The following is a 72,089-nucleotide window of genomic DNA, read 5'->3' on the forward strand; positions in this document are numbered from 1 at the left end:
CCCTAGGTGCCTGTTAAAAACTGTGTTTAGCTTCTAGACCTCTTGGCCTCTACTTTTAGAAATGGCAGGGGAGGTCTCAAATGCCAAACTCGTAGCTCCTTTCCTAGGTTTTAACTCCATAGATCCTCAGGCATTGCTTGCTTTATGATACTTTCAAACAAATATACGGGGTGGGCGAAAGGTTAATAATAATAAATAGAATAATTAATTAGTAACAAGAATAAACTCTGTTTTGAATACTCACAACAGTAAACCTACTTTTGCCATAGCCTGTATAATTTCTCCAGCTTTTCTGGTTGTTTTCAGTGAGACAACAGGCTCAAGACATCTATTCTGCCATTGCTGGTAACAGAACTCTCTTTGTACTAACCATTGTGGGTCAATATTTCCTAGTCCAGAGTGTGCCTTTTTGATGTATGGATTGGAGTCTTCAGTTCAAGAAATTGTTTTCTACTTAGAACTTCCATTATGAATGTTAGCCTTTTTTGCCTATCTTTCTCTTATTTCTGTAATTATTAAATTCTTTTTTAAAAGCAGTAATTCTTAGGCCTTTTAAAAAAACACTCTGATCTCCCTGTGCTTCTTTCAGTTTTATTTTCATTTCTACAATGTTTTTTCCCCTTTATTTCTCTCCTAAGTCTGTCATTTCATATTTCATCTTCTTCTGTTATCTGGCCATCAATGTTCTTGTATTTCTGCATTGTTTTCTTCTACCATAGCAGCACCGTAGTATCCCCTTATCTGTAGTTCTGCTTTTCCAGATTTCAGTTACCTGCTGTCAACTGTGGTCTAAAAATAATAAATTTTCTCCCAGACAAGAAAAAGCTAAAGGAGTTCACCACCACCAAATCAATATAATAAGAAATGTTAAGGGGACTTCTTTAAGAAAAAAGAAAAAAAAAGCATAAATATGAATAAAGGGGCAATAACTACGTACCTATAAATAATCACTTTATATGTAAATGTATTAAGTGCTCCAATCATAGACATTGGGTAGCTGAATGGATAAGAAAACAAGACCCATGTATATGCTGTCTACAAGAGACCCACCTCAAAACAAAAGATACACAAAGACTGAAAGTAAAGGCATGGAAAAGAATATATCATGCAAATGGAAACAAACCCAAAAAGCTGAGGTAGCAATACTTGCATCAAACAAAATACACTTCAAAAAAGAGATTATCTTCGGTGAATCTGACCTAATCAGGTCTGTCCTTTACAAGAGCATTTAGAGGCTGACTGGAAGTCAGAGATTCTCCTGCTGGCTCCACAGAAACAAACAACAGGAACTACCTATACAGCGTTGTGTGTCAGGCAACTGCAGGTGTTCTCTAGGGGCTGAGAATCTGAGTCCTACAACTGCAAAGAATTAAATGATCAACATAAGGACTCGCTTAATTCTAGGAAATTGCCATTGTATTATTTTGCATATCAAAAATAGCCAACATCAGAAACTTCCTATGGCACAACCTATATACACAATGTATTCTAAATAATATGGTTGGAGCCCAGGGGCATGGCTCAGCGGCTGAGCATCGACCTGTGATCCATGAGATTGCAGTTCAACCCCTGGTCAGGACACATGCGGGCTTGATCCCCAGTGGGGGGCGTGCAGGAAGCAGCAGATCAATGACTCTATCATTGATGTTTCTCTCTCTCTGAAATCAATAATTATATACATATATATAATATACATATATATTATAATATGGTTGGTGATCTGTATTAGCTTTTTGTTGCTGCATAAAAATTACAACACACTTAGTGGCTTAATGTAGCACCCATGTATTATCTCACTGTTTCTGTAGGTCAGAAGTCAAGGCACAGCCTAGATATGGTCGCTGCTCAGTGCCTCACAGGCTAAAATCAAGGCACTGAGGGCCCAAGTTGTTCCAATTTGTATATGATTACTGTCCCAATGATTTTTAACATTTTTTTCATTCAGCATTAAAGAAGTACTTTAGATAGAAACACGAATAGAAAGGTCTTTATGGGATTATTAATATCTTGTTTAGTCTATATAGGCCAGATAAATAGCATTCATTAATGAGATGCCTTAAGATGTATTCCAGCAGAAATAAATTGTTACTTAGTAACACTGGATATTTAATAAATATTGAAAAAACAATAAACTAAAAGTATTAAATTTCCACAACCATTGGCATTGTTATAGTTCAGTGATCAAAGATCATCGCAGATGACCCTCCTGATGTACTGTCAGGTTAATAGTAGCCTAACACTAAGTCACAAATGCCTGTCATTCATGTGACTTCATCATGTAGACATTTTATCATCTCACATCTTCACAGAGTATGGTGTAAGATTTTGAGACTACACGTAACTTTTATTATAGGGTATTGCTATAATTGTTCTATTTTATTATTGTTCATAATCTTTTACTGTGCCTAATCTATATATCAAACTTTATCATAGATATGTGGGTATAGGAAAAAACATAGTATATATAGGGTTTGGTACTGAGGTTTCAGGCATCCACTGGGAGTCTTGGAATGTATCCCCCATGGATAAGGAGGGATGACTGCAATTGCTTACTGTCTGTTGATTTTATTTATTTAAAATATATCTTTATTGATTTCAGAGAGAGGAAAGGAGAGGGAGAGAGACAGAAACACCAATGATGAGTCATTGATCGAGCCTGCAACTTGGGCATGTGCCCTGACCGGGAATCGAACCCCGATCGCCTGGATCCCAGGTCGACGCTCAACCGCTGAGCCACGCCCGGCCGGGCTGTCTGTTGATTTTAATTCATGTCAAATGTTTGGCACGTCGATTCCTTCCATATGGGGGCCACTACCTGCACCTAGATTTCAAACTTCCCAGAACTGTGAGTCAATACATTTGTTGTTTTTGTGGTATTTTGATATAGCAGCTCCAGGAAACATACACAAGGCATGCCCCCCATCCCTTCCCGTTGCTCTGGTTGGTTTCTGGGAAAAGGGGAACTCCGCAGGAGGCAGCCAATCCATGTCTCATCTCTCCCTCTCCCTTTCTCTCTGTAAAATCAATGAAAACATATATTTTTCTTAAAAAAAAAAAAAAGCAACCTCCAAAAGAGGGATGCTGTCACATTCAGTGCTGCATTTCTAGCAACTACATCAGTGGCCAGCAAGTCTGTTAAATGAATGAATTCTGCCTGGTGCTAGAGAGGCTATTTGACCTCATGTAAACCGTTTCCAAGCCTCCCTGAATACTGCAGCACCACCTCTCTGGGGGCGAATCCTGGAAGGTACCCGTGTAAAAGCACTCAAATAGTGAAATTTCTGAGCCACATCTTCAACAAAGTTACCTTCATAATATCCAACAAGAACTCATTCATAGATTAGGAACCTTCCAAATTTATTAAGATATATCCACTGCTTCATGGAAAATTTTCTCATTTCTTCACTAATCACAAGATAAAGGAATTTTGTTTAGCCCTAGAACAGTGCCTGGCATCTAGTGGGCAACTCAGCAATTCCTGAAAGGACGCAGAACCCATTGGTAATCAGGGCCTTTGGAGTACCGAAGACACTGCTCACTGCCACCTGGATACGAACTTCCCTAACCAGCTTGGGCTGCCATCTAATGGCAGTTGCTTCCAACACTGTGCTAGGGCCCATTCTTTCCCAATAAGACACTGGTTCTGGTGACCTCCATCTTGGCCCATTTCTTCAGGAAGCAGGCTTCAACTGAGGGCATCATTCTAAGATTTGGGAGCTGTTGGCACAAATAGCTGTTTTTCAAAACCGTATTTGATAAAAGAGGCATCAGGCCACCATAAAAAGGGCATAAGCACACATAAATTATTACCCAAGTACAAACGTGCAGGGCATAAAATTCCTGAAAGGTCTACCCAATGAGGATGGCTGTTCAGTCTATATTCAAGTATGTTACTTGTAATGACCACTGCATCCCATCCAATGAATAGTGGCACTCTTGAGTAGCCTCACGTGCAACTCAAAGTTTCAGGGTGTTCTTACCCTGTTACTGGCCATCGTTGGTAACTGCGCTCCTCCCAACACCACTCCAGTACCCTGGACACTGTGACCAGGCACTTGGCTCCGTCTGCCCAGTACTGTGTCCAAGTATTTTCCCAGAGAAATGTGTCACGAGTTCACCTCTGATAAATATAAATCTTTGATGTTAAAATTTTGAAGTAAAATGTAACAATGGTAGTTTTAAAATATGCTTTTTCAAACTACACATGCCTTTCTTCCATGTTGAGAATCTGCTAAAGCAGTAGACTGTAACATTACCCATTTGCTATCTCCATGCCCTCCCGTTATCTCCCACTCCAAGTAAACTGTACTCAAAGAATTATTAAAGTATAAATAGGAAACTGATTTTTTTTTAATGATCTCAGAAAGAGGAAGGGAGAGGGGGAGAGTTAAGAAACATCAATGATGAGAGTCATTGATCGGTTGCCTTCCTGCACACCCCCTACTGGGGATCGAGCCCGAAACCGGGGCATGTGCCCCAACTAGGAATTGAATGGGGATCTCCTGGATCTATCTTATAGGTCAATGCTCAACCGCTGAGCCACGCTGGATGGGCAGAAATGGATTGTTTTAAAGTAGCATTTATAATGTTTTGAAAAGAATACCTGAAGTATTCATAAATACTTGTATCACTTTCTAGGTATGATGGAGCGTAAATGGTCTAGAACTTAGTCATACATACAATAAAAAGCCTTTCTAGCCTAATTTTATTATTAAATGTATATGAAAATGTATACCTAAAGTTCAAAGAGTAAAAGCACATGGGTACCAACCATTCTGGCTAACAAATACACTAACATGTTAGGAGCCCCCTGTGGAACACTGCCTTGATTGTATTCCTCTCCCTCCCTGCCTCCAGAACTACTACGCTGGATTTTGTCGATGTTCTTGTATTACTTTTCTATTGTTTCCTCAATATATGAATCTCTAACACATTCACAATTTTGCCTGTTTGGGAACTTTGTAAAAATGGAAAAAAACTGTATGAATTTTTCCATGGCTTGTTTTTTCCAGTCAACATAAGAAAATTAGTTACTGTCTGCAGCTAGAATTCTTGTATTTTCAGGCTACATGATACTTCATTGTACAGATGTTGTATTCATCTACTTTAAGGTTGGTGGACATCAGAGCTGTTTCCAGGTTTTTGCTATTAGAAATGTCGGTGTGTGTGATGTATATATACATGTATATTAGACTATGCCTTTTAAAAAATGTTTTTATTGATTTCAGAGAGAGGGAGAGGGATAGCAACATCAAAGATGAGTCGTTGATAGGCTGCCTCCTGCACGCCCCCTACTGGAAAGCAAGCCCGCAACCGGGGCATGTGCCTCCGCCAAGAACCAAACCATGATCTCCAGGTTCACAGGCCAACACTCAACCACTGAGCCACACCAGCTGGACAATATATTCTTATAAATGCCTCCTAGTGCAGAGATAGGAGTTTCCCTAGTTTATGTATGTAACTTACAATACTGACTCTTCCTTATTTCATGAGTCCATTTTTTGGGGCTGTACTGTCTTCCAATAAAGGTTTAACACTTTCTCCAGAGAGGGTTTGCACATCTTTTTATCTAATACTAGCTACATTATATCTGGTTTCTATATTGATTTTGTACTTAGAGCTTGCCTTTAATTCAATTAAGTCTTTCATACCTTCTCATGTCTTCTGTAAATAATGACCACTGAGAAGTCCCACTGACACATTCTCTAGGTTGGCTCCTTTGACTCCAAGGTAGACTACTGCTTTGCTACTGAATCTAAATGAACCGAACATATAAAATAAGGAACCCCAGTAGGACTATTTTGACACTTACATGAAATAACATGTGGGGAAATGGCCAACACAGTCTCTTCAATTCCTTTCTCCAGACAGCACTGTTTTGTGTGCTCAAGGGATTTTGCACATTGCAGTCATTTAGAGTATTCATTCAGTAGAAATTAATTTATTTCCTGACTCCTAAAGGACAGAAAGCATATTCCTTGGCTTGTATACCCTTTTGGGAGCCCGTGCTTAGTACAAAGTAGGTGCTCAAATGCTTAACCTTTATCGGACGAAAGGGAACTTTTGTTCCCGGCAAAATGTAATTTAAACTGTAAATGTAATTTTTATATTTTTTAACATCAGTAACATATATGAAAAGATAACTTTAATAATAAACAATACATTTTCTTTATAAATGTTTTTACTTTTCATAAATAACTCAAAAAATAGATAAGATAGAGGCAAAAAAGTAAATGCCTGCAGAGCTGAATTTAAATGCCGTCTTTTAAAGGTTAAAAAGATAGTTTCACCTAGGGTTAAAAACAAAAAACAGTATTATATAGCTAAGTAAAACTAAGCCCACTCTTACACCTACCATGAGAATTCTATTCAGAATGACATCAGAATAGTATATACTTCTTCAAAGAAATGCTAGTCTCCAATGAATGATTTGTATACATAAGCACAAAATGACTTCAAATGACTTACTGTGTGCACTGAGAAAATTTAGAAATATTTTCAGTATAAGAATGGAAATAAAAAAGCTTTTACTGATTTCATCAGAATATTACTTCATTCATTCCATTTGACTGAACTGTTGTGACTTAACAGGAACACTGACTTAGAAAAGAATCTTGCAGATACTTCTTGGTAATTGAAGCTTGGCTTGGAGTTTCTAGTTCTTATGCTTGCATTTTACTGGTTGTCTTACTTTGGGCCTGAATGCATACACTGAACTGTTTCCTCAATTATAAAATGGAATTAAGTCATGACCTACCCTTTTTTCACATAAAGCTACCACTAGATGGCATCACACTAACACTTTAAAATAAACATTTAGAATATTAAGCCACTGCAAACATCACAAAATATTTAAGTATACGTTTTCAACTCCAAATTGATATTTTTAAAAAGTACCCATTATTGAAAAGGATGTGGAGAAATATGCATTTTCGCATACAGTTGGGTAAATCAGAGGGCAACTTCCTGTGTCAAAAACCTCAAATGTTCACACTCATTGAATCAAGCACTCCAATAAATTTTTTGGAATACAGAAATGTACATTTAGATTAACTTATAAGGATACTCATGGCAGTATCATTTATACTAGTGGAAAAACCTAGTGAAATAACTTGAAAACCCAAGGACAAGAACTGATTAAAATCATGGTGCAGCCCAGCCAGTATGACTCAGTGGCTGAGCATCAACCCATGGACCAAGAGGTCACTGATTCGATTCCTGGTCAGGGCACATGCCCAGGTTGTAGGTTCCATCATGGACCAAGAGGTCACTGGTTTGATTCCCGGTCAGGGCACATGCCCAGGTGGTAGGGAGTGTGCAGGAGGCAGCCAATCAATGTTTCTTCTTTCTATCCCTCTTCCTTCTTCTATTTAAAAAAAAAAAAAAGTGTAAAAAAGGATCTTTAAAAGAAAATCATGGTGTAAGTTAAAATACCTACTAGTCATTAAAAGCAGTTTAAAAACACAATTTGTCAGTTTTCAATGTGCATATAAATCACCTGGGGATCTGGTCCAAATGCAGATTCTGATTCCTGAGGTCTGGAGTGGGGCCCCTGATTTGGTATTTCCCAGCCCAGGTGATGCTGACATTGACAGTCTATAGACCAGTTTTAGTAGAAAGCTTTTAGACCATTTGACATGTTAGTACTATAAAAGCACTCAAGGTGCTCCTCATATAACCACCTAATATTATACATTCTTTCTATACAACTGACTTATTCACGCAACTTCTGCTATAATTATGTTTAATGAGTCAGTTTGTTCCTAAACTATGTTGATAGTACTCTTTCCTGTGGTTTCATAATTTAGAATTATGAAAGCTAATGAAATGTGAGTGTAAGCAATTGATTCAATAAAAACTAAGTAAAAACTAAGTTAATATTCTGACATGCCACTTCACACCCATTAGGAAAATAAGTGTTGGTCAGGATGTGGAGAAACTGAAAGTCTCATGAATTGCTGGGTGGGAGTGCAAAACAGTGCAACTGCTGTGGAAAAGTATCAGGGCTCCTCAAAGTTTAAACAGAATTACCATATGACCCAGCAAATCCACTCCTAGGTATACACCCAAAGAATCACAAGCAGGGACTCAGATGCTTGTGCATCAATGGTCATAGCAGCATTATTCACCATAGCCAAAAGGTGAAAAGCCCAAATGTCCACTGGTAGATGGATAAACAAAACTTGGTAGTATACAGTAAAATATTATTCAGCCATAAAAATGAAATTGACACATGCTACATAGATGACCCTTGAAAACATTTATGCTAAGTGAAATAAGCTAGTGACATAGGACCACATATTGTATGGTTCTACCCATTACAAGGGACCTAGAATAGGCAAATTCAGACAAAGTACAGTAGAGATTGCCAGGAATGGGGGGAGAGGCAGGAATGGGAAGTTACTGTTTAATGAGAACTTGAAAAGATTCCAGAAATGGATACTGGTGATGCTGGCAGCACTGTGAATGTACTTTATATACTAAAATATACTTTTTAAATGGTTAAAAAAGCAACTTTTGTTATACTCTACAATTTGAAATATGCTGAATTAGTTCTTGCAACTACAGTATAAGCTTAAGCTAACAAGATATGGTAAACCTACACTTACTCAAATATTTATTGAACACCTTCGTGCTACATGCTGATGCAGGCACTTGGGGCTTAACAGAACACAAGTTTGTTTATATTCTACTGGACAACAAATATACTGTGCATGGTAATAACATATATTGTTAGGTACTAAATGCTTGGAAAAATAAAGAGTAAAGGATATAGTGGGTCCCATTCTTCAGTATAAAGGTAGAAATAGCCCTGGCTGGGTGGCTCAGTTGGAGCGCCATCCCGTACACCAAAAGGTTGCAAGTTCAATTCCCGATCAGGGAACATACCTAGATTGTGGGATCCAATCCTGGCTGGGGAGGGAGGGGGGGTGCTAGAGGCAACTGATCAATGTTTCTCTTCCACATCGATGTTTTTCTCTCTCTTCCTCTCTCTCTCTAAAACCAATAAAAATATATCCTTGGGTGAGGATTAAAAGAAATTTTTAAAAAGGCGAAAATAACCTCACTAGCAGTTGTACAGACATCCAAAGCATTCTAGACCTGGGAATAGCTATGCAAAGGCTGAGGCAGGAACATGCCTGGCCTGTTTGAAAAGCAAGGCGGCGAGAGTGGTTGAAATGTAGTGAGCGTGGGGAAGGTATTGGGACACCTGGTCAGAGAACGGGGGCTAAATCATGAAGAACCTTTTAAAAACGAGCTTTACTCTGACAGAAATGGGGAACCACTGCAGGTTTTTTAACACAATGAAAACTCTTGAAAGATGTGCTGAGGAAACTACAGGAATGTAAAAGCAGAAAGACCTATTAGGAAGTACTGCAGTGATACAGGCGAAGGATGAAAGCAGTGGTAATGTATTAAGTGGTCAGGTTCTAGGTATTTTCTGAAGGTAGACGAAAAGATTTCTTGATATATTGACCATGGAGTGTAAAAGAATCAAGAATGACTTCAATGTTTTGAGTCTAAGCAACTGAAACGATGATGTTGATGTTAGCTGCTGGGGAAGGCTGGGGGCTGAGTATGTGGGTGGTGGTGAATGGTTGAGGGTGAAGAGTTGAGATGACTATTCGAGTACAGATGTCTCCAGTAGGTAGTTACAACTCCAGTTTGGGAAAAAGGTCTGAATTGGAAATACTATCAATTTAGAAACTGACAGATTATTAATACATAAAGCCATGGACAGGAAAAGAGTGCCAAGAAATGCAGGAGACTAAACTTAAAGGTTAGGGAAGAGACACCGCAGACTGAGGATGCTTGATATAATGAAAATTTTAATTAAAACCTTCACAATGACTCCTAGCTTTATCTGCCTATTTATGCTAACTGATCAATTAACTTCTGCCAAGAGGGCATGTTCTGTCCTGTGTTTGTGTAAGCAGGGCTGGGGTTAACTTTAGGTAATTACTGCCCGGTACTCTCAACAGGGGTGAGCTGTGCCCTTCATGCCCAGCCTCCCATTAATGCCCAGTCGTATGTTCAGATCAGTTAGAAAGCTAAGGACATGAACAGGCTGCCACACAGGTTTATGGCAGGCAGTCTCCCAGTGTGCATTTATGCACAATAGCATGTTTATAAATAATGGGAAATATTACAAAATTCTGTCTATAAATCCTTTATTTAAAAAGCCCCTTCCACTTAATCAGGCCTTGACTGACTCTTAGTAAGTTTTGTGTGGCGTTGGGTTTAAAAGATGGTTCCTAATAATCTTTCCTTTCAAATACTCTTTGCAAGAGTCTCAATTAATTCAAATGCAAGTGAGGATCAATGACTGGAATCTTCTTTAAAATGTAAACATGTAACAAAGAGTATTATTAGGGAAACAAAACCTGAACCACAATTTTAACTGGGATATGGAAAGGGATCCCTATAAAGGTAACTTATTTCTCATATGGTCATTTCAACTGTTTAGAAGTGTTGCTTTAAACACACTTTGAAACGCATGGGATGGAGAAATCTGGGACCTGATATAATACCTGGCACAAAAAACCTCATTGAAATCACAATTTGTTACTGTTTAAAAAGCACTCTATATCGCTTCCAAACTAGCTGGTAAAATATTTTTGGTGTGCTCTACAGACATTTTTATTTTACTAAAGTCTAGTAAGGTGAGTAATCTCTTAAAACTAGACAAATGTTTTCTGAATCTTAAATTTAAGAATAAAAGAGCCTAGAAATAGTTTAAGTTTCTAAATCTTAATTTCAGTCAGATACCATCTTCTTTAAGGACCACCAAATACCAATACAGAAGAAAATAACCACTATCTAGGAGTCTGGCTTAAATACAAAATACAGACAAACACAGTCCAATTTTTGTTATACTGCATGTGGCCAATAGATATAAATTATTCAGACCATATACAATGGTTCACAAACTATAAATCAAACAAAAAGGACAAACTGCAAAGTATTATCAAAACTGGTTTTATTTTCAATACAAGATAAATACCATGCTTGTTACTAGTGCAGTTTAAGACCAACAATGGCCATACAGCAAACTGCTGAACAATTACCTAAATGCTAAAGAAAGAAAAGACAGAAAGTAAACATTAAACACAAAATTGCAATTACAAACATTTTAATAAAATGGAATGAGCTTTCTAATAGAAGCAAATGTGGAAATCTAGTTATCATGGACACCAAAAATATGTCATTTGATCACCTTACCTTTTGCACAGAATCTTACTGTGTGAAGTCACCATAGCTAAAATTTCAAGACTTTCTTTGGCCTTCTGGTATTAGACAAATCGTTTACAAACCGTGATTCAGTAATTCATGGATACTGGAATATGATACAATTTTTTTGTTAAGGGCTTTCCATCAAAAATTGTAAAACAACTTTGTAAGGCTGTACAAGACTGTAAACTACTTTGCTAATATACCATGGGATGAAGAGGAAGAAGGAATAATAAGACCTTTTTTAAGGCTAAAGTCATCAATGTTATAGATGCATTCCTTAGAATACACTATGATTTACCGCAAAGGATCCTTTCCCATTAAATACCACCTGAGTACTTCAATTTTCAACATAAAAAAAAAATAAACATGAATTCACCACTGTATTTTAAAATAAGTTACAAAATGCTGAGAAATGTTACGCAGTAACAATGCAACGAGAGAGAGAAACAACTTCAAAATGAAATGTGTTTTTTTTTGTGTTTTTCTTTCCTGAATGCAGGGTCTAAGTATGAAATTAATGTAAAACATTTATACCCATGGCAGAGTTTTAGGATACTCTCATATGGAATGGAAAACACTCTGTAGTATTTACTATCTGCAGACACCCAATTTAAAATTTGTGTGACTTCAAATAAATTCTACCTAACATTTTAAAAGACTCCCATTACAATGTTAATATAGCAGGAAGTCTTTAAAACATTAAAACCTGTCTGTACTAACCAAATGTTTATACATCCCATACAAAAACCATAGTAGCTGCACACTCAGCAAATGCCAACCACCTGAAATTTTAAAGAAACATTGGTTAAGACAAATCTAAATTAATCTGAACAGCATACAATTGCCTGAATATTTTGAATATTCAAATTCATATTGCTTCTTTCTAATGCCAAGAAAGAAGAGTATAAGAACTTCCTCCCAGAAGCCTAGACATTTTAGCACATTTTCTATTTCGACTTAATGAAACTTTAATCATGAATCCTCTGATTTTTCTAAATCAAAAATCTCACATAACTAACACAAGGAATGCTATATGTAAGGCCACATCTTAATAAATTTATAATTTTTGGTTGAATATTTATTAAAAAATTAGTCTAAGGCTTCTAAGAGTCAAGTTGCTAAAAAAAAATACACCAGTGTTTAAACTGAAGATTAATGTAAAAAAACAACAAACACACACACACACTTTAAGAACAGAAAAATAGAATGCTTTGCTACAAAAATCCCACTTAATGTATTTTAGCACAAAAATGTCATATATGTACAATGGATAAACGTGCATTTAAGTACATACAACTGTGGGAAACATTTACAAACGGCTATGGGATGCAAATGAACTTAATGGATTAAAATTTAAAAGGCAGGTATCTGTAAAACGCCAAGAATCTCAATACTGTATTCTCGGTAAAGAATCAAACATAAACTTTCTCTTAAAATAACAAGCTGAATCTTAAAACACAAAGTTGGACCCATCTTATAAGACACAGAAAATGCAATGATCATTCAGATAATAAAAATCAAAATGTCGAGAGCACTCCAACAGAAAGTCTTATAGTAGCATCTCATTGTATAAAACAGTATGTATTTAGTTATTGGCACATTTAAATATGTAAGGGAAAGTCTTTACCCTTCCAACAATTTTCCCTTCATTATAAAATGTTATGCAACATTCATTAAAACCTCTGTGTTTAAGAACTGACCTTAAAAAACTAGTAAAAAAAAACAATGTTCTCCACAGGAGAATTAAATGAAAATAATACCCTAAACTACAATCCATAAGTTACTTGAACTCCAAATTGTAGTTAACTGCTTAAGAATATGCTAGGTAAACGGGACACTAAATGAACTAAACTATGATCACCAGCCACTGCAACTTAGTCCAAATCTTGCTTATGAAAACTGACAAAATAAACACTTCCAAATTTACACTGGAATATTCTTTCCACAATATATGTCCTCTAACTAAACTAAAGGCAGCGCGTTTCAATTCAAAGTGTTGCTTCAAGAAGCAATACCATTCAGGTGCTGTTATCACTCACACATAACTTTATTGACTGAAAGGAATGTGACTGCATAGCACCAATAAATGCTATGGCTTAAAATTAAACTCACATTTGTTTTCATATCCACTATAATTACTACTACGAAAAAAACGAAAGGTCTCCAGGACTTGCTCACTCTCTCTCTCTCTTTTTTTTTTGGTGTCTATGTAAATAAAGACTTATCTCTTTGGGTTGTTTTTAATACATTAAAAAAAGAAGTATTTTTCAAATCATATCAGCCCATAGACAACAGAAGGGATATAAATAAAACAAGGATTGCAATTTTCACCTTTATAGCTATACATTCATGTGTTATCAGGTAGAACACGACTGTAAAATTTAACTGGTCAAACCAAGAAGTTATTTCCTTCTGACACTTAAAAATATTGGACTAGCAGCAAGCAATTCTAGCACACTCACACTGTCTGTAACAAGTCACGTAATGAGATCAGCCATGTAGGGAGAAGAGAGTGACATAGAATGAGCAATTAAAGGGTTCCACTGATAAAAATTGAGAAAGTAAATGAAGGATTTAATTAGCATAAAATTTCCAGTTTCACTTCAAGTTCAAACACAGTTGGATTTTTATGATTCCATTTTAACATCATTCAGAGAAATTTTTATTCTCTGAATATTTACTTACCTTTTAAGCTTACTATTAACTAATTTCCTTTGCAATATATTTATGTCCATACTTTGCATTGGGCATTGTAATTAAAATATCAAAAACTAGAAAATGATAAAAACTAGAACACCTATACACAAAACAAGAAAATCAATTTTGATACAACCCTCAAATAATGTTAAAAGGGCAAATGCATTTCAACAAGATAAAACATTTAAAAATTTTGAAAGCAAACAGTTCTGATAAACACCAATGATCCCATGCATAAATACTCTCACGAACTGTTGTAAAATAAAACTGATAATATGAATAATTTGAAACAGCTAATTTTGTAAGAACTACTGTGACAGCACACAAGATGAAAGTGAGGAACTGCAGTGCAAATTTCTGGAAGGCTTTTACAGTTGCACATGACATAATATCTAGGATACCTAAAAATACTTCAAGCATTGTCCTAAAATTTGGCGATACTTTTTAAAACCAATGTGTATTATCAGAAGACCTCTCAAAGATAATCAGATCTTAAAAACATTAAAAGCAAATTATAACCTGCTTAAGGATGTTAGTTCAAATTTCTGTAGTGATTCAAAATAACCTTCCTATAAAATGTCTAATCAAGGTGACACTGCCTATGCTAATTTTGCAATTAAGAACATATGCTAGGCAAGTGCTTATACTGGGGGCCTATATGCAAGGCAGGTTTGGGGGAAAGATCTTTGATTAACTCTACCATGAATCAATAGTTTGCATAAAAATACACAGAATTCCTTAAACGATGGAGATAGAGTATACCTATAACCTCCCAATACACACACGGGAGAATACAACCTGACGTTAATAAACATCACACCCATCAGAAATCTATATAGTAACCGGAAAATAAAACTAAGGCTCTCTTTACTCAAATCTGCTGAATGACTGTATTTACACTGCCCATGGCTTCAAAAATTAACCATAAGCACTATCAATATAAAACCACAAATAACTGCCGCATCAAGTCGGAAGTGTCAAAATATTTCTTCAATGCCAGCAGTTTACAATTAAGCATTTCAGTACATCTGTGTTGTGATTAAGCTGCATTACTGTAGCAAATAACGTATGGGTTTTTACTAAAATGTTAAAACCACAGAATTGTTTTGACCCCTAACACATTGCCTGAATTGTTGTGAAATGTCACTTTTTACAGGTTTACATACCATTCAGCAAAATCACAAGCTAACTAGGTAAAAACAGCTAGAAAAGCAGAATATAGAAATATTAAATATCCATGTAATCACCTATCCTAATATCAAAACCAAGGGCAACAGACACTTAATTAGTATGTTTAATTCACTGACCGCAAGATTAGATTAATGCATATCCAAAAATGCTATTGCAACGCTTTTTTAAAGGACAGTATAAATGTCATAGTAACATTATCTTTAGATATTGCTAAACACAAGACTTTCCCTGAGGTGTAAACATCAAATAACTTGAACAGCTTTACACATCAGCCCCATTAAACAGTTTATTACAACACTACATCTATTGTAATCAAAGTGGTGCTGTTTACAGACATTATCATATGAACATTTTTAACAAGAACAAACTACTATAAAAACAAGCATTTACTTGACATTTTTTCAGTTGCTTGCACATTATAATGGCCAAAAAGTATATAACCAGTAATAAAGTTGCAAAAGCTATAACTTTTTAAATCACACAGGTTTTCCTCAAATAAAAACAGTTAAGCAACATAAAAAATAAAAGGAGAGCTACTGGTTACCATTTATGCAGATTTGCTTTATTCAGATCTATTCCTGTTCATTTTATCCATGAATCCTTACAGGCTCAGTTCAATCACAAGAAGCAAACTGCTGGACAAGCGTCATGTTTCCCTCATGAAGACTGTTTTGTCTTGGAAGGTGTTCCTCTTCCTTCAGCTGTAATGTGTCAAAATTTGTGATGTAGATTTTGCTATTCCCCATAATACACAGAAAAACGCTGGCTTAACTATACATACACAAGTCGTGCATCTATTTCACTGTTACGTATTCTAACACAAAGAATTAACTGAAACAGTAGCTGCCTTTGTGGTGGAGAAATGCTCCCAATTTATGTGATGATTAAAACTTCAGACATTCTGATTTCATTCTTCTTGGACCTTATTGCCTTATAAATTTAATGACTGAAACAGAAGTGAAAATACAGCAGCTACTGTTTCTGTGATGGTGGAAACATAAGTCATTTTCTAATGTATGCACACTACAAAAATAAATTTTAAAAATGCTTGAATGATTTTAATGTAAATATTTTTCATTCAAACACATAAATTCTATAGAATGCATTAACAATTAAATTCGAATTGAATATAAAATGCAATAAGTTATTTTACAAATTAGTTGTATTTGACAGCATACAGGAACTTCTGCAAATGTTATCAATCAAAAGGTCCTCCATGTTACAAAATTTGTAAATATATAGCTCAGTATGCACATTTAAATAAATATAACATCCACGTACAAATCTTCAGACGTAATACAAATTTAAAACATTTACTTTACTTTCACTCTAATCCTCCTATATTTAAATATCTAATGTAATATATAAAATAACCAAAAACAAGCTAAATAGGAATCTACAGTGATAAATTTCATTGAAAACTCACATGAAGAAAAAAACCCCCAATAAATTTGATAAACTAAAATTTTTGGAATACATAATTGTGCAAGCTTCAAGTAGAGATTCACAAAAGAGACAATCAATTAACTTGGATAAGTGATCACTAAAACATCACGTATTTAAAATATAAATCCCAAGAGAGTATTTCAATAATAAGATGATGTAGTAAGAGGTAAAAGAGCACAATATTTAGTGACATTTTGCCATAAAATTAAGAAATATTTTTGCTCTACAATTGAGTAATTAATATTCTATCAAACTATAAATTTTATCCTTTATGTCCTTTCCTCTCCACTAGGCTCTAAGAATCCTAAGAGCATCAGTACAAATATACATTCACATTGCCTAGCAGTAAAAAACCTAAATTTTTATAACTGCAGAAGGAAAAAACAATGTTATAATCCTGGACTTTCTCTTAAATAGTTTCCATTTGCCCATGTTTTTCAAAGAGATACTTAAACCATTTCTAATGTTACCTGTTATTGTACCCTTATTTTATTGTTGTTGAACCTTTTGGTGGAATTATTTCATTAAAAAAATCTAGAAAGGCAGCTTTAATGTTTTATTTTATTATTTGCAATGCACTTTTAAAAACTAGTATCACAGTATTAAAGAGATAAGGAATATGAAAAAACGGATTACTAAAAAATAAATCTATATTTTTTGTTATGCTGGGAGAGATAAGTCATAAAGAGGGAAAAATTATTTAAAGTCACAGTGAGCAAAACAAAAATACCCAACCCTTCCAAAAATCATGTGACATACACTGCAACTTTTTATCATTTATCACTCCAGTGGAGAATTTTACTGCTTTTAATGTAGAAAATCCTGTTCGTGAAATTACAACACACACCTTTATCCAGGACGAATGCACCCATCTTTTGCATGATTATACTTTATAGTTAGAACTTTACTATTAATAAACCTCTCATTTTCACCATACAGACATAAAAATCTGGGGGATATTCTGACAGTTTTTATTTCTATTTCTAAACACTTTACAGTTATCCATTTGAAAATACAAAATTTACAATCTCAAACGAAAGCAATTTTGAAGGCAATACAACCCATTTCCAATAATCCAATTCCATATTATAGTTTCAAATTTCTAAGTAGACATCTACATAAACAAAGATATCAAAAAGAAGCTTAAAAGTGACAAATACATTCAATGCTGTTGTTTTCAGAATACCATTTGGTCAAATCTTTTCATGTCAAAGCCACACAATTACTTGCTTTAGCTATCAGTTATAAAAGGAAGATCTATGTTAACAGTTATTAAACAATGAAGATGACAAATGGAACCTACAGCTCCTTAAATAAAATCTGTAAAATGAAGACTAAATATAATTTCAGAACAGAAACACCTGCATGCTGAGATTAATGTAAGATTAAATCAATAGTAACTAATCATGAGTGTTTCTGTTAGAAACTAAGCAAATTTGTTAGCATCAGTATCTCAAACTCATGGCAAACTCATCCTTCAAGTAAAAGATCCAAATGTATATTTGATATGGCTCTTTATAGATTTTTACATTAATATATCGAATTTTAATAATTCTAATATAATTTTAGAGATGTACTTTTATTTACTCAGTGAAATTAAATTCTCTTTTACCTCAAAATTTCTCCTTAACAAGAGGAATAGAGATAGGGTGGGCAAAAGAAACAGAAGTATCTAAATATAAGTTAAATCTTTTTAAAAATCAAAATTCCTTCCTGCATTGACTAGTATATATTGCACAAAATTCTGTCTACTGTAGATGTTTACAAAAAAATCCTCTTACTACCAAAACATTTTGTATTTTTGTCTTACTATCTTTAGAGTTAGTACTTACCTCATTTAAACTAAAGCCTTTTATTACACTATAAAACCTTTACATGATTGTTGTTCTAGGCATTTCACTAAATAAAAATGAACTTCACCACAGTCAAACAAAACTCAGCTTTGTCCTCAAAATTTCACGAAGTGGACATTTCAAAATAAGCTGCTTGTGTAATTCAGTATTCACTTTGAGAGTTAAAACATGCTACCACAGAAAACAAATTAGTAAATTTGGATAGCATATAAGGCAAACCTAGGCCTTGTTGGTTATTAGGCTTTTGTTAAACAATGCTAACTAAATATTCATTCAAAACATTATTCATTCAGAACAATTTAATTTACAAACTAGAACAATAATAATAAACTTCACACTAAGATGATGGTGAAAGAGCAAAGTGACTCACATTGGCATGGAATTTTTTAAAAGAGGGAACATTGTTTGTAAACAACCATATTCTTAAACCACAGTGAGCAAAAACACACTATATACATTCATTCAAGGGATCACTTCCTACCCTTCTGCACTTCAATTAAGATAGCTATGTAATCTAGTCAGACAAGTTTTGCAAATAATACTAAAAGCAAGGAAAATTAAGAGTGAAAGAAGTGAGAGCCAGAAGAAGCAGGCAGTTAGGATATAAGGGAAAACACAAAGCTGGACAATACAAAGCAGATCTCAGATTACCTAAGAGTTGCAGAATAATTTTTAAATCTAATTACCACTAGTATCATTCATCAGATAATTAAAGAGAATTTAATTTTCACATAAGCCTCAAAGTAACACTAACTCTTAAGATGAAACAACATAAAAAAACCTTTTGTTTTGGCTTTTGTTTTCCCCAAATTAATGAAAAACTATAAACTGAGTAAGAAATGCAAAGTACCCTAAATCTTGTACAGTAACATCTAAGATCATAATATTTATGGCAAAAGTAATCATTCAATAAAAAGTTAGTTATTTAATCCATATTCCATACATGATGCTTAAATTTATCAAAGAAATGCATAATGATTTGAGAATATAAAAAACCTCATTTATCAGGGAAAGGGAGAGATGAATAAAGAGTATTTAAAAAATAATAATTTGGTTTCAACTCTTCAGTACACAAAGAGAAAGTGACTTAACAGAATTTACTGAGTAGGGTTGTTCCAAACAAGTAATAAGTGGAATGCAACCTATATGAAAATAACTCAACTATGAAAGCAAAATTATTTCTGTTAAGTGTACAATCTTAAAACACTGAAATACTTTTGTTTTGCTCAGAGTGGTCTGAGAATAGAGGCAGAAATTACAGAATATAAAGCACAATGTATTTACATACCAAAAATTTACAATACTGATATCCCATTGAAATACTATCTATTTGAACCTAGATATTATATGTTTTAATAAAAACTAATACATTTTTAAAATGAGAGAATGCAATTAACATTACCAACAGTTCAAACACAAAAAAAATTAAGATGGGACAGACATTTACAGCTTGCCAACATCATTATGTTTCCAGTTAAATTAAGAACTTGCTCTTTTAGCCATTCATCATTCACTTTAATAGATTACATTGTTTTATTTGTATACAGACTTAGTGACATTCACTTTAGCTTCCAAGTTACTCTTACTCCATTTGGTCAATTTAAGATTTACCTGAAAGCTCAAAAGGACTCATATTTTAAAACTTCTAAAAAGGTCAACAGACCTTATTATTCAGGTGATTAAATGTGCAGATAGCTGTTTATTTTTAAAAGTTTTTCACTTGATTATATTTAATCCCATTCCCCATCCCTTTATTCATCCTCAATAAATAAGTTTGCTATAGCAAAGATATAATATTCCAGAATAACATAAATGTTTGCACTGGAAATGCTTATGTAAAATTTTTGCTTGGATGAAGGCACATAACAATATTACAACTCAATTCTGATTAATGTACAAACAAAACATGAAAATTTTGGTATGGTACACATCAGTGATTAAGAAAAATGTCAACAATAGTTTGCAAGTTAGGAATTCATAGTTAATGTCTGAATCTAAAGAAACTCAAGCCATGATATAGTTAGGTGTACCCATTACTGAAATGTAATGTTAGTTAATTCAAAGTACTTAAAATCAACAATGAACTTTAAGGAGTTACTTGGCTGACTATGTTAATTTAAATAGAACCAGTAAGAAACCTCATTAATTAATTTTGGGTACAAACTGGCTCAGAAGCCCCTGATGGAGACATCCAATCTTAAGAGATGACTGAAAATATACGCAAGTTTTATTACCATGCCTTCAATAAATAGAATCTTGTTGATAACAGAGTCTAAATAAAAATATGACTTGTAGGTCCTGTACCCCATTATATAAATGAAATGGCTGATAAGCATTCAAGTAATAAGTTGGCCACAATTCATCTAAAGCAACTGATGGACACTGATAAGTTTTGCATAAGATGAAATCACATCTATTCAACCCAGGGGGACAAAAACCTGTCTCTTTAAAATTTAATGTTTAAGTTTACATGATATAACATTCAATTCTTTACTCATATCCAGAAAAACAGTATTGATTTCAATAAGATTAATTTTAAAAGTGAAAAATATTTTGCATCATATTAAAGAAATGTTTTGAGAAGTATTTAAGTTCTATAATACAATACATAGAGGACTATTTTAAAATTAAAACTTTGATAAATATTCAAAATGCATATTTGAAATGCAAGGAAGAGTATTAAAACTGGCCTTTTCACTTCAATGTGCCCTTAAAACTGCAAATAATGTAATAGCGTATTGGGTACCATAAAAATAAGGCCTACATGCTTATTTGCTAAATTACCCCAAAAATTATCAATTGTTAAAATGTGTCTATTATAGTTAAAGAAACTGCTATTCTATCATAAATTATACACTTGGTAAAATCTTCGATTTTGTCCATAACAATTTAAATACTAACAATTACCGTCACTTAATTTTCAATGTTTCCCATAACTATGGGAAATAACTGTGTAAAGAGTAGTTACCTCAAGGGGTTTGTTTTAGTCTAATCTGAATATGCCACCAACATATAACGGAAAAATATTTGTTTACAGAATAGCCTTTGTGTCACATGCACCAGCCTTTATAGTGCCCTCCTCCCTCCCACTTTTCACATGAATAAATGCTGTTCACAGTTATAAAAATAAAATTACACGTGAAAATGAAGTAGAAACAGACAACTCTTCCCACTTTATGAAAAATGTACACAAGAAAGTTTTAAAATACAGAAAAAAAGACAATGATTATGGTTATGAATGAAACATCAAAGAAAATTATTTCAAGGTTATTCTAACCTGGGATGTATAATTTGATACAATTAAAAATTCTTAGATATGGACTACCCTGAACCCATTTTATGGAGTAAGTTTCATTTCTTCTTTGCGAATTAAAGGATGCTGTCGTTTTTTTTCTCTTTTAAAAACAAAAACCAGATGCTAGTAAAAGTGTCTTTACTACAAGTTGTTTTTTTAAAAGTAGAAAAGCTCTTTCAATGTTGAGAAACCATCCTGTACTTTTAAAAGTTTTAGGGACAGAGTTAGTTCCAGGAGAGAAACTTTAAATTTATTTTTTAAAGTCCAAGCACATTTTATATGTATGTATATATATGGAATAACTCCTTGTATTATATATTTTAAATCACATGTAAATTATGTGAATAAGAGAATTCCAATTTATAGATTTTAGAAGTAGACAATGAGTCCTCTTGATTATTTTCTTGCTTTCTTAAGACCCTTAACAATCTGAAAGCTAAAAGTTGTAACAGCAACACAATACTTAGAGGTCAAATTTTTTTTTACCTGTCATTACTTACCCGTCATTTGTCTCAGATGGTTCCAGAAGATTAAATTCAGAACAAGTAGTTGGACCATTTAAAATGTAGGTATATACTGTATAAACAATAGCCTTGGAGTTATAATTACCATTAATAATGCATACACTAAATACAACAAGAACAAGGAATACCCACCTTCTAACGATGACGATACTCGCGCTCTCGGTCACGCTCTCGGTCTCGGTCCCGATCTCGGTCCCGGTGTCTCTCTCGTTCTCTGCTTCTCTCTCTATAATAATCATCATGACGATCTCTACTTCGGGATTTATGGCGCCGACTCTTTTCTCGCGATCTACTATGGTCCCTCTCTCTTGATCGTTCACGTCTTCTAAAAGAAATTGCTGGATTAATGCTCTCCATAATTGGATAGTTTAAAAAGATTTTCAATATTTTTGTGTGTAAAAATATCTAAGGCAAAAAATTTTTTATAAGCCTATTTCAAACTCATGATACCCTGAACTATCAATGATTTACCAATTCACCTACAAGCATGAACTAGAAATTCCATTTTAAAATATTCACCCAAATATTGATAACCTGTCACACCAGGGCAATACGTAATATCATGTTTTATCTATTTTAACTGGTAGTCTAAAACAGACATGTATTGTTCACCAAATAATAAAGAGAAAGGTAAGAGAGAAAATTTCAAAGGACTTCTGTTTCAAGGTAAAGAATATATAAAAGGTAGTTCTGTAGATATAAAATTCATGAAATCACTCAGTATACAATGAGACTTAAATAGAAATTACCACCTATTAACACAGGTTACCTAAACCTATATGTAAGTATCAATTTTACATTTATACCTAACCAAAATGTTACTCCTCCAAGAAATTTTCTAATAATATATACATGTTTGGTGGCAGGGCTGGGAAGAGTGGTGGGAAGCAAAGAAGAAAATCTAGTAATTATGACTACTAGTAAAGACTGGGATACTATTTACATTGTTACTTAATAAAGAGAAATGTCTCATAAATCGCTTTTAAAAAAACACACCCACAGGTAATTTAACAAAGTATGTTGCCTAAAATACTTTTAGAAATTCTATTCTAAATTTGAAATTCATTACTAGGTGCTTATTTTGGACTTAAAAAGTTTAAAAGAAGGCTTTATCAGCTATGCCTAATTTGTTGAGATACAAAAGTCCTTACACTGGGTCACAATGTAATAATTATAAAGTTGGGGACCATGACAATGAAAACCTCCTTTTCCTCAATTTTTGAAGATTTTACCACCAGATAAAGTACACAAAAAGACAGATCTAAGAGTATCATGTGAAGATTAAAGATCTACCGTTCAAAAACATTTAAAATTTCAAGGTCAGCAGTAATGCTAAAAAATGGAATTTACCTAGTTAAAAAAACTAAGAATAGATAATTCATTCATTAACTCCTTTGTTCAAGAAATATTCATTTAGCATCCATTCTGTATATTCATTAGAAATATTGTAATGACAGCCACTATGGAAAACAAGTACAATGGTTCCTCAAAAAATTAAGACTAGAGCTACCATACAACCAAGGAATACCTCTTCTGGGTATCTACCAAAAAAATTAGGAAACATTTATTCGTAAAGATATATGTACCCCTATGTTCATCGAAGCATCATACATGGTAGCCAAGACACAGAAACAACCAAAGTGGTCTTTGGTAAATGATTGGATAAAGAAAATGTAGTTCATATACACAAGGGAATACTACTCAGCCATAATAAGAAAGGATGAAATACTGCCATTGCAACAACATGGACGGATCGTGGGAGTATCATACTAAGTGAATTAAGTCAGACAGAAAAGGACAAGAACCGTATTATTTCCCTCATATGTGGGATATAAAACAGAAAGCAACAAACGAATAAACAGAATACTCAGGCAGCCCGCCCAGCATGGCTCAGTAGTTGAACATTGACCTATGATCCAGGAGGTCACCGTTCAATTACAGGTCAGGGCACATGCCACAATTTCCGGCTCGATCCCCAGTAGGGGGCATGCAGGAGGCAGCCCATCAACGACTCTCATCACTGATGTTTCTCCCTCTCTCCCTCTTTCTGTGAAATCAATAAAAATTTATTGAAAAAACAAAACTCAGACAGACAACAGTATGGTGGCTACCAGAGGGTAAGGGAGGTAAGAGGATTTCAAAGAAGGTAAAGGGGGTCAAATATATGGTGATTAAAGGAGACTACACTTTTGGTGGTGAACACACAGTATGTGGATGATGTACACTTGACTCTATGTCACTCCAATAAAGTTATTTAAAAAAGAGAAATATTATAGTTAATAGTATGGGTAAGGCCCCTTCCACCTTTCAACATGTATAGTGAAAAGAAGTGTGAGTTAATAATAAATGGAATAGATTATAGTAGGCACTACGAAAGAAATAACAAAACATGACAAAATGTCCTGGGAGAAGACCCTTGCTAGAAGTTAAGATTGTGTTGAGGCATGAAAAATATAAGAAGCCATGCCCTGGCTGGTGTGGCTCACTTGAATGAGCATCATCCCATGGTCTAGGCATATGCCTGGGTTGCAGGCACGGTCCCCAGGTGGGGGCGTGCAGGAGGCAGCCAATGGATTTCTCTCTCGCCCCCTCCCTTCCTCTCTCTCTAAAATCAATAAAAACATTTATTTTTTAAAAAAAGCCAGGTGACAAGCTGAAGAAAAGGGCTCCTAACAGAAAGACTATCAAATACAAAAACAGTGAGATGATCAAGTGCTTGAGAAAGAGAAGGGAGACCAGTATGGCTAGAGAATAGTAAGTAAGAGGAGAGGTACACGATGAGGCTGAACAGATAGACAGGGACTGTATCACACAGTACCTCAGTGTTTACAGTCTTATTCTAAGAGTAACTGGAAGCCTTTGAAGGGTTTTAAGCAAACGAACACTGGACAGTTGATTTAGAGTTAAAAAGCAAACAAAAAACAACAAAAACAACCTCTTAATTGCTGAGTAAACAGTAATAAGTACAATCAAAGTCCTATTTTAAAGTCCCAAACATTATTTTTTCTATTTGTAAAAGTAGCAGTTTTAAATAGAAATGAGACAGGAAAGTTTTACCTTGATCCAGAACCATAAGACTTGGATTCAATTCCATGAAGGCAATCTTGCAAAGAGCTGATAAGAACTTTGCAACGATCATCAGCAGATACTTTGGATTGTTTAATTAAAGAAATTGCAGTTACCAATGTCTCAATAGCACTCCCATAATCACCTGTTAGGAGAAGAGGGATTGAAGTCAAGTGAGTTTTATTTTCAAAATACCACCAAACCACCTGCAGTAAGAGTATAAAGCATTCTATACAAGAAGTGAACTTTAAAATGACCACAGAAGGTATCTTAATTTTTTTTAGTGTTTTGTCATTTGGAAAAGGCTTTTAAAAATGTGCACAAAATTAGCACAATCTGGTATTATTACAGCTGTGTGAAGCAAGTTTATCATTTTGTAAATATGATAATAAATGAGTGACTCTAAGGCTCCTGACTCATTAAATGTCAGGGCTAAGATTTAAACCTACATCTAGAATTTTTAAATTAGGAGTTTTTCCATTACACTGTGACACATAGGTTTCTTCAATACCTTTTAAATAAAGTATAGGTAATGATTTCGGAATATAAAAATTACTATAGGTAAATGGTTATCTTAATAACATAAATAAGAAATATTAATACAGGAAGAAATATACAAACCAGCACTAGCATCAGACACAGCTCTTGAAATAGCACTGCTTGAGATTGCCCTATTTCTATTCATGATTTCTTCAAACTCAGCTTCACTCAATGGCGTTCTTGCTGTATCCATTTCCCTATAAAATCAGAATAAACCTTACCTCATATTCAACAGATTTTCTAAGTTAGTCTTAACAATATATAAAGCAATTCATATTGAATGCTTTTGAGAAATACCTTAGATCTAAGTATTTACTTTTCCAGATTGAAGCATGCTATTTTTCTCCTACAAAGAAAGCAAATCTAACCAAAATTCTCTTATACCACTATCTTATAGCTGAAATGAAGTAGCAGCTTAGAAATCTTGTTTTTCTGGAGGGCAGGAATGACATATTTACACAGCTACAATATATTATTTTTCAGTCACACAGAAACAGATATAAATTTTTTGATGAATACACACACACACACAAAATGTTGACTGCAAAATATAGCCTACACTATCAAGGACAGGAATCTGGTTTCATTCCGTTTGGATACTCTAAGCAGAGAGCCCAACTCACAACTGAAGGATAATAAGATATAAGATCTCAGGCTATCCAGTTTGCCACCAAATCCCTAGAAAAGTATCTGGAAAATAAAAGGTACTCCATAAGTGTAAATATTTGTTGGGGGGAAAATGAGTAAAATGCCAAGATTTTCTAAAGCTACTTGACAACTTTAAAAACTGTACATGTAGCCTGGCCAACATGGCTCAGTGGTTGAGTATCGACCTATGATCCAGGAGATCAAGGTTCGATTCTGTGTTTCTGTTTTTATCTTGCTCTCCCTCTCCCTTCCTCTCTCTGAAATCAATAAAAATGTATTAAAAAAAAAAAAAAAGTTGTACATGTAACCCTGTCCGGTGTGGGCTCAGCTGTCTGAATGTTGTCCCATGCACTAAGAGGTCACAGACTCAATTCCTGGTCAGGACACACACCCAGGTTGCAGGCTCAAACCCCAGTATGGGGTATACAGGAGGCAGCCAACTGATACGATTGATGTTTCTCTCTTATCAATGTTTCCCCATAGCTCTCTCCCTCTCCCTCTCTCTCCAAAACACTCAAGAAAAAACATACTTTTAAAAAACATATGGAGGAAATGAATCCCCAGTGAGTTAGTGACTTGCCCTAAATCACATGGCTATGTAAGTGGCAGAGGTGGAGTATTCTCAACCCTGTTCTGTATCTTTTTACCATACCATACTGCCTCTTCTAATAAGAGAATATAGCACAGAAAATTAAGTATCTGGAGAAAAGGCCGTAATTTTTTAAAAACCTCAGTGATGGAGTATACAGTATCTTTTACCAAACTTACAAAGTTTACATTCAAAGATACATACTAACTTACCTTCCAGGAGGCCCATAGTCACCCCTATCATATGGCGGAGGTCGGCCATATGGATCTGTTGGTGGTGGACCCCGACTATCTGATGTAGGCATGCCGCTGTTAGTTGGTGGAGGAAAGAAAGCCGGGTTCACATGTGGAGCTGGCGGTGGAGCACCTGGAGGTGGTCCAGGAAGATGCGGAGGAGGAGCAAGTGTAAGGGGTGGCCCAAGAGGACCAGGTGGGCGAGGTGGAAAGGGGCCTGGAGGTGGAGGTGGTCCCTGTTGTGGAGGTGGTGGACCAGGAGGGGGGCCGTAGCCAGGAACTGGAGGTGGAGGACCAGGAGGCAGCGGACCCAAAGGAGGCTGCCCAAATGGTTGTCCAGGAAAAAGAACTGGCGGTGGAGGGCGATCTCCTCGATTAGGAGGCCCAGCTAAAGGAGGAGGCAGAACCTGACCAGGAGGTGGAGGACCTGGTGGACCAGGTGGGCCTGGAGGACCTAAGGGTGGACGTGGTGGAGTCTGTCCAGCTACAGAATAAAGGGGAGAGAGAGAAAAAACAACAACACTTCAATAATGTATTTTAACCTTTCTGCCAACATTATACTTTTAAAGCATAACTCAGAGCAAGATTCTTTCTCTTTAAATAAAACCCACATAGTAAATGCTACACTAACTACAAAGGTAAAGTATATCCTTACAAATTTAACTTCCTCAATTTATGCTTAAGAAAAATTATTGAAATAAAAACTTTACTAAAGACAACAATGCTTAGCGATAGTTTCCATCTTTCAGCATACACACATTTCTTACAGTGAAATCACCCACCTTATATTCTACTCTGATGCCAAGCTAGAAAGTGAAACAAGGAAAAATTGTCTTGAAAGAATTTTTTAAGAGGTAAGAAAATAAGACGGATGTAAATATTCTATATATAAGTCAAGCAAGTTTGGAGAAAAATAAAGACCTTTTAGGCCAAAAATGGGTATTTCCTCTATGCTGTGCCCCATATGCCATGGAATCCTAGTTTCCAGGAACAAAGGCCGAGTTCCTTTAACAAGATGCTTGATCAAATTTCCTGGATTCCAAAAATAGCATAACAAGGAGAGTAAGTCACATCAATAATGCATTACTTGAAAAGAGAGAAAAGGAAAAGAGGTATTAGATAGACACATTTTATCCATGGTAATTTAAGAAAAATTTTACCTGGAAACGGTGGGGGTGGCCCTCCTGGTCCTGCTGGCCCAGGAAATCTGTCCCCACCAGGAACAGCCCCTGGAAAACGGCCCCGTCCTCTACCACCTTGTGGAAATGCTGCACGTGAACTGCCTCCTGGAGGACCAGCTTTACCTTCCCCAGACATTTGTCCTGATTGTGTAGCTGCAAATATCCAAATACTCATAAATAGCATTTATTAAAATAGTTCTCCGAAACGTAACCATTGTTATTAGAAACAACCATATTTCAAAGTTCATTTATACTATATACTAACTTGCAGATATGCCTTGGGACCATCCAAACTACTTGAGAAGTATTCATTAGGAAAACATTCACATCTATCTAAGTTCTTTTGAAGTCTCAAAATAGCCAGGCATAAATGTATTTCCAATGAATAGATTATAAGTTACTTTCAAAATACAGTATTCTCTGCAGCAGCCAAGACCAAAATTCTCCAACAGAAATATTAATTTCATTAAGCACAAACCCTTTAAATTTTGTAACAGTCTTTAGTTACTTAAGCCTTAAGTGCTAAAACATTAAAAAAACACCAACCACTTGAATTTCTGTTAATTACATGATCATCCACTTTATCTCTTTAAGCGATAGCATTCATAGTGGGCAATGGCAAATCTTTTCTACAGTCACTTTACCAAGTGGTGAAAGGTCTTGGTGCCAAGCAGAAATCAACGAATATTTTCTGGTTATCAGTGGTTTCTCCACCACCATAACACACATCCACATAAGTTTCCTTCAATCTAAGGATTAGAATGTAGTTTCTTCCTTTCTCTAGGATGGGAATGACAGGACAAGAATGGCAGGGCTACAGAACTTGCACACTGTTGAATAATATTGGGTTTGTGACACCTAGAGAAAAATGGGAGTAGGTTTCCAGCACATAGGACCACAGTCATAACCAGTAATTAAATCAAATGTAAAGCATGGACTTTCTAAAATGGATTCTCCAACAAACTAAATATTAAAATGACTTTTCTAGTATAATATCTAATAAATGCTAGCAACATTGATTAAAATACACATCTTTTAATAAAAGCCTCAGAGGAATTGCTTACTTTTCCTGGACTGCATTTCAAATTGACTCAGGAACTGTTTATTGCATGGAGTTACAACAGGATTCTGACCATGAAGTTCTCTTTTAGGCAACAGATCCATTAACTTTTTTGAGGATGCTTCAGATCCAACACCAACAAGAGCAAACCTAAAAGTTGTTTAAAGGGGTGAGGATAGAAAGTGAGGAGAGGTTAATGTTACTATTATTAAAAAGGAAATAAAAGGAAATAGCCTGAATTCAATTTTATCTAAGAAAACATTTCTTAAATTAAAACTATGTAAGTTGATACTTTCATCTTTAACTTTTTAAAAAAATATATCTTTATTGATTTCAGAGAGAGGAAAGGAGAGGGAGAGACAGAAACAGCAATGATGAGAGAGTCATTGATCGGCTGCCTCCCGCACGCCCCCAACTGGGGATCAAGCCCGCAACCTGGGCACATGCCCCAAACAGGAATCGAACCCCGATTGCCTGGATCCCAGGTCGGCACTCAACTGCTGAGCCACACCCAGCCGGGCTCACCTTTAACTTTTTAAATCACATACCATACAACTCACTCATTTAGTGTGCAGTTCAGTGGTTTTTAGTACATTCACAATTTCACAGCCATCACAATTTTAGAACATTTCACCACACCAAAATAAAACCTTATACCCATTAGCTGTCACTTCATTTTCTCTCATCCCCCAACCCTAAGCAACCACTAATCCCCTTTCTGAATCTATGGATTTGTCTATTTTGGACATTTCATATAAATGGAATCATACAATATGTAGTCCTTTGTGACTGGTTTCTTTCACTTAGCATCATGTTTTCAAGGTTTATGCATGTTGTAGCATGTATCTGTACTTAATTTCTTTTTATGGCTGAATAATATTCTATCATATGGATAACACATTTAAAAAATCCATTCATTGATGGACAATTGAGTTGTTTCCACTTTTGGTTATTATGAATAATGCTACGATGAAAAGATGCTCAACATCATCAACCATCAGGGAAATGTAAATCGAAACCACAGTGAGATGCCATTTCACACCCACTACGGAAGCTTTAATAAAAAGACAACAGGTATTGGTGAGGATGAGGAGAAACTGAAACCCTCATACACTGCTGATGGGAATGTAATGTGGCAGAGCCCCTTTGACAATCTAACAATTCCTCAAAAAGTTAAATATAGAGCCAACACATAATCCAGTAATTCCACACCTAGGTGTATATATATATACACCCAACAGAATTGAAAATATTATGTTCATACAAAGCTGGTATATGACTATTCATAGGGGCATTATTCATAATTAGCAAAAGCAGAAAGAACCCCGATGTCCATCAAATGATGGGTAAAATAAAAAAGGGGGTACATCCATATAATGAAATATGTGGCCATAAAAAGAATTAAGTACTGATACATGCTACAACATGGATGAACCTTGAAAACATTATGCTAAATAAGTGACATGGGGCCATTTATTATTGTATGATTCCATTTATATGGAATGTTCGAATAAGGCAGTCCGTACAGACAGATTGCTAATGGGTATGAGATTTCTTCTAGGGGTGATGAAATGTTCTGGAATGAGATACAAATAGTTGAACTACTTTGTAAATATACGAAAAAAAACACTGAACGCTTTTAAAGGGTGAATTTTATGGTATCTGAATTATATCACAATTAAGAAAAATACATTTAAAATGAAAAAATGATTAATAATTTTGCACAGCTATAGTATATTCTAGGTGATCAGAAGGACTTTTAGGAGCTTAGAACTCCTTTCTCCCTAATGTTCAAAATGGTTGTTAGCTAGAGCCCTCATTCTGGTCAACAAAAAAATTCTGCAGTTTTGAGGCAAGATTAAATTTAGGAACAGTTTAATGAACTCATTAATTTAACAAATATTTATTGAGCAACACACCACCTTCTACATGCCAGGCAACATCCTAAGGCTAGGGATACAATAGTGAACAAAACAAAATCCCTGCTTTCATGGAGTTTATAATGTAGTGGGAGACAGGGCAATACACAAACAAAAATACACTAGTAACAGAAAAAATAAATTTTGTACAAGATGGTCAGGGATGGAACTTTTTTTTTTTTTAAACCAAGACTCAAACTCCATTTTCTTTCTTTCTTTATTTATTTTAAATATATCTTTATTGATTTCAGAGAGAGGAAGGGAGAGGGAGAGACAGAGATAGAAACATCAATGATGAGAGAGTCATTGATCGAGCCCGCAACCCGGGCATGTGCCTTGACCGGGAATCGAACCCCGATCGCCTGGATCCTAGGTCGATGCTCAACCACTGAGCCACGCCCGGCCGGGCAGGGATGGAACTCTTAAACAGAGTCCTGAATGAAGTGAGATCCATGTGAATATCTGGGGGGAAAAATAAACCAAAAGAGGAAACATCTAGAATAAAGGTCCTAAGAAAGAATATGTTTCATGCCCAGCCAGGCTTGGCTCAGCGGTTGGGCGTCGGCCTAGGATCCAGGAAATCGCGGTTCGATTCCCGGTCAGGACACATGCCTGGTTGCTGGCTCTTGCTGGCTCGTTCCCTAGTTGGGGGCATGCAGGAAGCAGCCGATCAATGACTCTCTCATCATGGATGTTTCTGTCTGTCTGTCTCTCTCTGTCTCTCTCTCCCCCTTCCTCTCTCTGAAATCAATGAAGATATATTAAAAAAAAAAAAAAGAATATGTTTCAGAAACAACAAAGATACTAATGTGGCTGAAACAGGGTAAGGAAGCAAAGAGTGGTAGGAGATAATGTCAGAGAGGTGGTGGAGAAACATCACATAGTGTGTGTACGCCATAGTGAAGATTCTGGCTTTTACTCTGAGTGAGAGAGAAACCATTAGAAAATTCCGAGCAGATGAATATTGATGTCACTTTTTTTCAACTTCTACTATGTGTAGTATAGACTTTAGGAGAATAAGATGAAAGCAGGAACACCAAGTAGGAGGCTACTGCATACGTTCAGAAGACAGTTTTATATAAAATGATTCCTGCTATAACACAGTTATAAAAGGCAAAGACTGGAAACAACCCAAATAACCAAAACTAAGAATGGTAAAATACCTACAGTAACATATAAAGTATAATGGAAAGAATTAAGACATTAGAGAGAACGTGTATTTACTGATAAATACTTGTTTTACTCCTTGTATCAAATCAAACACATTATAAAACATATGAATTGTAATCCTGGGTTTTTTTTGCAATAAAAATATGAAGTACTTGTCCAACATCACAAAATAAATGGAGGAGCTCAGATTCAAAGTCTTACTTAGCAACCACTGAAAAAACTTGAAAGTATATTCACTAAAATGTTAAAAGTGATCCTCTATGGATAGTTAGATTGTGGCTTTTTATTTTTTACTTCTGAATATCCTTTATAATGTTCCTATAATGACCTTATCGCATTTGTATAGTTTAACAGTTTAAAAAAATAAAGCAAAACCTCCATGTTACATTACTCTCCTGTTGCCCTGTTCCCCCACCCTTTAATCACAGGGATAGTATCGTTTCTTCAAACTGTCATCTCAATAATCCTTTCAACCGTAGATGGAGAAAACTCAGGAAAATTAAAGAACAAACATAATCTCTACACTTCCAGCTTCACTAATTTTAGTGAGCTAGATCACAACACAAATGGAGTACAAATCTTTGCCCAAGAACCTCCTGCCAATGTGGATAATATAGCACCCTACACACGCGAATAGTAAGCATTAACTTGAAGAAAACTTACCCCAAAACCGTAATCACTAGCTACTAACTTATATTAGGGAAAAAAATCTTACCCCTTTGATTGGCCATTTGCCCGATTTTCAAAAAATTTTATCTCCAAAATATCATTTACTCCCAAAGAATGAACTGCTTCAGTTAAGTCTTCATCTGTTGTCCACTGCAAGACATTTCCCCCTCATTAACCATCAAAACATATTGAAGATTTTTACTGTTTCAATTCAGTTTTTAAGGGTAAACAGAATAAACAAGAGAAAAGTAACGCTTAGTGGAAATCTAAGGGCAGTTACTACAAGCCAGTCCCCAATTTTTAAATAGAACAAAAGTACCTAAGGGCAAAATGCATTCCTTGATAATTTTCAGAAATTAGAAGATACAAACCTTTAGAGATAGGACAGGTTTTTTGTTGTTTTTTTTAACTCTGAAAAAGTTTCTGGTCTCTTCCAACTTTAAACTGCAAAGATTTTACATTTTCAATAAAACCAGTATCACTTGTCACTTCTCCTCAAAGGCAATCATTTGGGGAAATAAATTCCTTTTTTTTTTTTAATGTAAGATGCAAAAAAACAAAAAATAAAAAAACACCACCAAAACTAACATGTATTAAGTACCTATCACATACTTCATATCAAATATTTAACTCTTAAAACAATCTTACAAGTCTTATTATTATTCCCATTTCACATAAGATGCAAGAGAGAGGTTAAAGAGCTTGTCCAACATCACAAAATTAATAAATGGAGGAGCTCAGATTCAAAGTTTTACTTAGCAACCACTCTCCATAACTGCACTGCTACTGTCTCCAATATTATAAAACTTCTCAGACTGGGTGGTAGAAGATTGGTCAATTAAGTTTTTTTAAATGTAAACATTGTAAAATAAAATGCTATTAAAGAAATGGAAGAGTGACACGGTTTTTAATTTTTTTATTTATTAAGTTTATTGGGGTAACACTGTTAACAAAATTATATAGGTTTCAAGTGTACAGTTCTATAATACATCACCTGCATACTGCAGTGACTTTCAAACTTTTTCATCTCATGGCACAAATACAATACTAAAATTGTGTGACACACCAAAAAATGTTTTTTGCCAATCTGACAAAAAAAATAAAGGTATAATTTTGATTCATTCAGACCAGATGGCTATTGCTGTGTTGGCTGTTGTCATTTTTTTCTTTGACAATCTAAGGGAAAAGAGGTCAGTGCACCTGACTAAATAGTTAGGTACTTTATATTTTAAAAATTCTTGCCGCACACCAGTGTGCCTCTTGCAGCACACTGGCTGAAAATCACTGGTATATTTTATTATGTGTTCACCATCCAAAGTCAAGTCTCCTTCTGAGAAGTGACAAGTTTTGATTTCTAGACAATTTTTAAACTTTCCAGTATATAAAATACAAGTTTCTAAAGTAGAGATATAAAAATTCTATAGGACTGCTTTGGTATTTATAATGTAATACTAATAAAATTATAAATAGCTACATTAAACGTTCAGTTAATGAAACTCCTAACCACTAATTTTATAGTCCCATAAACTCAAATTAAGATACAATGTATATCTAGCAGTATTTCCATAAATCAGATTAAAAATTTAAGAGCAGAAATTAGCATGCTCTCCTTCCTGTGAGCATGCGGGGCACCTTTCCCTTCCCTCTCTTCTTCATCCACAGGCTGCATATCCTAAACTGTAAGGGACTCACAAGACTTGCAAGCAAGGGAGCAAAGGGCAGTGGCAGCTCCTCCAGGGCAAACCCCCTGAACCTGTCCCCAAGGCCCCTTTTCTCTGACTTCCCATTGAACCAAAGCAGCCCCACCTAGACTCTCTCCTGTTGCTTCTTCTATCCTAAGCCTTTCCTTGTTTCACTGTCCCCAGCTTCAATATATGTACTCAAAATCCAAAGAGAGACAGAGAGAGAGAGAGAGAGCAGAAATTAAACTCAACAAGTCTGTAACATGAATTAGATAATGAAACTTTAAAGCCAAGAGTCACTGTCTCTTTCTCTCCTACAGTTCTGAATTCTGGCTTGAGACCTTATGTGGGCACTTTTTCTTTGTAAAATTAAGATAGCTGAAGTCTAGGAGTAGGTAAAAAGAATAACTGATTTGAAGACAAAAGAACTGAACTATATTTAATTGGAATCTCTACCAAAATAAGTTCAATGACTACAAAATTCAAAATTAGAAGATGTGGAAATTATGATGTTTTAAAGGTACTTTTATTGCCCTCCTCATTGCATAAGCAAGTACATAGAACAACCAATCTAGTAACTTCAAAGTTAACTACTGGAATAGTTTAAAATCCATTACCAATTCATATGGCAACTTTACTTACCCACGTTAGATTTCCAATGTATAACGCAATTCTCTTTCCAGTATATGTATAGACAACATTTGGTGCTGCTCCTTTACCCACATCATCACCAACGGTTGGTGGGAGAGTATCCATGTAATCCCGGTCTTCTGGGGCATCTCCATTATTTGCGGATGGAGAGATGACATCATCATACAAATCTATCTGATCATGCCCACCATATTCAGCTTCCTAGATACAGAAATAGTGCTCTAAATTATACAACACTCAGACTACTACACTAAAGAGATTTGAATACAAATTCATTCAACTATCTGTTTTTAATGTCTAGTAGAAGATCAAAAAAGGCCCAAAGATATCATCAAAAATCTTCTCTCACTTTATGCCACACACGTAATTTTAAAAAAAAAAAATTTATTGATTGATGAAAGAGAAATACAGAGAAACACTGATTTGTTGTTCCACTTATTTATGCATTCATTGGTTGTGCCCTGACCGGGGATCAAACCCACAACCTTCGACATCATTTTAACCAACTGAACTACCCAGCCAGGGCCACATGTGTATTCTTAAACAGTGCCTATAAAGTAAATGTCTATACAATGAATGCTATTTTCCCACTATTTATTATAACATAGAAAATAATGTTCCTCTGGGAAAAGAATGGCATGGAAACATAGTAACATAATAATGTAAAACTTTCCTTGGAAGTAAAATACTCTTAAAGCGAAAGTAATAATACATGAATACAAATAGATGAGCTTTAAAAAAACTGACACAAAAACATCCAAAAAATCAGAAACATTACAAATCTTTACTATTTTACTGAAGAAAAACACAAGTATTATTTTCTATGGTATTCAGGATCTTTTTTTCACAGCCCTGTAAAAATCTATTCGTTTTGGGGAAAAATCATATTGAGTTAAGCTATAGGAAAGGAATGATGAAAAGTGTGTAAATAATTCCAAAGTTATAACAAATGAACAAGGGAAAGATAAACAATAAATAAAATACAAAGTAAAACTATACAAATTAGTGTCTAGCAATAGTTTTATTATTCTCAGTCAACGAAGAGTTAATGCTTACCTGACTTCTTAGATTATCTAGTCAATTAGCAAGAGAAAAAGGACATGAACAAGGATCTAGGAAAGTTCTGCCACTGTCACCAGCAGAATTAAAGCAATGCTAGTGGATGTCACTTACATGCCTAAATAAGCAAGGAAGAGGAAAACAAAAAAGAAACAGATATGTAAAGACAAGAAAAATGAAAAAGGAGGGTTCAATTTGTAAATAAGCACCCCCCCCCCCAAAATGAAGTACAGGCATTGGCAGAACACAACACCATTTAAAATTGCCTTTGGTAACCATTACTGGGCCACACAGGCTTAACAAGGGGCTATCAAAGGAAAACCTATTTTCATCTTTCTCCCTTTCCACCACTAAGTACCTAAAATCAATGTGAAGTATTTTATTCTTACGATGCAGAATTCAGGGTGGGGCAAAAGTAGGTTTACAGTTGTGAGTAAACAAAAGGGTTTATTCTCATATTATTATTGTATTATTTTCCATACAAACAACTGTAAACCTATTTTTGCCCCACTCTGTATTTGTGAAAAGAGGCAATCAGTTACAAAACAACAAACTTGGAGCTCAGACATCACTCATATCCTCTCCCATTAATACAATTTATTAAGGATGAATTGTTATACAAATGGCACATTAAGAGGAGAGCAAATACTTTTAGAGACGATTACATGGATAGAGAATGACCTAGAGATAGAATTAGTAATATGATTGTAAACAGAGTAATATAGGCCCCATGGGAACATAGCTATTGCTCTGTTGTTCAGAAGGAAACCAGAGTAAAACTTTTTTTAAAAGAGAAAAAAAAAACCTAGACAGGGAAATACCATTTCTATACATAGCCAAAGGAACCTGAAATTTATAAAGTCGTCTTCAAGTAATCTTCTGCATAACAGAATTAACCAATTTACCAATTATTATATCAGAATCTTTACATAGCAATTTTGTTATGAGGTAGAATGTAAGACATTTAATAAGGGGCCAAAAATCTCAAGGTAGGTCAGAAAACAAAGCCATCTTTAGCAATGGGCAGAAATCAAGACCACAAGTCAGTGAATAATGCCATAAATTGTTTGTACAGCAACACCAAAATAATCTTTCAGAACTGAGTTTTGTTAAACAAAGTAACATGCTCAAATTGCAGTGACAGAAAAAAAGAGGGTAAGTTTTGTTATGAAGTTTCAATGTAGCTGAAGCTTCACGTGACAGGGTTGCAGCAGTGGTTCCATATACTTGAGATACTAAAAAGCTTCCCACAAGAGGGAGTGGGGACTTTAAACTCTCTTGCAATCCGATTCTATACCTCAAATAGAATTATTATTATTATTATTACTATTATACAAAGGGAGTTGTGTTTCCTCAGCAGAGACTATAATCACAATATATGGCCTGAGGGAGAGTAGAAAAGAATGCAAAGGTTATTAATAGCAGGACTAAAATAAAAGTATTTAAATTTATGCTTTCACCAAACATGTTAACACATTATTTGATTTTTCATTGGTTGTAAATCCAGGAAAACGTTAACATAAATAGACAACACCTTACAAGCATAGCTGCAGCTACACTAACCTGGTAAATCACAATCACTTACTCTTTTTGTCCGTCCATGAATTCCTACGTTGACACCAACCAATTTTCCAGATATGACTACCAATATTTAGGATCTGCCACTCTGTCTGGCTGGACTGCTTCCAATTGGTTGAAGTGTGATGCTAATTGAGACCGCGGTCCTGGGGTTTGATCTCCATGTGGACTAAGTTAGCTTCATTCTGTTCCAAGGCCACAGCCTGTACTTCTAGCCCCAACAGTACACATTTGGATGTGGTGAAAAAATATTAATGAATCTAAATACATCTGCTGCCATTACCAAAATTCAACTCAAAGCACATACTCTTTTGTAGTATCAGTAATCCTCCTTTTCAGCTTCAACATATCACACCTATCCTTCACATAAAAAATAATAATACAGAACATATCCTACTTTTTGTTCCCATTTTAAAAAGAGGGGAAACAAGCATATTCTGAAATTATGCAAAATGTGTATCATAGGTCATATATTAAAGTGTTCTGAAAGACTACTGAACAAAAAAATGCCTTCTACTTTGTCAAAGAGAAATGGTCAACAATATCAGATTCTACTATGCAGTCTTTTCAATTATCTTCAGAAAATTTTAATAGCATTCAAAAAGAAAATATCAACATTACCCCTCTAATTATTTTAGATACCAAATACTGCCCAGTCTTAACTACTTTTCATAGTAGCTAATCACCAATAGAGCTGCACATTATATCTAACTTCCAATAATTAACAGCTCTTAGAGTTTGTTTTAAAAATCCACTAAGTAATTTTTTTTCATTCCCTACATTCTAAATCACTACAATCATTCTAAAGACTAGTTATTTTCTCAAGATTTTACACTTCAAGATTATGTTCTACATGATACACTAGTAGTTGCTGCCAAGTCAGAGAAAACCATTAAAAATAACTTAGATAGTAAAGCAACCAAAATTTTATTAGTTCCTTTTTAAAGCAATGTTCTCAAGCATTTTTCCATTATCACCATCCCCCTCCCTCCAAAGTTATTTTTAAACATATTTTCCCTAATCACCTCCCATAAAATTTTAATATCACAGATATACGGTATATACTGAATACCACCATTAGATGATCATGGTATAGCTGTACTATTCTCTTCATTCTCCCTGATAGGCCCAACACTGCCTTTGGTCCTAAAATTGCAGCAATATCATTCCTGCGTTATGATACTACCAGTAATGGCACAGCAAAGGCCACTTGTTTCAATGCCCCTCTATTTAAAAATAAACAAATAAAAGGAATTTAATAGTCATTTCCATTTAGAGAAATATAAGCAGGGGAAAGTTACATTTTGCATTTATAAAATGTATTCTATACCAAGGAAGAAAAATACTAGCACACAAGCTCCAATATCAGATAATCAAATCTAATACGTACTTATCTTTTTAGAAAATACATCATTTTCTGAAACTTTGTCTAATTATATTCTGAATAGATATTAAAATTAGTTCATAATTCCTGTAAAAAGCTCAACTAATGGTAAGGAAGCCAACTTGTTACTAAAAACATGCCACATAAACCACAAAGTGGACAATTTATAGGCAGCTGAATGGACCACACTCATAAATAATAAAATTGAATGAGAAAAGCTCTAGCTCCCCTAAACACTTCTACCCAAGTTTCTAAATCAACCTCTACCTACTTCATTCTCAACCTTACAGTCCTATCTTAGAGGGTTTTCTATTAAATATAAATTATCAGAAATAAGGTTTCACTGATATTTGTCTAATAAACCCATTTTCCAAAACTGGCTAAACAAATGGCTAAACTATATATATTATGATTAAATATAAAGTATAATGACTCATGAAATAAAGGCAAGATGACTTATGCGGGTGTCTAGGTCCATAACTTCTAAATGAATTTTTTCCTGGCCACTACCCACATACATTCTCATTTTAAAGTTGGGTGGTCAGATTACTAAAGCAGCACTGTTATCAGAGCTAAATTCTACATTAAGAGCTTTTGATCCCAAAACAAGCAAAATACACACTACTTCAATGCATCCAGTATCAGTTTTCATGAAGTTCATAGTATTATTGGCATTCCTCTTCTCTGCCAACAAAAATTCTACAGATACAGGTACACATAAAAGAGTGGATTCTACAATACACAATCTCTCGGTGTTACAATTAGGTATGTAGGTACCTCTCACCAACACTACAGTGCACTATATCTAAACTTTGTATTCCTCCTTGTTGGCATATAATAGAAACTCAATACATGTATTTTGAACAACTGAGTTTTAAAAATTTTTATTGACTTTAGTAAAAATAAAAATCTGTGATTATTAAATACTAGGTTAGTAACACTATATCTGAGTACAAATCCCAGTTCAAATTGAAGTGATACACACCAAAGGCTAAAACAAAACCGCTTTCTTCTCAACTCCAAATTCAAGCAATGTAGAGGTTTGGAAGTAATTCAAATTCTCCTTCCACTGGAGCAACTGTTCTCGATTTGGTTACATCCAAAGACCTTCAATTTAAGAACTAAAGAGTATGCATAAATAGCCCAGTCCCTTGTGCCTTCTCCCCTTCAACTTTATTCTCTATTCTAAAATTCTTCTGAAGAAAAGAACTCTACTATAGTTTCATTAACTTATTCTTACCCCATCTCCAAACTGAAGTTTCTTCTAAGACAGACGAACATCTCACACACTTTTTCAAATGTGCTTTCCCAAAATACACACATGAAAAAAAATGCTTCATAAAAGTATGACTATTTAAATAGAAGAAATGGAAAATACATACACTATGGAGAATCCCAAAGTATACAAATTCAATGAAAACTGCAGCTCACATTAAAGAACAAAGTTTTTTTGTTTTTTTTAATATATCTTTATTGATTTCAGCGAGAGAGAGATAGAAACATCAATGATGAGAGAGTCATTGATCGGCTGCCTCCTGCAAGCCCCCCACTAGGGATTGAGCCAGCAACCAGGGCATGTGCCCTGACCCAGAATGGAACAGAGATCTGGATCACAGGTCTATGCTCAACTGCTGAGCCACACCAACTGGGCAAGAACAAAGATTTTTAAATGTTTACAGCAGTTTAGTAGCTAAAACACTAGTCAAGACTGGCTATACTTAGTAAAACACTACTCAACTACAGCAAATTATCATAGTTTACTATAGCAACCAACGCAAGTAACGGCACCAGCTAATGTAGTGCAAAATAAATGAGTAGTAATTTTGTAGTTACCGCTAATTCTGATAAAATTTCAGAAAAAAAAAGCCAATACTAACATTTAAAAAAAACAGAATGAACTTTGAAAACTAACTATCCTTTGTGGCTGCTATTTAACCCCATTAATCTATTCAAAAGTATAAATATTTTACTGGTAAAATTATGCAACCATGTGTGAGATAAAATGCTGTAGGTAAACAAAAAGTTACATTTTAGAAAGAACCCTATAAAGTAGTTCCTCATCAGGGCCACAAAATTTTAATCTCTTTATGTCCTGCTCAGTCAGCACTAGTTATAGCAGAGATAAACAAGTATCACTCCATCCAGCTATGCGAATTAGAGAAATGCCCATAATCAAATTAAGACTGTGAAAGCCTAAAATATATTTCAAAAGAGGTCCTGAAGCTCAACTTCTAAAATTGCACCCCAATTCTTTGTTTATTGTGTGTAGAAAAGCAAAGCAAAATATATATTCCTGTAAGAAAAGCTAATAAAGGCAGTCTTAAACACTTAATTGTTCCTTCACTTGTAGGTATGGCCCCCTTTTGGATGAAATGTTATACTCAATTGATAAAGGGGGGGGGGAATTCCTGGAGGTCTTTATCTAATGACCTTAAAAACATTAGATCTGACTGTGCAGCACTCAAGATAATTTTCTAATCTGTCACTGACACAACTAAGGCATCATATATTCAAAATGTAAGCACAATAAAAAGAATAAATATTTTAAAACTTAACGTTTGATTACAATGGATTACATTTAAGTCTACTCAGTTGTAATGGAGTAGGAAACATTTAAAGCTAACTGAAAATTTTTTTCTTTTCTAATATTGGCCCCAGCAGCACAAAGTCATTCCTGAAAAATAGAATGGTAAGGATTTCTAGCTTTCCCAATTAAAAAAAAAATCTTGAGCTAGTCACACATAAGATCCCTAATGGAGGGAGGAAAAAAACTGAACACATTAACCAGTAGAATTTTACTGTTTCTCATACAGACCTGGGAAATATAAAAATAAAGCTTTTAGATGCACTGCAGTTAGGCACAACTAGACTTTTAAAAATGTGTTACTACAGCGCTCTCCCCATCCCGGGAGCATAGCCCGTGACTTTCCCTTCCCCCTCTTCTTCCCTTTCAGGCCTGCATCTCCTAAACTCTAAGGGATCCCACCCACCAGACTAGCAACCAAGGGATAGCAGCAGCTCGTCCAGGGCTAACCCCCGGACCCTCTCTCCAAGGCCCCCTTTTCTCTGACTTCTCAGTGAGGCAAAGCAGCCCAAGCCGCCCGCCTAGGCTCTCTCCTGTTGCTTCTTCTTTCTTCTATTTTAAGCCCTCCCTTGTTTCACGGTCCCCATCTCTAACAAACGTACTCTCAAAAATCAACAAAAAATAAAAAGTAAATAAGAATATGTTACTACATAAAAGGCAGTAAAGACGTGAACAGCAGGCTTAAAGCTTAAACAGCACTACTCTAGTAACGAACGAGATACCTTTTGCAGGGATGCTCAGCATCAGGCATCATCACAAGTCGGCGGCCAGTTCTAGGCCAACTGTGGCCTGTGAGATACCGGGAAAACCTAGCTTTCTCACTTTCTCCCTTTCAAAACATAAAAGTAGATCCCTCAGAGGACATTTTGCTTTTGAAAAACGGGTCATATCTACAACCCTTTATTTTTAAACAATATCCTAAGAATTTAGGGCGAACGTTCTTTATTTTAATCACTCTTATTTCTTGGTGAGCTACCATCTTTTTTGTTCCATCCAATCACCCTGCTTCCAAGTCTCCCTTTTGGCCCAGACCACCTATCTTACCAGGAATTTTCATCATAAAGGCCAAGAACTGATGGGCCTCCAAGGCACCGCAAGCCCTCGACCACCGAGGCACGGCCGGCGCGCCGACTTTTAACACGATCTATGGGTCCAAAAGTCAAAGGACTTGTTGCAAACGCGCCCACACCTAAGCCGCGGTCAGGAAGTGTGAGGAGAGGAGGAGGAAAGCGCCACGCCGAAACCTGTAGCAAACGCGGGGACAGCCCAGGAAACCCGGCGCGCGGGATACAAAGGGCGGTGAATGCGGCCTTCCATGAGGCGACCGTGCGCCGACAGGGAGACAAAATGGAGCGAAGAGAGAAATCGGAGCCCGAGCGGCTCGGCGGGGGAAAGAGGCGGCGAACGGCGCGCGCCTCGCCGGGCTTCCCCCTCGACCCGCGACAGGGGAGGGGGCGCGGCGGCGGCCCGTTCTCCCCGCCGCACACACGCGGCCCCTGTCCGGGCCTAGCGCGGCGGGAAGCGCCCGCTGGCCGCCGCCAACAAAGGGGAGCGAGGCGGCGGCGAGGGAGGAGCCAGAGACGGCAGCACTGAGGCCCGCGTCCGCGCCTCGGGCCCCGCGGGGGGCCGCACCGCCCAGGGCCCGCGAAACGACGCGGTAGAACGAGGGGCCAGGGGGGCGCCGCGCCGCGGTCGGGTAGCACGACCCACGGCGGCAAAGGAGCGCGGTCTGCAGCGGCACCGCCTCGCAGCCCGCAGCGGGCCCCAGTTAGCGTCTGGGCCGCAGCGCCGCCCTCTTCGGCGGCGTGGGCCCGGGCCCTCCCGTACCTGGTTGAACTCTTCGCCCACATCCGCGTAAATGTCTATGTGGTCCACACCGTCCGCCATCTTCCTCGGCCTCGGCCGCCGCCGCCGCCTCCTGCAGGTCCGCCCGCAGCGGCAGCAGCAGCCGATCTAGCGGCGGGGGCGGGGCACGTTGCGTCACTTCCGAGGCACGGCGGGGATGAGGCGGGGGCAGCTGGGGCCGCGGGGGCGGAGATCGCCTCAGCGGCCGCGCCGCCGGGCGGGCTGAGGGGAAAGCTGCGCCTCTGAGGGCGGAGGCGGTTTCTTTTGTGTGCCTGACCTAGGCCTGGGGTGGTGGGGGGCGTCCCGGCGGTTTTCAGAGCTTGCGTTTCCTCGTTGCCCCTGGCGCACTCAGACGTTCTGTAATATTTTAGTCTCACAGTTTTCCTTACATTTCTCACAGTCAGGGCTTCGGGAAAGGCGGGAGTTACGTGTCCACGGTTAGATGCCCAGCGCACCCCGGGACTCTGCAAGCGCCGTGAGAGCGGGAGCGATGGCTCGGCCCTGCAGCTGCGCTCAGAGACGGGCAGCGTTTCAGGCGCCTCGTAAACGCTAGGTACCCGCTGACCGTTATCTTGAGTTTATTTGCGTGCTACTTAGGCTATTTGCATTCTGTTTGTGTGCCCAGCTCCAACTCCCGCCGTCGTCGCCTTTCATCTCCGCTTCCCCAGTTCGTTGCCCTTCATGTTTCCCCCTCCCTAGACCTGCGGTTGGTTTTCCTCGGAGTAGCTCAGCCGCCTCCAGCTTGAACGCAGCCATCCTAGAGCCCACCCAGCGCGGCGGGGCACCTTGAGGCGAGGGGCTTCCCCCGTAGAATCACCGAACGCCCCTTCCCACTGGGGAGGGGTGGGGGGGGTAACACGGCAAAAGGTGTTATTGGGCCCAAACATCTCAATTTACCGATGAGGGGGCGGAGGCCTGATAAAATTGAAGGACTTTAACCGGAGTCACGTGGTCAATAAAGAAAAAGCTGTTACCACCATTACTTTATTCAAAAGTATAGTTTGACACCTTCCCCTACTCTTTGTTTCTTTTCCACCCATTTCAGTGTGTTTCCTAAGATCCCGGCTGACCAGAAATCGTTCGTAGAATGATAGGCCAAGCAGTACGTGTTCCCGGCATGGCGGGAAAAGCTTGGCTGGAGTCCTAGAGACCAGCCTGGTGATCTGGAGACCAATGTCTAGCCGGACATTTTCCCAGCGAGATGGCCTCAGTCACGTTACCTAATGTCTCTCATGTTCAACCTCGGAATCCTTAAAATCGGGTTACTAATATTTACCTCACCGAAGTTGAAGGTTGATGGCAGTTTTAAATGAGGCAGTAAGCAAAGTGCACTATCCTTTTCTGCTTCTTGGAAATACAGTACTGGTTTCTTTTTTTTCTTTTTTTTTTCCTCCATGAGGCTTTATAGAAAAGCCACTCAGGCTAGAGGAGGGTGCTGTGGCAGGCACAGCGAACACCCGTCCTAGGTGGCCGCGTCCCAGTTCTCAGCACCTGTGAACGTGCTACCTTACGGTGCGAAAGGGATTTTTCAGATATGACTCGGTTAAGGATCTTGAGGTGAGGAGATTCCTGGTGGGTCCAAAGTAATCACAAGTGAAGGAAGACGGGAGAGTCAGAGAAGGGGCTTTGACAACAGAAGCAGTTTATGTTCTTTCTTTCAATACACTTAAAACTAAATTAGCCCGGCGGGGCGGGGCTCTGCAGTTGAACATGGACCTAGGATCCAGGAGATCCCCGTTGGATTCTTGGTCAGGGCACATTCCTGGGTTGCGGGCTAGATCCCCAGTAGGGAGCGTGCAGGAGGCAGCTGATTTTCTCATCGTTGATGTTTCTCTCTCTCTCTCTCCCTCTCCCTTCCTCTCTGAAATCAATAAAGATATATTTTTTAAAAAGCATGTTACTTATTTAAAAAAAACACAAACTAAAGATTGTGACTTCTGTTGATGCCTTTGGAAAATCAGCTGTCAGTGTGGCTGTTTCTTTGAAGGTCTTCACGGTTTTTTCCCCTTCTGGTGTGCATCTTTACTTTTCTCTCCGAAACTCTAAGGGTCCCCATGAGACTTGCAACCAGGGGAGCAGCAGGCAGTGGCTTACTCCCTGAACGTGTCTCCTTTTCTCTCACTTTTCAATGAGCTAACAGCAGCCCTGCCATGGCTCACTTCTTTCCTATATTTCTAGCGAGCCAAAACAGTGCACTGCTTAGCCTGTCTCCCGTTGCGGCTTCTACCCTAAGCCCTTCCTTTGTTTCACTGTCCCCAGCTTTATAAATGTGCTCTCAAAATCACCTGGACTTATGCTGTGAAATCTTTCTTGCACAAAGTCAAGAACCTACACGCTACCGGCTGGCCTGAGGCAGACCCACCCTGGGCCTGGTCCCTTTCCAGTGACAATATAATCTGCATTACTGATAATTTCCATATCTGAAGTCCCAATAGGTCTGTTGTTAGTTTTTTTTTTCTAGTTATTTGTTGTGTGTTGTTTATGCTGGTTCTCACTCATGTTATCTTGTTACGATTATCTTTGTGTGCTTGACACTATAATTGAAACACTTGAAAAAATAATGAGACTTATGATTTTTTTTTTAAATATATTTTTATTGATTTCAGAGAGAGGAAAGGAGAGGGAGAGAGAGAGATAGAAACATCAATGATGAGAGAGTCATTGATCGGCTGCCTCCTGCACACCCCCGACCGGGGACTGAGTCAGCAACCCGGGCATGTGCCCTGACCGGGAATCGAACCCTGATCACCTGGATCCTAGGTCGACACTCAACCGCTGAGCCACACCTGGCTAGGCCAAGACTTATGTTTTTTTTAATAAAGCTTTTTTATTTTCTTCTGGCAGGACCTTGGGGTACCAACAAGCAGGGTCACCCTAATCTAGATGATTGGGAATCTTGGGGGTGATTGATTTATTAGGTTCACCCTTACCTCCCAGGATGCTGTCCTGAGGACCAGCCCAAAACATGGTTTACCAGAGTCACAAATCTTGACAGGTCCTAGACTCCGTATTTTTTCCCCTAGATGTCAAAAGTGCAGCTCAACCTCTTAACCATATTGTTTGAATCTAAAAATGCCCCTGAGAGGTTAAAGCACTCTGAATATTGTTTCGGGTGTTAAAAAGAAAACAACAGACTAGAAACAGAGTCACTTGTAGTCCTACCAAGACTGAATAGCTAATGGCAGTTTCAGCCTCTTTCAAGAGAGGAATTTTAAGTCAGTCTGGAATTTCCTGGTTAGCACTAATGAGGTAATCTGCCGGATAAATCCTCTTACTTCTGCTAAGGAAAGGTGACCTTGCCTGAAATAATTCGCTCTTTTAGCTGTTTTGTCTCACCCCATTTCTGCCTATAAAAACCATCCATTTCATACAGCTCCTTGGAACATCTTTCTATTTACTCGATAAGATGCTGCTCAATTCAATAAAACCAATTAAATCTTCAAATTTACTCAGTTGAATTTTTGGTTGTTTAACACAGGATACCTCCTTACTTGGCAATGTTTAAAAAATAAAATATTACTATAGGTTACAAAAAATGTATAATCATAATGACAACAAAAAAACTCTACCTACCTCTTATTGAATACCTTCTACATACCAGCCTTTTTGTTAGACGTCTTATAGTCATTAATGTACATAGGTGAAAGATTAGAGGCTTGAATTCTTGTCTTGGCTTTACTACTGACTAGCCAAGTAACCGTAGACAAGTCCTTTACCTCAAGTCCTCCATGAAAGTCCCTTTCAGTTCTGAAATTCTATTATTCAAATCTACCTAGAATTGGAAGTCCAAAGTGCCTTGGGAGGAATTCAACAATTGTATGTTAACTCTTGCAGAGGAACTTTGTTCTAGCCCACATGCATTAGTTTTCTATTGCTGCTGTAATAAATTACCACAAATTTAGTGGCTTGAAACAACACAAATTTATTATCTTATAGTTCCAGAAATCAGAAGTCCAAAATAGATCTCATTGGGCTAAAATCAAGGTGCTGTCAGGGCTGCATTGCTGCTGAAGGCTCCAGAGGAGAATCCATTTTCTTGCCTTTTATAGCTTCTAGAGGTGGCCCACATTCTTTGGCTATGGCCCCCTTCCCACAATTGCATCACTCCAACATTATAAACAATATAAAATAAAAATATTTGAGAAGAGTAGTAACCTGGCCAGCTTGGCTCAGTGGTTGAGCATCAACCCATGAAACAGGAGATCACGGCTGGATTCCTGGTCAGCGCACATACCTGGGTTGCGGGCTCGATCCTGGGGGGGAAGGGTGTGCAAGAGGCAGCCAATCAATGACTCTCTCATCATTGATGTTGCTATCTCTCTCTCTCCCTCTCCCTTCCTCTCTCTGAAATCAATAAAAATATATTTTTAAAAATTCCAGAAATAAACAATTCGTAAGTTTTAAATTGTACACTGTTCTGAGTAGTGTGATGAAATCTCACGCTGTCTAGCTTCGTCCAGCCCACCACGTGACTCATCCCTATGCCCAGCATATCCACACTGTACATACTCCCCACCCTTTAGTCACCCTTTTGTCTCAGCATATTGACTGTAGTGGTATAGCAGTGCTTGTGTTCAAGTAACCCTTATTTTACTTAATAATGAGCCCAAAGTGCAAGAGTAATGATGCTCAAAATTTTGATATGCCAAAGAAAAGCAGTAAAATGCTTCTTTTAAGTGAAAAGGTGACTACAGTATAAGATATTTTGAGAGAGACCATAGTCACATAACTTATTAATACAGTATATTGTTAAATTGTTCAATTTTATTATTGTTAATCTCTTACTTGCCTAATTTATAAATTAAACTTTATCATAGGGTAGGGCCAGCCAGGTATGGCTCAGCGGTTGAGCATTGACTTAGGATCCAGGAGATCGCAGTTGAATTCCTGGTCAGGGCACATGCCCGGGTTGCAGGCCCTATCTCCAGTCGGGGGCGTGCAGGAGGCAGCCGATCAATGACGACTCTGTCATCACTTATGTTTCTCTCTCGTTCTCTCTCTCACCCTTCCTCTCTCTGAAATCAATAAAGATATGTTTAAAAAAACAAAACAAAAGAACTTTATCATAGGTATGTAAGTATAGGAAAAAACAATATATATAAGGCTTGGTACTTAGTATATATAAGGTACACAGTATATATGAGGCTTAGTACAAACCTCGGTTCTGGCTATCCCCTGGGGGTCTTGGAATGTATCCCCTGCAGGTAAAGGGGACTTCTGTACCTGATATTATTCCTTTTTTTAAATCCTCACCCCAGGATTTTTTATTTTTTAGAGGGAAGAAGAGAGAGAGAAACATCAATTGAGTTGCCTCCCACACATGCCTGGATCAGGGATCAAACCCACAACCTATGTGCCCTGACAGGAATCAAATTCGACACCTTTCGGTGTACAGGAGGATGATACTCCAACCAATGGAGCCACACTGGCCAGGGCTGATATTACTCCTTTTTTGACTTTCCATTGGTTGAACTCAACTGGAATTCAGAGGGGAAGATATGATCCTCCCACTGGGCTGACAGCAGGGTGGAGATGGTGGAAAGTGAATCTGGAGGGGCAAAGGAGATTATTTAACCCAGAAAGAGTAGAAATGAGCAAATGTTACTTCCCATGTATGTTCATTTGTGGGATCGAAAGCTTTAATACGCCCTGGCTGGTGTGGTTCAGTTGGTTGAGCATTGTCCCCAGGCACCGAGAGGTTGCTGGTTTGGTTCCCGGGTCAGGGCACATACCTTGGTTGTGGGCTTGATCTAAAGTAGGGTGTGTGTAGTAGGCAGCTGATTGATGCTTCTCTTTCATCAGTGTTTCTCTCTCTCTAAAAAAAAAAATATATATATATATATGTATGAAAGCTTTAATGCACATTTTAGGAGACCAGTGACTCCAGAGAAGGGATCTTCTAGGCTACGCTTACTTCTGAACCTGCTTTGTTCTAAATTCTAGCTCAAGAGTAATGAGAGTAAAGTGTATGTATTGGTTAACTCTGTTAAGCCTCTACATGGCCAGTTCAGTGGTTAAATTGTTCAACAGTGAACACATACAAATTTTATTTATTTATTTATTTATTTAGCAGCTATGTTTTTAAAAATATTTTTTATTGATTGATTTTTTTAGAGAGAGAGAGGGAGAGATAGGTAGATAGGAGAGAGAAAAACAGGAAAAGAGAGAGAAACATCAATTTATTGTTCCACTTATTTATGCATTCATTGGTTGATTCTATTTTTTAAAAAATCCTTACCCAAGGATATTTTTTCCATTGCTTTTTAGAGAGAGGGGGAGGGAGAAAAAGAGAGAGAGAGAGAGAGATTGAGAAACATTGATGTGAGAGAGACACATTGATTGGTTGCCCAGACTGGGGCCTGGGATCGAGCCTGCAACTGAGGTATGCGCCCTGGGATGGAATCGAACTGGGGATCCATCAGTCCAAGGGCTGACGCTCTATCCACTAAGCAAAAATGGCTAGGGCTATGGGCCATTTTCAAGTTTTGGCCTAAAGTGGGAAGAAATCCTCATCTATTGGTTAACACTTTGCTGCCTTCGTTTTCCTAGCTTCCTTTGTAGCTAGGATAGCATTGTGATTTAGTTCTGGTCAGTGCAACCTAGTTGGAATTCTGCTAGTAGAATATGAGAAAGTTTTTATATTCTTAATGAATAGAAGAGAAATAACCTTTTCCCTGCCCATCCCTTTTTTCTGTCTTAAATGTAAATGTGATACCTAATGGAGTCTATGGCAATCATATTGCAACAATGAGGAATAAATGTGTTGTCAACAGCCAGCATAATAAAGATGGCAGAACAGATATAAATAGCCTGTGTCACCCTGGCTGATGTGGCTCAGCTGATTGAGCATTGGTTGTGCACCAAAAGGCTGCTGGTTTGATTCTTGGTGAGGGCACATGCCCAGGTTTTGGACTTGATCCCTGGTAAGGGGCTTGCAGGAGGCAGCTGATCAGTGTTATGTTTTCACATCAGTGTTTCTCTCTCTCTCTCTCTCCCTTCCTCTCTCTCTCAAAATAATAATGAATAAGTAAAAATTTAAAAAAGGAAATAGCCTGTACTAAAGTTCTGTTCTGAAGTATGACAAACCATTGAATAACTTCAGACATTGTTAGAATATATATATATGTTAAATATATGTCAAATTGTTATATATGTTAAATACATTATTCAAAAAATTAAAAGTAACCTCCCAAATCAGAGCGATATAACATATAGCCTTCACATCCTGGAGAAAAAAGGTGGGAGATAATAAATTTTTTGTTAATTTAACAGGAACCAGGGAAAGAGGAAAGAAAGAAAAACAGGAGTACAAGTAGGAAACACAAAATAAGATGGTAGTTTACATCCAAAACATCAGGACACACCCAATGCATATCAAACTAAACTCATCAATTAAAAGACCTAGATTATCAGAAAGGATTGGCAAGAAATATTCAGTGTTGAAAAGCAAGGGCTACAACCAAGATTACTCTACCCAACAAAGCTATCATTTGGAATTGAAGAACATATAAAGAGCTTCCCAGACAAGGAAAAACTAAAGGAGTTCATCCCCACCAAACCTGTATTATATAAAATGTTGAAGGGTCTTCTTTAAGAAGAAGAGGAGGAAAAAAAGGTAATAAAATGACAATAAATACATATCTATCAACAAATGAATCTAAAAAAACAAAATAAATGAACAAACAGAACAGAAACAGACTCATAGATATAGAGAACATTCTGATGGTTTCCAGATGTGGTGGGGGGGAGGGGTGGGTCATGGGTCAGTGGGGGGAGGGGTGGGTCATGGGTCAAAAACGTGAAGAGATTAAGAAGTACAAATTGGTTGTTACAGAATAGTCATGGGAATATAAATTACAGCATAGGGAATATAATCAGTAATATTCTAATAGCTATGTATGGTGTCAAATGGGTGCTAGATTTATTGGGATGGACAGTTAGTCATAAAATGTCTAATCACTGTGTTGTACACCTGAAACTAATATAATATTGTATGTTAACTGTAATTGAGAAATAGAAAATGATTTTAATTTAAAAAACAAAAAACATGTTGGGTATTTTCTTTGAGTAGTTTTCTTTGCTTTTTTCCCCAACTGGAAATAACTGTATTTTTAATATTCCAAAGATGATTAAGATATAATAATTATAGGAAAATGTAGACAATGCTGAAAAGTAAAAAGGAGAAAATAAAAATTTGCCTTATACACAGAGATAATCCTATTACCATTTCATATATGTTCATCTAGATATATTTTGATGTATATGTATAAATATACACTTGTTTTTTAAAATGGCATCATAATATATGTCCCCCTTGAGCCCAAGAATACAATGTAAATATCTTTCTGTATCAGTAGATATTCCTTTGTATCATTTTAATGGACATATATTATCCACTGTGTGATTTTACCCAAATATTTCTCAATGCATATTTTTACAAAGTTGAAATAATACTGTGTATTATTTTCCAGTTTTTCTTTTTTACTTACCATAAAATAAACAATTTCTCAGGCTATTAAGATTTTTTCCTAAAGATAAATATGAATAATAAAATAAGTGGAACAATAAATCAATCTCTCTCTCTCTCTAAAAATCAATAAATAAAAAATAAAGATAAATATGAATAATCATAATATTTTATGTCTGTGGATAACTAACTTAGCTATTGCTCTATTCTTGAATGTTGAAGTTGTACACAAATTTTCACTTATAGATGCTGTGACCAATGATCATTTTCAGAATAATTTTTAAATAAGACTTGGATTCCCTAGATTTTTCCTCAAAGTTATTCTAAACACAAGGGAGGCATCAGTAAAGCACTTATCGAATGTCTAATTAGTAATTAATATTTATATAATTAGCATATTTCCCTGGGTAAGTCGAATTTGTGATTTAATAATGTTTCATTTAATGCACTGATTATATTATTCATAGTGTAGTCAGTGTTCTTAAGAAATTTATGCAGATAGGACATTTATTTCTATTTTATAAGACCTGAGCAGCTTATTATAATTTTTAGGTGTTATAGACTTTTCTAGTTTCCTTTGTTTTTTTGATATTTCATGGGTCAGGTCTGTGATTTATTTGATGCTGAGTCTTGGGTAACATAATCCCCCAATCACAACATTGTTCTTTTCTGAACCCCTGCTTCCCTTAGTCATAAGGACCAACCAGGCTGGTGGGGGAGGTCTGTTGTCTGAAGCTGTGTCACAGGAATCAAGGGAGAATGCCTAGCACAGAGTTGCATGGAAAGCTGAGCAGAGTGAGCTGAAGAAGAGAATTCTGGATCTGCAGACTGAGGGTGTGGGGCAGAGGCAGATATTATAAGTTGAGAATTGTGCCAGAAATGGAAAAGCAAGGAATAGAAGAATAGAAAAAAAGGTAGATTTGGTGAAGAGTCTGCAGTCTGGGCCTGTCCATGTACCTGTTTTGAAGCTGTTACTGCTGGCTTTATGGCATTTATCTTTATGCTGGCACAAAGCAGTGTGTTCAGAGTCAGGAGCAGAGCTATCATTAACATACTCCTCCTCACCCCTCCAACTTGCCTCTCTTTAAGTTCAATAGTATTACAGCTTTCCTATGTTAGCAAGTAAAAGGCTCTTGTATTAGTTTTTCTAAAGCTGCTAAAACAAATTACCACAGATCTAGTGGCTTGAAACAACACAAATTTATTATCTTATAGTTCTGGAGGTCAGAAGTCTGAAATGAGTCTCATTGGCCTAAAATCAGTGTTGGCAGGGCTGTGTTCCTTTCTGAAGAATCTGTTCCATGCTTTTTCCATAAAAGATCAGTCTTGAGACTTAAAAAAAAGTTCAGAGGAGCCCTGGCCAAGTAGCTCAGTTGGTTGGAGCATTGTCCCAATACACCAAGTTTGCCAGTTCAGTCCCTGATCAGGGCACATACAAGAGTCAACCAATGAATGCATAAATAAGTGCAACAACAAATTGATGTTACTTTCTCTCTCCCTTTGTTTCTCCCTAAAGACAATCAATAAATAAAAAATTAAAAACAATGTCCAGAGGAAATCTTTGGCTATAGGATTACTTGCACAAAGGCCCCTAGGCCTGTACCACAAAAGTCCCTTTTGAAAACTAAGCCAGCCCAAGTAGGGCACATTCTACAAAGCCTAATTCAGATGTGGCCATAGAGAAGAATGGACAGGAAGAAACTTCCATAGGACGAAACCTGGGGTCATGGAGAGGAAGGGGCAAGGATTCAGGAGAGATGTCTCCACTTCCCCCACCCACTTACCTGCTAGAATAACCCCTGCCAGACTGGATAACCTAGGAATTTAATCTACTAACAGGGCAGGGAGTCTTTGCAATTACTGCTCTGCAGGATTCAATGACTGCTATGAGGCTTCTGTGTTTTCCCCATTCTTCTCTTTTTCAAATAGATTTAATATATATATTGGCTATTCCATTCCTGCTACACAATTTCTAACAGGAAGATTGGAGGCAGATAACTTGTCTTTTAGTTTATAGGCTACCAGATCATAAGAAATTATATGCAGACATCATAAATAGGACTGAGAATTAACTAGAGATTGTGAACTTTGAGCTGGACGCAGAAACTGGATGGAACTGGTGACTTTTGCCTTCAGAGAGGAAATAAATGTGTGGGAAGAAGGATGCACATGGATATTTGGGTGAATAGAGGGGCAAAATGGGCCAGAGATTGTGAGTTGCCACTCAATATCTCTTCTCTTCTTTCTTATTATTAGAAGTCTTTAGTTTGGCACGTGGCTACCCAGAAAGACAATTTATTCCTCAGCCTTGCTTACAACTAGATTATTCACATATTAAGTCCTGAGCAATGAATGGGATCTGAATGAAAGTGATGTTTGTGACTTCTGGGCTGCACTCTTAAAGGGAGTGGCATACCTTCCCCTTTTTTCTTTCTGGTTAAAATGTGATATGATATTAAGTCATCTGGGACCATGAAGAACAAGAGAACACTATAGGAATAGTGGAGCAACAAGATAGAAGGAACTTGACACTGTGGAGTAATATACCAGACTTTTACATGAAAGAGAAATACTTTTCTCTTGTAAAGTCAGTATTATTTTAAAGCAAATTCCAAATATATCATTTCTTTTGTTAACATTTTACCATGTATCTCCAAAAGATAAGGATTCTTGCCCTGGTCGATGTGGCTCAGTTGGTTGGAGCATGGTCTGATGCACGGAGGCAGTGGGTTCAGTTCCCAGTCAGGGCACATGCCCAGGTTGTGGATTCAATCCCCAGTGGGGGCTCATGAGGGAGGCAACCATCGATGTTTCTCTTTCACATTGTTGTCTCTCTCTCCCTCTCTCCCTCTCCCTCTCTCTCTCTCTCTCTCTCCCCCTCTCCCCCTCCCTCTCTCTCCCCCCCTTCTTGTCCCTAAAACAAAAAATTAAAGAGAAATACTTTAAAAAATAAAAGATAAGGATTCTCCTTTTTAAAAAAAAGAAGAGTGTCAAATGCTTTTGAGTAAAACAAATGTAGCTATCTGTTAGACAGTTGAGCATATCTCTGTAACATTCAGGACAAAGGCCTGAAGGCACAAAGATGGTATTTAAGGACTCTGATGAGATAACCTAGAGAAAGCAGTCCTCTGAGTTTGTTTTTTTCAAATCCTCGCCAGAGGATATTTTTTCCATTGCTTTTTCAGAGAGAGTAGAAGAGTGAGAAAGAGACACATCCATTGGTTGCCTCCTGCACACGCCCAAACCAGGGCCTGGGATCGAGCCTGCAACCGAGGCAAGTGCCCTTGGTCGGAAATCGAACCCGAGACCCTTAAGTCTGGGGGCCGATGTTCTAACCACTGAGCAAACTCGCTAGGGCTCTCTGAGTTTAAAACAGAAAAATTACATAAGTTTAGATGAGCAGAAGTTTCTTTCACTGGTGTCAGGAAGTGTGGGGAGTTGTGAAAGACAAGATAAGTGCACATGGGAAGGAAGATTTTATGAACATTGTTTTCACTACCCAAAATTCATTTCTCATCTTGACTTTCTTTGGGATAGAAAACTCCAGTATAATTTCCTAGATACTAGTTGTTTGTCCAGAGATGGTCATGCATCTTAGTCACAGCTGATGAGACCCAAGAAATGTTTGCTGGGTTTTCTAGGAAAGCCTCTCAGTTCTTCAGGAGCTACTTCCATCTGCCTGGATGGTGTGATGTGATGGAATGTGCTGAAACTGCTGCAACCATTCTGTTATTGTGAGAGGATTCTGGAACTACCCAAGAGCCTTGGTGTCAAGACTGAGGATGAAGCTGACACTGAGTGGAGAGAGAGAAACCCAGTCCTTAATAAGATGGTTTGTGTTGGAGGTTCAAACCTTTTAAAGTCAGCCCTGGCTCTGAATCTTTGAGTTACAAATCAAGAGCTAACAATTTGCCTTTGTTATTTAAATCATTTTAGATTGGATTTTCCATCATTTGTAATACAATAGGTTCTCTGATGAAAGAGGCCTCGAGGTCAATGTTTTTAACCTCAGTGCTAGTCATCTCAGTTTTAGCATGGGCAGGTGATGTGTTTGCATAAGAAAAATAACTAGCCAACATGCTCTACTCAATATATTTCTTTGGTGTTCAGTAGCCACAAACCAATATTGCTTTTTGACAGACAGGAGAATTTCCTGCAGGCTTTCTCTAGTGTCCTGTGGCTTCTACAGGAACTGGCCAGTTGCCGGGAGTAATGGTGGTGCTTAAAGGTATAAATAAATAGGAGATGTGGAACCTGCTGTGAAAAAAAGTATTCTGGGTAGAGAAATGCAGTGAGTTATGTATAAAATTTGCTTTGGTTATGTGACAGACCTTGTTATCCTCTGCAGAAACACAGCAGGGAGAATTGTTCTGAGGCCTACCTAATACACCCAACCAGGTGAACAGGAGAATGCAAAATTACATCTTTCTTTTTAAATTCTCACCTGAGGATATGTTTTTATTGATTTTAGAGGGGGAGACAGAGAGAGAGGGAGAAAAAAACATTGAACATCGATTGGTTGTCTTCAGTACACACCCCAATCCGGAATCAAACCCACAATTTAGGTATGTGCCCTCACCCGGAATCAAATCTGAAAACTTTTGGTGTAGGGGGAAGATGTTCCAACTGACTAAGCCATGGAGCCGGGGTGCAAAAATATCTTTTTTGAATTGTATCCTTCACAACCACAACCAAACTGTGTGGATAGTTTTTACAGCTAGGTATTTCTTTGACAAAATGTTGAGGGGTGCTAGTGGAGGGCTAGAGCAGGAAATGAAATGTACCATATTGATGAGATATGACAACCTTTAAGGTTGTGTTGAAGTCATGGGGCCATCATCACCTGAATGTGGTTTCATTCTGCAGCATTGACACTTCAAGTAATCATTAAGCCAAGAGTGCTCAGTGATAGGTGATATGGACAATTACTAAAATCACCCCCAGATGGTTTTCTTATATGTGAAAGCAGAATCTCTGTTCCTTTCTGAGTTCCATTGAGAAACAGTGGTAGCCATAAAGACCATTTTCCTGGAAGAATATTCACACTTTTTGACAAATGATTTGCCAGAGAAATAAGCTGAAGTTATATATCTCTTATTAGGTAAGTGGAAGACAGCATATAAATATTTCAAAAGATCAATTTACACCTATTCAAATTTAGCTCAGAGTACTACAGTTTGTTAAAGCTCCATAGAAAAAGGCCTATAGAAGTTCAGGCTTACTTCCACTTTTAATGAACTAGAACCTAGCATTTAGAGAAGCCAGAGGGACTTATTATTTAATTATAAAGTATTTATGAATATTGGCATTAGCAAATCAAGCACCTTCTTTGGAATCTAGATTCTAGGATAGTAGAATTAGTAGCTACATTTGCCAATATTGGGATGGAGAGGGCCAGCTCTGGAGAGCAAAAATCCCAAGTGGTAGGGCGAACTCCTGGAGCAAGAGTTCAGAGCCCCCTGCTGGCAAAGATGCGCCAAGAAGGACAGAGACCAAAAAAGTAGAAGCTGTCACCCAAACGCTGTCAGAAACGGTTAAGTGCGTGAGAATGTGAAACTTTCAGGTTGACATGGTAGATTAGGCTTATTGTCACCGCTGACAGGAAAGCTGAGTTTGTCCGGTTGGAGGACCTTGGTGTGTCCTGTAGAAGTTTACCCAACTGGCACAAATGAAGATTTTCAGAGAACTGAATAGAAGTCTAACACTTAGTAAAGAAGTAGAACTAGCAGCTGAGTCACACATCAGAAAGTCGCTAATGGTGGTTGGTCTCCTAGGGGATAAATGCTTTGATGTAGAATTGGCAATCCAAGTCTGAAGGGCAAGTTTTGCCAACAATTTCTCTAGAATTGGAAGGCATTTTTGAGATGGTAGCCTTTAGAAGTTCCTGGCCACGAACTTACAGTGTGTATTAGTGTAATATCTACCTTGCCCTGGCAGGTGTGGCTCAGTTCGTTGAGCTTTGTCCCATGCACCAAGAAGTCACTGGTTCAATGCCCTGGTTGTGGGCTCAATCCCCAGCAGGGGGTGTACAGGAGACAGTCGATTGATGTTTCTCTCTCTCTCTCTCCCCCTTCCTCTCTCTCTAAAAAACAGACAAACAAAACATATTACAAAAAAATCTACCTTGACTCCTCGACTCCAACTAGGCTTATTTATGAAAAAGATTAGGAGATCTGGCTTTGTGATAACTATAGAACCCCAAAGAGGTTACTATTTGAAATTGCTGCATGCTACTACTGGACCCCAAACTTCTGAACCACCCTTGGGCCTTCTGTTTCCTTGAGGGCAAGGACTGTGGTTTTTTTTAAAAAAAAATCTTTTCAGCTCTGGCTTTTCCTAATACAATGCCTAGCTCATTAGTAGATGCTTAATCCATATTTGTGAAATAAATGGATGAATCATTAAGCCAGACCTATGAAAGGCCTATAATTTGGTGATGCCTCAGAAGGGTCTTTATTTATATATTCATTAACTTTTCACTTTATTTCTCTTATGTCTTCTTCCACAAGGGACTTTGAAATCTTATAAGAATACATATGATCAAATAGAAAATATAAATAATAAAGTCAGGATCATTTATAAACACATATTATAGGCAAAAACAAATCAGTAGAGTGGAATGAGTTATGCAAGCAGAAGGGCTCCATATAATTGTCTCAGCCACAGAGTCAAATTTGAGTTTTCTGCTGAGAAAAACGAGGGCCAGTCATAATTCTCTCTCTTTTAAATATGTTTTATTGATTTTTAGACAGAGAGGAAGGGGGAGGGAGAAGAAAGAGGAACATTGATGTGAGAGAGAAACATCCATTGGTTGCCTCCCAAACACGCCCCGAATGGGGATCGAATCCACAACGTAGGTATGTGCCTTGACCGGGAATTGAACCTGCCACATTTTGGCGTACAGAATGAGGCTCCAACCAACTAAGCCACCTCTGCCAGGGCACGTGATGGTTCCCTTGACTACCAGGCAAAATATTCTAGTTTCTCAAGTTTTTATGGGAACTTGACTCTAAAATAAATTTCTGATATGGAGCTTTATATCTGGGACATTGAGTAATGTGGTAATGTCCTCAATGATATTGTTACAACAAGCCCAACAGGGCTTTTCTAAATCTGTGTCTTACTGCATGAACCCTGAGGCATGTCCCCTGGTGCAATAATTGAAAGCAATTTATGGGAGACCCAAATTATATGATTTAAGATGAAAATTTTCTAAAGTTTTAGCTAAATAAAAGAATGCATCTAGAAAATCCAGAGGAGTTTAAGTCCTTCAAACAATTCTTCATTAAGATCTCCTCTCTGATCTTGACTTTCATAAGGGTCATTGGAGTTTATATCTTCTCTCAAGGCCTGAAGGGTGATTGTTCTTTGTTCATTTAGAGTGGCAACATATATTATAGTTATCAAATGAGGTTTTTAAAAAGTTGTTATGAAACTTGAGGTATCTAACCAAAACATTTTTCAGGATGGACAACTTGCCAGACCTCAGTTCTGGTTCTCTATTGCTGCTGTTGACCTTAAACAAGTAAAGAACCAGATATTTCTCCAGCAAAATGGGTTTATTTGGGAGCAACAAAGAATTACAATTCAGGACATTCGGTCTAAATGAAAACCATGCCAAGTCCAGGGAAACAAAGGAGAAGACCACCCTTTTATGGACTTGGGTGGGACTGTTATAAATGAAGAGTCCATTGGAGGAAACTGGAAGTTCAAAGTATAGTGACTTTTCATTGGCTGAGTTATGGCTGAGCTGTGACTGGGCAACGAGGAGTCTTTTCTTCTTCCTGCTAAGGTGGTAAAATAGCATCACTTCCAATGGGAGATACTGTCTGTCTTTTTACTTTTAGCCATCCTTGTTGGTATCTAGTGGTATTTGGTTGTGGTTCAATTAGCATTTACCTAATGAGTAATGGTGCTGAACACTTTTTCCATACTTATTGGATGTTTGGATATTCTGTGTTATGAAATGTCAGTTCAATTCTTATGTCCACTTTTAGCTGGGTTGTTCATTTTTTCTTACAGATTTTTTAGGAGTTGTTATGTATTCTGAACATGTCTTTTGTCAGAAATATGTATTGGGAGTATGTTCTCCCAATGTATGATTTGTCTTTTAACTCTATGAATAATATCTTTTAATGAAATACTTTTAATGAAGTCTAATTTATCAAGGTTTTCCTTTTATAATTATGCTTTCTGAGTCCTGGGAAAAAATAATCTTTGCTTACCCCAATGTCATGGTAGGTTTTAACCAGAGAAGCACAACCACTAGATAGTACATAATTATATTAAGAGATTTCTTGAAAGGGATTGTCTTATGTGATTGTGGGGGAGCTGCTAGGCAAGTCTGAAATCTGTAGGGCAGGCTGTCAGGAAGGGCAAGATGGAACTCTTGGCATGGGCTGAACCAAAGATTTTTTTTAACCTAAGAAAGTGAAAAAGTACTAAGCAGAAGAAACTATGTGGTGGGAGAAGGACCTCACACCTGCTTTAATTATTGAAGAAGAAGCACCGTGGTGATATAGGGCAAGCACAACATTTGAAATGAAATTTTTGTGGAGTTCAGCATGTATTGTTTATTTACAAGGTTAGGATGCCCCTGTGAGATGGAACAATGCCTCTGCAGGTGTTTTATTTTTTAATTTTAATTAATTAATTTTTAATCCTCACCCGAGGATATTATTTCCATTGTTTTTCAGAGAGAGTGGAAGGGAGAGAGAGAGAGAAAGGGAAACATCGACGTGAGAGAGACACATCGATTGGTTGCCCCTCACATGCACCCTGGCTGGGGCCTGGGATTGAGCCCGCAACCGAGGTATGAGCCCTTGGCCAGAATCAAACCTGGGACCCTCCAGTCTGCAGGCCGATGCTCTAACCACTGAGACGAACCAGCCGGGGCTTTTAAAAAAAATTTTATTTATTGATCTTAGAGAGAGAGAGTTAGGGGAAGAGAAACATCGATTTGTTGTTCCACTTATTTATGCATTCCTTGGTTGATTCTTGTATGTGCCCTGACTGAGGACTGAACCTGCAACCTTGGCATGTGGGGGTGATGCTCTAACAAACTGAGCTATCCGGCCAGGGCTCTGCAGGTATTTTGTTATGAGTTCATCTCCAGAAATATTTTCACACACCACCACACTGCATGGTGGATGCCAATTAATCTTTTTTATTTTTTTAAATATATCTTTATTGATTTCAGAGAGAAGAAGCGAGTGGGAGAGAGAGAGAGAGATAAACATATCAATGATGAGAGAGTCATTGATTGGCTGCCTCCTGCATGCCCCCCACTGGGAATCAAGCCCGAAACCGAGGCATGTGCCCTGAGCAGGAATGGAACCTCAATCTCCCGGACGATAGGTCAATGCTCAACGACTGAGCCACACCAGCTGGGCTGCCAGTTAATCTTATTGTCAAATCTTATAAATCAAACTGTTCTGGAGGTAACCTGTATGGAGTGAAGTGCCTTGGACATCTATTTTTTAAAAATACATTTTTATTGATTTTTGAGAGAGAGGAAGGGAAAGAGATTGAAACATTGATAAGAGAAAAACATTGATCAGCTGCCTCCTGCAAGCCCCCTGTTGGAGATCGAGCCCAAAACACTGGCATGTGCCCTGACTGGTGACCTCTTGGCGCTCAACCACTGAGCCACACCCACGGGGCACGTGGACATCTATTATAGATAGATTTGGGGCTACTGATAAACAATCCCACTCTAGCCAGCACCTCTTGCTCCAACCAATAGAGGGCAGTAAGGGACACAGTGCTTTGCTTTTAGAGTAAGGGAAGTCTTGAAAACCAAGCCAAAGTCAAATTTGAATTGCTGTCAGCCTATCAAAGTGTTGGCCAGAAGCCCAGAAGTATGTAAAAATCATCCTTCTGAAATGACAGATTCATCAAAAACAACTTGAAAAATATCCAGCAGATTTCTTGAAACATCATAAAGTAATACAAATTCCATATTATTTAGAAATAATTAAGCTACACATTTAGACACATTACTCAACCATCAGGTATCAGCCATGAGAAGATTATGGTCCTGTTGGCAAGGTGTTCCTGTATGAGGAAAAGAGCTCATTTTCTTGTTCTCTGGACTATGTCCAAACTGATTCTTCTGCTGATTCATGTTACTTAGTAAACATGACATCATCTAAAATCTATCACAGAGCGTTCTTTGGCGAAACTCTTCTTCATTCTGATTAAATGTTCCACTATGGAATTTTTCAGATGGAAAAAAATAACAAACTCCTCAGTAATGGAAATTCTCATAAGTCCTTAAATTGTATGAATAAATCATGGAGGGAGTCTGCCTTAGACCAGATGTGCTACCATGGATCAAAAGATAAATGTTGGGCTTTCAGACTAGGAAAAGTAAGTTACTTTTTCCATTGCTACTTGATCTTAAGATTTAGTTTTTCAAATGTTTTTATTGATTTTTAGAGAGAGAAGAAGAGAGAGGGAGAAGGGAGAGAGAGGTTGAAACATTGATGAGAGAGAAACATCGATCAGCTACCTCTTGCACACCCCCTACTGGGGATCAAACCCACAACCCAGGCATGTGCCCTGACCAGGAATTGAATCAACAGTCTTTTGGTGCATGGGATCGGTGCTCAACCACTGAGCCACACAGGCCAGACTGATCTTAGAATTTAGATACATTTTGATTAATTCCAAGTTTAGGTGGGAGGGTAATGTGGGGAGTGGATGTAAGGGAAGAAGGAAGATGGGAACATGTATCAACATTTTTTCCCTTTTTTTAATGTCATTCTTTTCTTAAAAAAATTATTTTATTATTCATTTATTTATTTATTTTTCAACATCATTCTTAAACTTCTTTGTCAGAAGTAAGCCTGACAGGATAGCTGTTGGGAGCCTCATTTTAATTAATTAATTAATTTTTTATTGATTTTTAGAGAGAGAGGAAGGGAGAGGGAAAGATAGAAACATCGATGTTTCTGATCGGCTGCCTCCTGCACAACCCCACCAGGGACTGAGCCTGCAACCCCGGCATTTTCCCTGACCGGGAATCCAACCGGTGACCTCCTGGTGAATGAGATTATGTTCAACCAACTGAGCCACGCCAGCCAGGGTGGGGAGCCTCATTTTATTTTAAACTTTTTATTTTTTTAAATATATTTTTATTGATTTCCCAAACCAAGATCTCCTGGGTCAGAGGTTGATGCTCAACCTCTGAGCCACACCAGCCGGGCTAGGGAGCCTCATTTTAAATAAGCATTAGTTGCCAGAGCAATAAAACATCTGACACACAAATGAATTTAATATGTAAAATAAATAATAAATTGTTAATATATATTTTAAACATCTCTAAATAATAATAAAAGATTGTGTTTATAAAAAATTTTCTTAAATGCACAATTCATTCTCCCTTTTTCTGCAGGTATTGCTAGACCCTTTCTTGATTGAGAATCCTCACTGACCTTCTGGGTTTACATATTTAAGCAGAAAAGGATAATAACAGCATCCTTCAAAATTTAGAATTTATTTGATCTAAGTGTTAGAAAAGAAAGTTGTCTTTTTAGGTAAAACTCACCGGGAGGGCCCTGGCAGGTTTGGCTCAGTGGTTAGAGCGTTGGCCTGAGGACTGAAGGGTTCTGGGTTTGATTGGGCCAAGGGCACGCACCTCAGTTGCAGGCATAATCTTGTGCAAGAGGCAACCAATCGATGTGTCTCTCTCACATCAATGTTTCTCTCTGTCTCCTCTCTCTCCCTTCCACTCTCTCTGAAAAGCAATCGGAAAAATATCCTTGAATGAGGATTTAAAAAAACCCAAAAAACAAAAATCAAAAGAAACTCACCAGGAGGCAGTATTGTGAGGTGGTTAACAGACAGGGCTCTGTGTCAGACGGCTCTAGTCTCCTGCTTCAGCTCCGCTCCTATCTGTGTGACCAGGGCAAGTCACTTAGCTCCTCTGTGCCTCAGTTTCGTATCTGAAAAATAGGGATAATGATAGAATGCCCAGCTCACAGGGATGGTGTGCCTGGAATATGGTAAGTGCTCAGTAAACACTGTTTCATTTAGTGTCAGAAATCATTTTTGAGTAAATGCTAACAAATGTTAGCTGCCGCCGTCATTATTTTGGGCTGTAACTTGATTTTTCAACCAGGCTTCGTTTCTCTACTACCTGCATCTGCAAACCTAGGACTGTCCACACTCTAACGCTTGTTCCTGCTCCAACAGGAATTTTATAGCATCTGTCATAATTAAACATCCTTGACAGGGACAGTCAGTGCAGACTGGAGAAGGCCAGGACTGGAATGTAAACAGATTCCTGGTTAAGCCTGCAAGTCCGAACATGCGAACAAGCGCAGGGGACACGTATTTGAGACTGAATTTGAGACATCAGCTTACACGGAAGAAGGAGGTTGTAGGGGTGAGGGGAGAAAGAAGTGTGGAGACACTACTAGACAATTGTTCTAGTACCCAGGACCCAGGACCCTGGGTATCTGGGACTTGAGACAAGCAATCAATAGGATAAATGCTCAGTACCTGGAAGATCTTTGTATACAGCTGCATTCAAGATAGTCACCAATTGGTATTACAACCTCAGTCATGAGGACACGAGGATTTAGAAGCAAGAAATCAAGATCTCTGACTTCGATCTGGTGTGCTTTCTTGCCCAGTGCTCCTATTTGACACTGACCATATCACACGCCTTTATTCAGTCAGCATAGAGCTATAATCCTCAGTATTCTTAGAATCAAACAAAGGGGTTGTTTGATTTTGAGACCAGTCAATCATGCCCTCTGGCTAAAAGTATTCTGTGGGCTCTACTTCTTTTTAAGTCATAAAGTAAATGAAAATTAACTTGGTTCAGAGATTTTGGAGAAGCTTTAGAATGTTGTAAACTAGATTGAAAATAATTGCTATAGAAATATCTTATCCCTTTAAAACAACAAGGAAGCACTAGCAAAACACTTACCTTCAGCCCTTTTTTTTAAATCCTCACCAACCTGGGCAGGGGATCGATCCTCCCCTTCCTTCCTTTCATTTATTTTAGATCTTAGGTGGCTTCGAGGTGCTCCTGCTGCAGGAAAGTAGATGGAACAAGCAAGCCGCCAGAATACTTTTTAGACTCACAAATCGGATTTTTATTAGGAAAAGTAACTGCTTAGTTAGGAGCAAGTACTTTATCTTACAGACTCCTCCCTCAACAAAGTATGCATCTATCAGAGAACGTCCATAGATCCTAGCCTGTGAAGCCAACAGCATTTATGTGTGGCCTTCCTGTGACATTTTATTTATTTATTTATTTATTTATTTATTTATTTATTTATTTATTAAAATATATCTTTATTGATTTCAGAGAGAGGAAGGGAGAGAGAGAGAGAGAGAAACATCAATGATGAGAGAGTCATTAATCGGCTGCCCCCCCCCACAACCTGGGCATGTGCCCTGACCGGGAATCGAACCCTGATCGCCTGGATCCTAGGTCGACGCTCAACTGCTGAGCCACGCCCGGCTGGGCACCTGTGACATTTTAAATGTCAACCAAAAAAGCTGACAACATTTTAATGTTTTTTATGTGTAAAGTACCTTTATGTCCTTTATCTCCTTGGGGTCTGACACCAACCTGGTGAGGGGCAAGTCTAGTCCCATTTCCTTTTTCTGTTTTACAAGGGCAGGACTGAGACTCAGAGAGCTTAAGTGGCTCTATGGAAAATATACGAGTTCTGACTCATTTCCAGAACTCAATTCCAGGGTGTTGGGGTTCACAAATCTGGTGCCTCCTTACTACTGAACTGTGAAATTTTTCAATTCCACACACTTATTATTATTATTTTAAATATATCTTTACTGATTTCAGAGAGAAGAAAGGAGAGAGAGATAGAAACATCAATGATGAGAGAGTCATTGATTAAGCCCTCAACCGGGCATGTGCCCTGATGGGGAATCGAACTCCGATCGCCTGGATCCTAGGTCGATGCTCAACCGCTGAGCCACGCCCGGCCAGGCCACACACTTATTATTGAGTACTGTATTTGTCTGGGTTCTCCAGAGAGAAACAGAACCAATAGGAGATGTTATACAGAGAGATTTATTATAGGGAATTGGCTCATGCAGTTATTGAGGCTTAGAAGTCTCAAAATCTGCACTCTGCAAACTGAAGATGCAGGAGATGTGATTCTAGTCTGAATCCAGAGAACCAGGAGAGCTGATGGTATAAGTTCCATTCCACATCCCAGCCTGAAGTCAGGAGACTAATGTCCCAGCTTGAAGACATTGTCAGGTAGAGAACAAATTCTTCCTACTTCACCTTTTGTTCTATTCAGCCTTCAAAGGATTGGGTGAGGACCACCCATATCATGGAGCGCAATTTGCTTTACTCATTCTAACAAGTCAAATATAATCTTATCCAGAAACACACTCACGGACATGCCCGGAATAATATTTAACCAACGGTCAAGGCATCCCCACGCAATTGTGTGTACATCTTGGTGCTTGACGTTCCTGGTTCTGCCCTGTTCTTGTGTCATTCCCTGGAAGTCAGAAACCCGAGTTTCCCTTTTGCATCTCACATGACTGGCTGTGGGAGATGAGTGATTTCATCCCTATGAGTCTTGGTTTCCTCAACAGTAAAATAAGAGGGGTCAGGTTGAGATGACTCTGTAGGACACTTAAGTTCTAAAATGGTGTTTCCGTGATTCTATAATTGAATTCTAAGAAAGATTTAAAACCTGATTCAACTTCTGTTTTATTCAAAGCTTTGTTCTGGCTTCAAGGAAAGCATGAATACTACAGGAACTTACTCATCAGGTAAAATTAAAATGAAGGTGATAATGCTGTATGCATGAGTCCAAAAACAAAAACGTGAAAAAAATGTCAAAAATGACACTGTCAACTTTATACTGTGTACCATGGTAGATACAGATATAATTTATAATGCCATCCTTCAACCAGGGACCTTACCATCTGTTGGAGAGAAGGTTGGCACACAAGAAATTCTGATATGGCCCTGGCCAGGGTGGTTCAGTTGGTTGGAGCATCATCCCGTGCACTGAAGGGTTGTGGGTTCGATTCCTCATCAGGGCACATACTCAGGTTTCAGGTTCAATCCCTGGTCGGGGTGTGTGCAGGAGGCAACCAATCAATGTTTCTGTCTCTCATTGATGTTTCTCTTTCTCTCTCTCTCTCTCTCTCTCTCCCTTTCTCTCTCTAAAATCAATTGAAAAACAACAACAGAGACATTCTGGTATGAGTAGAGTGAAGTACAGACTATAGGTGCTATTACCAAACAGAGAGGGCGATCAATGAGTAAGACTTCCCCTAAGTAGGAAGTAGGACTTGAGCTGGGTTTAAAAATCAAAACCAAACCAAACCATGGGAAAGATTTGAATGTACAGAAACAAAAGAGGAGGACTTTCTGGGCCAAGGAAGAAACCCAGGCAAGAATAAACAAGAGTAGTTTGCAAGACATTGAATGGGCCAGGCAGGGATATTTGAGTAGGTGGGAGTGCCAATAGAAGAAGGCAGAATAAACTTAGTATTTGAGGAAGGTATCATCTGACAGCAATGGGAGGGGAGTCTTAGAAACGAGTTACCTCTTACTGAGTGCCTGACATGTGCCAGGCTCTGTGATAAGATTTTATATATATTATCTTAAATCATTTCAACAATCTAAAAAGTAGGTTTCATTCTCTCCCCATTTTACAGATAAGAAAATTCAGGCTCAAAGACACTAAAAACAGTCTAAGGCCATCCAGCTAATAGGAAGCTCCATACAAATTCTAACCCACTTCGGCCTGACTCGGTAGGACCCTTTGTTCTGCCATCCCACACCGTCCCTCCTAGAGCCAGAGGCTGCTGCCGGTGCTTTCGCCCAAAAAAACGAGAACTTGATCGTTTGGTGGATTTTGCCATTGCAGCAGCCAGTTACTGAGCAATTGACTATCTCGCCTGGCAGTGCTCTGATTTCGGTTGCTATGTTTATCTAAATAACTCAGTCAGCCACTTTGTGGTTTGTCTTAAGGACAGATTCTGATCCAGTGTGTGGCAGGCAATGCGATTGAGGGCAGAGGAGGCAATCAGACAACAGCCGCTCTTCTTACTGACTCCCAGCGGCAAACTGCAGAGGCGGGCCCTGTGAACAGCTGCTGTACTCACAGACCAAAGGACAGCCCTTTATTCGTGCCAAATATGGAAAAACTATTGGTCATGCACCAGTTGTTTCAGTAACACCTGCGCTTCCACGGCCTTTGAGCAGAAATTAAAAACCAAATTTTAATTCAGGCATCAAAGTTATTTACATGAACTTCTCTACAATCATACAGAAGATCAGAGGGAGATGCTAAAGTTATAGTTTATAATCCCTGTGTGTCTTTTAGTAGTTTCTTGAAGAAATTGGAAGAGGGATGGTCATGTGTGTTCGAGGAGGGGGAAAGGGATCCTATTTCTGTATAATAATTTCTTTTATATTATAAAGGCAAATCATTGTATAAACCTTAGTTCTTGAAAACCTAAGTCTTCTCTTTTTTTAAAAATAGAGATAGAGTCAATACCCCGCACCCCACATCACTGATGCAGTTCAAGCCAGAAGTAAACAGTCTGATTGCATCACGGCCGCACACCCAGCTAGCTTCTCAGCCGAGATCTTCCAAGGTGTTAATTGCAGTTGTGAATTAATCATTATTCTAACTGAGCCAGACTCTTAATTTCCTCTTGAAGCTTCTCATTATTAAGTCTTCTTGAACTGGTAAATGTGAGGACAGCATCAATGCAAATTATCATTTAGCAATACATTATAAACATGCACAGTTGTTTTTATTATGCACTCTGTAATGTGGAGTTTTATGTGGAAAAGTCATAATCAACCACTTACTCTAAAATGGTGTTTTCAATTTTTACTATAGTTCATCTTTGTGAGTTGAAGATTTTTTGTCAGGATCCCCTTTCCCTTTCACACCCTAAAACCTGCAATGAAAGCCACAATGGTTTCAGAAAAGAATATCAATAAATATTTTGTACAAGGGCTTTTCTTTTCTTTTTGTTAATTCTCACTGAGGATATTTTTTCCATTGCTTTATTCAGAGAGAGTAGAAGGGAGGGAGGGAGGCAGGCGAGAGAGAAAAACATGGATGTGAAAGAGACACATCAACTGGTTGCTTCCTAGAAGAGCCCTAACTGGGGACAAGGCGGCAACTTGAAACCGAGGTACGTGCCCTTGATAAGGAATCAAACCAGTGACCCTTCAGTGCGCAGGCCGATGGGCTACCCACTGAGTGACACCGGCCAAGGCTGTACCAGGGCTTTTCAAAAGTAATCTCTTCTCTGCCTCCACGTACATTAACAAAGCTCATTATAACAGTCTCATTATGCTGAAAACAATTCAGAAAAGTGGTCATTAATCTGTCAGGATGAGGATGTGTAAGTCCTCTATTTTCCAGGATTGGAACCAGTTTGATGTTTAGCCAGTACCCACTTTTTCAAAGAGGTAAAATCCAAAAAGAGTCAGAAATCCAGGCAGGAAGTCAGCATCCAGCTGATTTATCAATGAGCCACCAACTTGGGATATAAGGATCAGTGCTTATTCTTGAAAGGGCTGTCTTAAGGCCAGGTTCTAGGCCCGGGGGGGTGGGGAGGGTAGAGTACCAGCAGGTGTTCTAGAACCTCTGCTTGGTACACTCATAGAACTCTGCACCCACCTATTGTACTCATCCCAGCTGTGAAGGCTTCCTTAGTGTCTTCCCTATAAGCTCCCCAAAACTAGACAGCCCATCCGGTTCAGCTCTGTCACTAACATTCAGCACTGTGTTATGCATTGTCACTACCTCAGTCCAAGCTATTGTCAGCTCTTGTTCAAATCATGGCAATAGCCTCCAGACTAGTCTCCCCACTTGTACTCTTTGCTGACTCTGCCCCTCCTCCCCTGCCTCCCCTTCCTCTAGCTAATTCCTTCTCACCCTTCTCTCTCAATGGTCATTTTCTTGGGAAATCTTTCCTTGAAACCCTGGTCTCCCTGGTACTCACACCAGTAGCACCTTGTGCTTCTTTAGCATGGCACTTTCCCTAGTTTGTTATTCTTTCATTATTATTATTTGGTTAATGCTGGTTTCTCTAATTTGACTTGTAAATTCCATAAGTGCAGGGAATATACGTATTTTGCTCAGTGCCTGGAACATAAGAGGAACCCTAAATATATGTTGAATTAGTTCGGGAATACTTCATGAATACTTAACTCGAAGAGAGCTAAAGCTAAGAGAGGACTGAGAAGTGGAGGGCCCTGAGGCTCATGAATCAGGCAGGAGGGCAGTTACCAGAACTGGGAGAGAATGGAATTAGAGCAGCTTGACGCAAAGCCACTGAGAAGTGGTCTGGAAGGGCGGAAACACCTGCCTCAGCTCTGCAGGGCCTAATTTAACTCTCCCAGCAATCCTGATAGTTCAGATTGTCAACCTGATAGTAAGGTCATTGGGGGCAAACTCAATGCCAATTTGGGGTGCAGCGAAGAAGGAAACTTCATTCAGTGCAAACAGCTCAGCTGTGAATAAAGGACTGCTGTTAGGAAGCCCTGGGGCTAGGCCTCCATCCAGCTGGAGAGCTCTGCTCTGCTCCTTGCGGGTCTGCTCTGCCCCACACCGGCCTGCTCCACCCGCTCTGAGCCGGTGTGCTCCAGGAAATACAGTCTTCAGCCTTTGTAGAGCTGGAGGGGAGCTGACATATAAAGAGATGTCCTGGACCCTGGTCCCTGATTGGTCCATCCTCATGCAAATAAGGACTCCAAATTTTCACAGTTTGATTGGCCCAAAAGGCACTGTCCTGATTGGTCAGAATGGGGACACTCTGATTGGTTGTTGAAAAGCTTATGGGGAGTATAGCTGTCCAGCTCCAGCTGTATGGGGAGAATCTCAGTCCTATTGGTTGAAGTGGGATTCCAGGGACTCCCTTATAAGGCTGGCTCCGAGGGCAGGAACGCCGAAGGCAGGCCGGTCAGTGCAGGCTTGGCCAGAAAGTGCTGTTTGCATGGGAGGCCCCTGCACAGAAATGGCTGCCAGGCTCTGTTTTTAAAATTTGAGCCCAGTTAGCCACCAGGAGCTCTTCTTAGTAGGTGTCTCCTTTCTTAGGGTACACAAGATGAATAAATTACACCTCGTCCAAGGTCACATAGTTGGCCAATGAAAGACCCAAGACTCAAAGGAGCTCTGATTTCAGGTGACCCCTTTTACACCAAAGAGCCACTTTTCTTTTGTGTAAGAACAGTCAGGTAGCAGATGTATAATTACTAAGGTGTTTTCCTGGGAGTTCTCCTGTCTTGCTTCTGCTTGTCTCACTCTCAGTGACAGTAGCATTTGTGTTACTCATTTATTCTTCTGTCATGTCCACCTTGGGGACCAAATTATGATGGCTATTACCTAGAGGTTTGTGCAGAACACCTGTATTCCAGGTTTTGCTGCGGGTAATTGGCCTCCGCCGGCTCCCGTGGGCTCTGTCATGGCCAGAATGCTGATGGAGCTGCTCAGGAAGCCAGATGGAGGCTTGGTGACCTTGTGGAGATGCTAGTGGCAGAC

The 72,089-nt window shown here is 38.0% G+C and overlaps 1 protein-coding gene across 4 annotated transcripts; it reads right to left on the reverse strand.

The window, feature by feature from the left end:
• Positions 1–10,964: 10,964 nt before the first annotated feature.
• CPSF6 (cleavage and polyadenylation specific factor 6) lies at positions 10,965–44,181 on the reverse strand. 4 transcript variants are annotated; one of them, XM_087814548.1, is made up of 11 exons: positions 44,082–44,181; positions 35,641–35,850; positions 33,363–33,466; positions 29,563–29,708; positions 28,478–28,651; positions 28,239–28,349; positions 27,297–27,801; positions 25,929–26,044; positions 25,299–25,452; positions 22,374–22,563; positions 10,965–15,824 (listed from the first exon to the last, which is right to left on the reverse strand). In XM_087814548.1, exons 1-10 carry the CDS (start codon positions 44,139–44,141, stop codon positions 22,377–22,379), a joined length of 1,767 nt encoding a protein of 588 aa, XP_087670674.1. In that variant the 5' UTR covers positions 44,142–44,181; the 3' UTR covers positions 10,965–15,824; positions 22,374–22,376. The 4 variants fall into 4 exon arrangements, with proteins under 4 accessions (XP_087670674.1, XP_087670673.1, XP_087670676.1 ...); XM_087814547.1 differs by having other exon boundaries at positions 22,374–22,566; XM_087814550.1 differs by lacking the exon at positions 28,239–28,349.
• Positions 44,182–72,089: the final 27,908 nt, after the last annotated feature.

This window comes from Miniopterus natalensis, chromosome 2, assembly GCF_054644295.1.
Source record: "Miniopterus natalensis isolate mMinNat1 chromosome 2, mMinNat1.hap1, whole genome shotgun sequence".
NCBI classification, from domain to species: domain Eukaryota; kingdom Metazoa; phylum Chordata; class Mammalia; order Chiroptera; family Miniopteridae; genus Miniopterus; species Miniopterus natalensis.

Bases quoted from the DNA above. Each gene is read 5' to 3' on its own strand.
- CPSF6 (XM_087814547.1), bottom strand. From the start codon at position 44,141: ATGGCGGACGGTGTGGACCACATAGACATTTACGCGGATGTGGGCGAA. The intron at 35,851-44,081 runs GTACGGGAGGGC...TTCTGTATCTAG, and splicing joins TGGGCGAAGAGTTCAACCAG to GAAGCTGAATATGGTGGGCA. The intron at 22,567-25,298 runs GTAAAACTTTCC...AATTTCTTTTAG, and splicing joins TCTTATGGTTCTGGATCAAG to AAGACGTGAACGATCAAGAG.